Below are 72,089 nucleotides of genomic sequence, written 5' to 3' on the forward strand. Positions count from 1 at the left end.
ACCTTGATTGTCAAGAAGCCTTCAAAGAAATCAAAAGTTATTTATCATCTCCCTCGATGTTATCACCAGCAATCACTTGACGACCATTTGTCAAAAATTCAACATCATGAACGTTACTCTAAAGTTTCTCAAAGACAAAGTTGCCACAAAACAGTTAACTGATGCACCTACTGAAGATGCAAAGCAGGGCAGTGAATTTTCAGAGAGGGGGGTATGGTGTTTAGAGAATGTCGAACTCATGAAATCCTGTCCGGAAAAGCCGTCAGACTTCTTGACCAAAATGGAGATAGAATTTCCAAACCTACCAACCTCGATCAAATCAAAAGATATTCAAAGGCCTCCATGCGCCGATCAGAGTCTAAAATGACTCACCTACAAATTCAAAACTCCTTTGAAGATGTCTTCAAGCCTCGAACTACACGGACCTAATCCCATCCTCTTTGGGATACGTAGGCAGCTTGACAAACCCAGGTTCGGTCACCCTTTGACGAAGCCAACAAAACCCTTCATATTAGCCCCTTCGATCATTTTTCCCACAGAAAAGCCTCGAACTACGCGGACCTGATCCAAACCCCTCTTTGGGGTATGTAGGCAACTTGATCACTTCAGGTTCGGTCACATTTGGCGAAGGCAAACTACCCAATTAGTTCTCCTCAACAGAAAGCCTTGAACTACGCGGACCTGATCCCAACCTTCTTTGGGGTCCGTAGGCAACCTGTTGAATCAAGGTTCGGTCACACCCTACAAGATAACCGGAGATCTTCAAAACTCTATCCTGGAATCCTTCCTATATCCGAGTTGAGGTATGTGTAGGATAAAAGAAAAGAAAAGAACAAGAAGGTTTGAAGACCCGCTAAGTCGAAAATCTGAAAAGGCGACTTAGGCAAAATTTAGGGTCATCGTGCCCGCAGAAATAGAAACCCGAGAGGGCTTTTCTGGCAAAAGTCAGGGCAAAACGGTCCGCCAAGTCGAAAACCTACAAAAGGCGACTTGTTTGTTGGCAGTGCATGTCTCAATAAAGACCGGGCGAAGCACTCTTTGGTCTAAACCAAAATGTGTTAAAAACTCTAAATAATCTAAAGGATCTTTAGACCATGATTGAAAAACCAGGTGTAGGGAACACTGCCCATGAACAAATACATCCAAACTCATCTTCTAAGGTTTTACCTACCTAAAATAAATCAAAATCATTTGTTTTAGTACGAGTCGAGTCTCCTTCCTTTCCTCCCTCGCAGAGGAAGTCAGAGAAAAGATTAGTCTTTCCTCCAGCAAAGCCATTACCTAGCAAAGGTAGTCATACGTTGAAGGAAAGACATTGTGAATATCTCCCTGATTAGAAGAAATCAGGATACAGTTCAGTACCCCATGTACAAAAGAAGAATGTTCAGAAAGATGTCACCTCACGATCAGGAGCACTCAGAAAGACCCTCTTATCGTTGCAATGAAATTGCTCTCTAGTTTCTTACCTTATATTAACTTTTTCTTGTCTATGGGAATATATACACTATGGGCATTTTGTATTATTAGCCATAGAAGTATGACTAATACTACAAAATGTATAATCAAATCATTAAGGCAACCATACTAGGGGCATTTTGCATTACCAGTTGCCACTAACAATGCAAATGCTCAAAATCAAGTTGTTCAAAGAACTAAACTAGGGACATTTTTGTATAAATATCCACCTAGAACCCGTCTATTTATACAAAAATAAACTTTATTTCAAAACAAACAACAAATACAAACCAGTGCAAATTTAATGGCACTCAATCCCCATAGAAATCTATCTACCAAAGATCCTTATCAGATTTAATCTTGTTAGCCTAGATTGGCTCTAGGCACACTCGAGCGCCAAGCAATCCCTGATCGACCCAGGCTCACTTGCCAGCCTGGTCGATTCCATTGGCCCTGGATCCTTCCCTCGCCAGGCCAATTACCTATCGACATAGGCTCCCTCGTCTGCCTAGTCGATTCCTTTGGCTTTAGGCACACTCGCGCGCCAAGCCAATCCTGATCGACCCCAAGCTCACTCGCTAGCTTGGTCGATCCCATTGGCCCTGGATCCTTCGCTCGCCAGGCTAATCCCCTATCGACATAGGCTACCTCACCTGCCTAGTCGATTTCCTTGGCTCTAGGCACACTCGCGCAGCAAGCCAATCCCTGATCGACCTCGGCTCCCTCGCCAGCCTGGTCAATTCCATTGGCCTTGGATCCTTCGCACACCAGGCCAATCCCCTATCGACATAGGCTCCCTCACCTGCCTAGTCGATTCTGTAGACACCCCCATTTTGCCTCACTATAATCAATAAAGAAGTTAGTATTTTTCTATCGGTCACTTCTAATGTTTTGCATTTCCGTGTCCGTCTCTTATGTTTTCTCAAACTTTTCTGGTCATTTCCGCCATGTTTTGCATTTCTTTTGCCAAGAGTGGAGAAGGGTTATTCATATGAATCCAAAGGAGGGAGAATTTGGACCCATTTGGTGGGCTCGCATTGAATATTTTGATTAGATTTGGATCAAGCAAGCGTGCCCTACATTGTTTTTCATGAAAACATTAATTTTTAAACTTGTTTGGATTTAATGAGGAAAGTCATTTTTCATGGCGGGCGTAGTGTATTTCGGTCAATCTTGCATGGGCCCATGATTGTTGTAATTCAAGATTAAGGTGGCGGCCCATTAATTGAGTGCTTCGGATCAACCTATGTAAATATGGTTTGGCGGGCACCGTCAATTTACATCAAAGCTCATCAATTGGACCGTTTGGATTATCTCATTGGACTGATTTAGAAAGGGGTGCACTCAATGTATATCATGGTCCACCAAATGAATGGTTCGGATCATCCCATGGAAAAAATATTTTGGCATGTAATCTTTTTGGATCCCTAAATGGATGGCTATGATTAGTTTGAAGGTATGGGAGCACGGATTATTTTGTAGTCAAAACCAATAAATTGGATGGTTTGGACGTGCAATAAGGTGGTTGTTTCGTTGGTGCATATGTTTACTAATAAGAACATCATGTCACGTGAGAGGAGAATGTTAGAATTGGGTGCTACAAAGATTTTTGAATCAATCTAAATATGGAAGAGGTGTGGTGCTACTAAAAATACAATGTGGAAATAAATAGCAACTCAAGGGTATTGAAAAGGATTGTTGTTACTAATTTGAAGGTTGCTGAAATTGCAACATGCTGACCAAGTTTGGTAGTTGCGATCTTTCTGTAAAAAAAAAAAAGGTTTAATTATATGAAAGATACGATACAAGTCTTACAACAACATTAAATGGTAGGGATCACACACATCCATAATCGTGCAGTAGCTTGGGCAACCCTATGTGGGACCCATATTAATTCTATGTGATTTCTTTGTTTAGGATTCTATGAGAATAGTCATTGGGAGTTGCTTTTATGGTTGTGTGTCATTATGATAAGAGGAAGCTTCCAAATTTAATGGTGACAAGATGAGCCGAATAGGTAACTTGCTTTCCCTAGAGGAAATTTTTTTTTTTGGGTCTCCCACGGCTAACGTTTTTTTTGGCACTCTCTCTCCCATAACTAATACCAATCAGCCATTTCTCATCCTTGGTGGAACAAGAGATCAACATCCCTCTCTTCTCCCTTAATCCTTGTGGCTGTGAATTTTTCTTTTCGATCTTGGAGGTTGGATTCGTAATGGTGGCTGAAATTAATACTTATTTTGGGAAGCCAAAGTATATTGTTCCCTTGGTGGTTCTCTATTGGCCGAATCTTTGGTAGGTCAAACTCTTCCCTAAGTGTGGTGGAAATCTTCTTCAAGCCATCTTTCTGCGGGTCATCGCACATAGCTTCGGTTCGCAACTTCATCAAAGGGATTTTTTTTATAGCGTATAAAAGGGTGGGACAAAGTGTATACCTCGGATTTACGCACTCTAGAGACGAGGAGCGCGATCAACGGTAGGTTCCTTCATCTTTGTAAGATCAAAAGTAGAAAAGCATGCTTTGGGCCGTTTCTTCTCATAATTTTCTATTTGTCCGAGAATGGTCTAGTAAAAGTTTGGTTGGATTTGGAATTAAATTGCTATATTTGTTAGTGTAATGTCATCAATCTGACCCGAAAGTGGAAAATCAATTAAAAATAGAATTTCAATCTTTAAAATCATGAAAAATTAAAGGAGAATATATTTTGAAGGAACACATCATAGCCTAACATTTCTGGAATAGATAACTTAATTAGCTATAGGCGTCTTTGTAAAATCATTAATCTGATCCAATTGTGATAAATTCATTTAAAAATCCAAATTAATTCAAAGCACCTTTAAAATTTTCAGAGAACTCTAACTTTTCATCATGTATTCAATCACTAAGCCATCTGAAACAGAAATCTTAGGAGTAATAGATTTCCTTTGTAAAATAACATGCTAGGATAATTTAGATGCCGAGATCATAACCATAATCATATACTAATTGCGATCGATCCAGCATAATTGGAGTACGTAAATTATAGTATATTATTGGCTCCGAGGTCCACTGTCCATGGAAATCCTGAGAAATATGCCAGGCAATAAGATACTATAACTTACGTGCTAAAATTATACAAGGGTTAAGAGCATGATTCCCTTCCATAGTTGCGATTCGAGGCCGAAACTTGCGAACCATAGAGCTTTTGGTATTCCTTAGATGTTTAGGAATCGACAATTCTTGAAATTGAAAATCATCAAGTTCAACAAATTGAACTAGCTCACTCTATGTCTTTGGAACCGTTGGATTACGGCTTCCCATCGTAGGAACCTTTAGGGCCCCCTTAGGAACACTTACGTCATGTTGTGTCCTAGGTTTTAGGGAGTCCTAGAGATAGGAGTCCAGCCAATTCACTGTCGTTTGCTATGGATAGCAACCGTGCCAATAGATCTAGTTACACTAGTCACCCATTTTTTCCATAGGACAAGCCTAGTTACCTAGGATGTAGGTTCACCTGCATTAGTCAAAGGGATGTCTTGCACTTAGATAGGACCATATAGCATCTTAGATGAAGTCTTAGGATAATAAAATCTTCAACTTGAACTAAATAATTTCTCTTAAACTGTTAAAATAGTAAATCCAGTCTAGATCGGTGTCCTAGATGAGTTAGGCATAAGTAGCTTAGTTCAGGTGCACCGAACTACGATCGACTCTGATTCCAGTGAGGCTGGGATACGTAGGCAACTGGGATACTTGAGTGGCATACCAAGCCCTAGTCGGCTCCACACATAAGTGGTGGGGTTTTGTACATTAATCCTTAAATTAAAAGTAATTAAAGACTTTCCATGAAATTAGAATTTTAGGATGCATGTCATGTAGTTCGCACATTAATATAGAGTTAAATGAGCCATTTAAAAGAAATTCAAAAGAGTTAACTTTTGGAATTGAAGACCGATTATCGGGCAGGAATGGTGCATGTGGTGGTAACTCCCCATACCTTCCATTCTCGTAACCAGGTAACGAGTCTAGATTTCTGGTCAATTATGGGTCCTAGATCCCTCATCTAGGTGGCGACTCTGTCACTCTCTTTTGCATGGAATTCGGATTGCCTTAGTGATCCCTAGTTCATGGAAAAGATGAATTAAATCACACATTGCTAGGCTCGGCGGCTTACCCCTGCCCTTATGGGTACTGGGTTGCACGTTTGTTTGCACACTATGGCTTGGTTGCTGCCTGCTTGGTTGGGTAGTTAAAATCAATAATAAAGAGCACACGCCATTCGCGTGGGTACGAGAGACCAAGAGAGAGTGTAGCGCCTCGCGCGCTCGCGACCCTTTCGCGGGATCGGGTCCCACATATTCCCTTGGCTCTAGGCACACTCGCGTGCCAAGCCAATCCCTGATTGACCCCGGCTCCCTCGCCAGCCTGGTCGATTCCATTTGCCCTGGATCATTCGCTTCCCAGGCCAATTCCCAATGTTTTGGTTTATTCGCAACTAAGTCAATGTTCAAACGTAACCCTCGAAATCCGAGTAAACCCGTTATCACACGGTATCTAATTCGAGCAAACCCGTTGTGACGCGTTGGCTCCCTAGAGTAAACCCGTTATCACACGGTATCTAATCTAAGCAAATCCGTTACGATGCGTTGACTCCCCACGGTAAATCCGTCTGAACATGGTAGCCCTACAAATCAAATCAAAGCTCGAGTTAGTCCGTTAGTACACAGTAACTCATCAAAATCATGTATACTGTCGAAGCACAGTATCATACCAAAAATCATGCATATCATCCGCCGTATCAATCACCAAGTGGTCATTTGGCATTCCTGTTATCAGTGTCAGCACTGGATGTCAAAATGACATCCCTCGAGGTCCCTCCCCAAGTCAGGTGTCCTGAATCTAACTTCTGATGACCTAGTGGTCCCTCCTCAAATCAGGTGTCCTAAACCTGACTTTCGATGACCCTCCCGGCTGTTAGTAACGATGTCCACCAAGACCCGTTCTAACGGTCGTATTTTCAAAACCCCAAAAACCGTCGGCGAGAGGTTTCAACTCAATGAACTGACAACAAGATTCCTCGGTGAGGGCTGCATGCCTCAGGATCCGATTTGAGTCTTGCAAGCCTATCATTAGTCTCCAGTGATAAAATTTTGTTATCCTTTGGCCTGTACAATTACAGAGCCTGTACAATTATAGAGCCTCTTATTTTCCTTTGGCCTGTACAATTACAGAGCCTCTTTTCTGTTGAGCCTGTTTGAAAACGGTATCTCATTCTTTTAGAATCCATTCGAAAATGATCCCTCCTTTCTTCATTGCTCGTTTGAAAACGACACTGCCTCATAATTATCTTTCTTTCTGAGTTGTGTATTTTTTGCAAATCAGATTGGATCCATTTCTCCATTATTCTGAACCACTAAGTCACGGTGTTTAGAGTAAATGATCTTGATTATGTTCTAGGACTTTATCTAGGGTCTTGCATTATGTTAGGTTGCATGCATTTTGCATTTAGGTTGTATTTTGTCTAAAGAGTCATTTGTTAGTAAAACGCTGTGCAAAATGGTGTTGTCACTTTTGCTTTGGTATTCAATGACTACGTCATCTCTACCAAAGAGGGGCATCTGTAGACTCCACCATTTTGCTCCGTGTTAATCAATAAAGTTAGTGTTTTTCTATCGGTTTTTGGGTGTTTTCTATTTCCATGTCCGTCTCATACATTTTCTCGAATCTTCTTCGGTCATTTTCGCCATGTCTTGCATTTTCCCGCCAAGTGTTGAAGAGGGTTATTTACAAGAATCTGAACAAGAGAGAATTTGGACTCATTGGGTGGGCCCGCATTGAAGGTTTCGATTGGAATGGGATCAAGCAAGTGTGCCCCGCATTGTTTTTAATGAAATGCATGAGTTTTGATTATATTTGGATCCAATAAACGAAACTAATGTCCACGGTGGACATAGTGTATTTTGCTCGATCTAGCGTGGGCTCATTATTGTGAAAAATTAAAATTTAAGATGGTGGCCCATCAATGGAACGATTCAGGGTCATCCACTAGAATGATTTAGGGGTGCACAGCTAATTCACATTGCATCCCATCATTTTGAACTATTTGAATCATCCTATGAAAAATGATCCAGGGGGCGCGGCCAATTTACATGTAGCCTATCAAGTGGACCGTCTGGATCATCTCATAGAAGTGATTCTGAAAGCACGCCAATTCATGACATGGCCCATCAAACGAACAACTAGGATCATCTTATAGAAGGGGTTAGGGGAGTGCGCCGCTAAATCACTTTGTAGCCCAATTTGTGCCATGGCTTAGTAATTGAACGGCTCGGATCAGCCCTTCAAAATGATGTGTGAGACGGTACAATTTGTTTATGTTGCCGCCCATCAATTGGACGGATTGGATCATTTCATGAAATTTATTTAGAGGGTGCAACCAATTTACATAGTGGCTCAACAAATGGGCAGTTCGGATCATCTTATGGAAATAACTAGGAAGGCAAAGCCAATTTGCATCGTAGCTCATCAATCGATCAGTTTGGATCGTTCTAGGGAGATGATTAAGGAACACGGCTAATTCGAACCGTGGCCCATTCAAGTGAACGGCTCGGATCAGCCTACAAAAATAGCCCGTGGGACACAATCCACTTGTGTGAAGGCCCAACAATGGAACGGTTTGGATTATCCCATGGTGTGATTCGTACAATACTTTTGAAAATAATAATATTAAAGCCCAAAAACAGTTACCTTTCTCTTTCACTCTCTTATTAAAAGGGAAAGTTGCTCTCTCTCTTTTATTAAGAGGAAAGCATGCAATTTTCACATATCCTTTAATTTGTGGTAACTCATAGGTTTGGTAACTCCACTCCCCCGTCTAAAAGAATCAGTTGACCTCATCTTTCATCTTTTCATTTTTTTCCATTTTTAATTAAAACTTTTAAGAGGCATGTTTGGGAAAGATTAAGGGCAAAGATATAAAAAGGAAACGTACATGTATGAGTGTGGCTTACATGTAAATAAGAGGGACAACTTGGGAAATGTCTAAAATTGGATCTTTGTGACACCTAAGCTTCCTCTTCCATTGGATGAAACTTGCTATTCTTGTATCCCAACCTCATTAAGAGGAAAAGAAAATTTCGGCAATGGTTGAGAATGTTTCTCAATTGAAGATTCGATTTCTATTTGAAAGAAAGAAAGGTCAGAAGCTTTCTGTGGTGTACTCTCACATATTAGAAAATCTCTCTTAGGCAAGAGATTTTGGCGACATCTTCTTGAGGAGATTAAAAGTTTGAATTTTTCAAAGAATGTCTCGATTCTTTTGAGTGTTTGAAAAATGAGTTAACTATGGCTCCTATTATTCAAGCACCCATTTGGACCGAACCATTTGAAATTATGTGTGATGCTTCTGACTTTGCAATAGGAGCTGTTTTGGGTCAAAGAAATAATAAATTACCACATGTTATTATGCATGTAGGAGTCTCAATGATGCACAACTCAACTACACCACTATAGAAAACGAATTTTTAGCGGTTGTGTTTGCACTTGAGAAGTTTCGGTCCTACTTGATTGGATTGCATGTGATAATTTATACCGACCATTCGGCAATTAAGTATCTTGTTTGTAAGAAAGATGCAAAAGCTTGCCTCATTAGGTGGATTTTACTCCTTCAAGAGTTTGATTTGGAGATTAGAGATAAGAAAGGTACGGAAAACTTGGTTGCCGATCATTTATCAAGATTAACTAATGCGAATGATGATGAAGGTCCAATTAATGAGAATTTTCCTGATGATCAATTGTTTGCTATTTCTAGTGAGCTATGGTATGCGGATATTGTTAATTATTTAGTTATAGGTGCGACATCGGGTCATTGGTTCACCTAAGACAATTATCAATTTCACTCATAGGTAGAGTATTTCTTTTGGGATGACCCATATTTGTTCAAGACTTGCTTGGATCAAATTATCAGATGATGTGTGCCCGATCACGAGCAACACTCGATTTTATCCTTTTGCCATGATCAAGCATGTGGTGGCTATTTCAGTGCAAAGAAAACTACCCACAAAGTGTTACAATGTGGTTTCTATTGGCCGAGTATTTTTAGGAATTCTTTTGAATTTTGTAAAGCTTGTAGGTCTTGTCAGTCATTAGGTAGATTTACAAAGAGGAACATGATGCCCCTCAACCAAATCTTAGTGGTAGAAATCTTTGATGTGTCGGGTATCAATTTTATGGGTCCATTTCCTAACTCTTTTGGGAATTTTTATATTTTGTTAGGAGTAGATTATGTGTCCAAGTGGATTGAAGCCATTTCTTGCAAATCCAATGACCACAAGGTAGTGGTCAAGTTTTTAAAAGAAGACATCTTTTCGCGCTTTGGTACTCCCTGTGCCATCATTAATGATAGGGGAAAGCACTTGCAATAGATCTTTTGAAGCTCTTATGAAGAAATATGTGATTACTAATAAGTTGGCTACCCCTCCCTTATCATCCCCAAACGAGTGGCCAAGTGGAGGCTTCAAATAGACAAATTAAGCAAATTTTACAGAAGACAGTTAATCCTAATCGTAAGGATTGGTCCGTTAGATTAGTAGATGGCTTGTGGGCTCATAAGACGGCATTTAAGACTGATCTTGGTCAGTCTCCTTACCTCCTTGTGTATGAAAAAGCTTGTCATTTTCAGGTTGAACTAGAACATAAAGCTTTTTGGGCTATTAAGAAACTAAATTTTGATTTGTCTGAGGCAGGAATTCAAAGAAGACTTCAACTTACGAAATTGGAGGAGTTACGTAACGATCCTTACGAGAATGCAAAAATCTAAAAAGAGAAGACAAAAGCATTTCATGACGGCATATTTTGAGAAAAACATTTCAAGAAGGTGATAAAGTTCTTCTCTACAATTCATGATTGCACATATTTTCACGTAAGTTAAGATCCAGATGGGATGGTCCATATTTGGTGAACAAAGTTTTCTCCTATGGTGCAATTGAAGTTTTAAATCCAAAGAATGGTGAGACATTTAAAGTGAATGGACAAAGAATGAAGCCGTATATTGAATTACCATCGGCTAATTTGGAAGTGGACATGGATCTCCACGAGTCTCTCTATTCAAATCTTTCCTAAAAGAAAAAGATATGCCCCTCTTTTCTTTTTATTGTCCGTGTTTCTAGTTTTGCATGCATTGAGGACAGTGCATGATTTAAGTATGGGGGGTTAATTTTGGAAAGCTTAATTGTGAGTTTCTTTTTATGGTTTAAAGTTGAATATTTCTTTTTTCATTATTTTTAGTATTTTTACAAAAGAAGAAACAACTAGATATTTTTGGAAAGCAATTTTTATCCCCCTTTTACAAAGGAAAATAGTCTATATTCTAATTTTGGAATTTGAGAAAAGAAAAAGAACGCTTTATACTTATAGGTTAGATTTCTTTTGTAATCTTATTTATAAAAGATTTGATGAGGAAATAGAATTTTGGCTTTTATATGGTAAAGTGAAAAAGGAAAGAAAGGTGAAAAAAAGAAAATACCTTTTGATCTAGTCTTGACTTGTAGCCTTTTTTACTTGAGCAAGTAAGTCCAAGGGGTGTTCTACACCTAGTTCCTTAAAGCTATCAAGTTTCAGAGTAATTGACCAAAAGCTCGTTACATGGGTCATCTAGAAAGCTTAAGAGGTCAAGACATTGCAGGGATCAAAATTTTGGAACTCATACTCCATCAATTCCTTAAGATATATGCAAATTGTAAAAATAATTCCAACACTGCATAGTAACTTGGGTGTCTGGTGCAAGCTCTGCATGTCATTCACGCCAACGACAGTAGAGGAATAATTGAGTACAATTCTTAGAACATATTGGGAAAGTGGAATGAAAGGTGGAACCATATAATTGTTCAATTTTCTATCAAATTTCTGCTTCAAATTCTTTTATAACATAGATAACATTAGAATCCAATCTATGGGGACAAAGTGTGAAAAATATAAAGGAGGATTCATTAATTAAGATATATGTCGAATTTCACAACTTAGAATGGGATAATAAAGATCAAGTATGGGGATATTCTAGAAGTTTCTAACATGAGTAAAATATTAAAGCAAAGGGAAGGATTGTATTTAGCTTTATTCTATATTAAAGATTTACAATATAAGTTTTTGTTATTTTCGGAAAGTTTAATTTTAAAATTTTGTGTGTGTATTCACTGCAAACACTCACGAGACACAACTCGTCCACTAGGGTAACCTAGGGGTTTAAAGGCTTGTTGCACGTGCTAAGTGCAACGTGATTCCTATGAAAGTGAGTTAGGTTATTTTTGTTTTAGTTTTAGTTTTTGTTTATTTTCTTTTTGTTTGCTCGAGGACTAGCAAAGCTTAAGTATGGGGGAATCTGATGAGCACATTTATGTGTTAATTGTAGGTAGGAAAAACATGCATATTTCATGTTTAGAGCGGTACTACTAAGGTATGTTTTTTGTTTTTAGTGTTCCAGGTTGTTTTCTGGATTTTCACGGAAAATGGAGCTAAAGAGAGGAAATTCCAAAGAAAAATTCAAGTGTAAGAACAAACGAATGCAAGTATGGGCTCACTACCCATCACTACAACAAAACCAATATTTACCGGGGGTCACAACCGCTGCTAATATTAGGTAACACCGCTGTTATACAATTTACCCGCGGGTTCCTTTCCGCTGGTGTATGTCCCGTCGGTGAATCCTTTACCAGCGGTTAAAACCGTAGCTATTACCACCGCTAGTGTATCTGTCAACTTTAGCAGAGGTTTTAACCGCAGGTATATATCGATATATACCCGCGGTTATGACCGTAGCAATTACAACCGCTAGTGTATATTTCACATTTAGCAGCGGTTATAACCGCTGGTATATAACGATATATACCCGCGGTTATGACCGTGGCTATTAAAACCGCTACCGTAGTATCATAATTAGCGGCAGTTAGGACCGCTGGTAGATCTCAGTGTCGTTAGGGAACCAGAGATATATACCAGCGGTTTTGACCGCTGGTATATATCAGTAGTAATTACAAGCGGGTATATATCGAGATCCGGCAGTTTGAACCGGGGCTGTATCGGTGTGATTTAGTGAACTTGAGACATATACCAGCGGTCATAACCGCGGGTATAGGAGATGTTCTCACGAGTATACCAGCGGTTATAACCGCTGGTAAATGTATGAATTAAAAAAAAAAACAGAAAAGCTGAATATCTGTGACACATACAGAACCTGTTGTACATATTCAGAAGTAATAAAACACCATTTTAAATATTCAGAACCTGCTGTACATATTCAGAAACGCTGAACGTGTGTAAGATCATTTTACAGATTCATAAGTAATAAAACACCATTGCATTTTTTAGTGATAAGTTATGGAGAATGCAGAATAGCAGATTACAGTGCAGGAGACTGAAATTATGAAATGTTACCTTTTTTACATATAAATAGCTAAGAAACATACATTGATCTTACCTAATCTAAGCTCAGGGTGATAAACCTAAATGATTAGTTGCACCACTTGTTGAGAATCTTGAGATATCCAATACCTCTGTTAGTTTTATAACAATTTGCTCCATAGATGGGCGTTGTTGTGTATGTGCTGTGCATGATAGAGCTAACTTGAGGGTACGCTCAAAAGCCTCCAATGAGTATTCCCCATTAAGTTTAGGATCAGCAAATTCCGAAATACTGCCGCCTTTTGTGAGGACTTTGGCTTGGGAGCACAAATGCTTGTGAGCAAATGGGAATTAATAAAAAATACGTGAAGTAGAGAAATGTGAAGAACATGAAGAATATATACCAAAAGAACTTGGCAGCTGTCCATTCAAATGCAATCATAGCATAGACAATGATCCCGTATGTCAGAGTCTGAAGCAAGATATATGGAACCTAGATCACAAACTGAAATTGCAGTGAAATAAGAAGAATTAAGAAGGGAATTCACTATGTAAAATCCCAGCATGCTTATAAACAGATAAAACAGCAAAAGGTAACAGTATGAAATATGAAAGTCTCATAGAAAATAATTTTACATGATATGCCTACCTGTGCAAATGCATATGGTAAAGCAGAATACATTCCAGCAGCTCTCTCTCTGTAGAATACTGTTCATTCAACTGCCACTACTGGCTGGACGGATGAGGCATTTTGTATTCCGATAAAAAGTACTGCAACATACATGGAGCCCATTGCGTTGAATAGATCCTGTTGCCTACTCCTGTGATTTGATTTCCGCCATTATATCAATATGATCTAGTTAGCTAATGATCCAAAACGGAAATGTTGATCTAGACCACAAATTGTGTGAAACAAAGAAATAAAAATGGATAACTAATAGCATACGTTTTGGAAACAAGATCCCAGAATATCGTCCCAAACATCAAGGCAATGAAGGTTGTGAAGAGAAATCGCACAGCAGTGTACGGTGGATTCCTCCAGTATGACTTGTGCTGTTTCCATAGGCAAGCTACACACTGTATGATGAAGGGCTGCAAATACTTAGTGTGGAAGTACAGATCTTTCGAGCCATGACGAGGTGAACTCAGTTCATTAATCAGAGCTTTGTTTTCTCTTGTAAAACTTTCCAAAGGTAAGCAAAGATTAGAGAATCAAATGCTTGTATTCAAATATGGCCATGAGAAGTAAACCCACCGGAAAATATCTGGATTTTTGTATATATCAGCAAAATTAACCCCCAGAATCTCTTCTTGCGTCACGGTACTTACCTCCAGCATCCACGTAGCAGGATTATAACCGTGTTTAATCTTAGCGACTCCACTAATTCCCTTGATAAAATAAAACCCGACTCTATCAGTACCTCTATTATGGTGATTTTTATTTTTCAAATGGTCCCGGTTTCTTCTTGTTCTTTGTACTCATCTCAAAGTACCTGATGAGATGGCAAGAATTGTAGCCCAATGGGCCTACATATATTTCTTCTCCCCCTCGTTTTAAAAGAATAAGCTGCAACCAAAGCAGAACAGACATAAAGATCAAGTTCATTAACTGATTAAACACAAAAGAAATCAGAATTTAGTCATTTCAGTCATTCCTCACCTCACCAAAGGCTTCAAATATGTCGATGCTGGGCTGGTGAATTGTGCACACAACAGTTCTTCCGGTGTCCACAGTGTTCCTCACAGTTCTCATCACAATTGCCGCCGCCCTCGCATCTAGTCCAGAGGTAGGCTCATCCATGAATATTATAGAAGGATTTGCGACCAACTCAACAGCAATAGTCAGCCTCTTGCGTTGTTCAGTGGACAGCCCATTCACACCAGGCAACTCAACCAGAGCTTCTCTCAATGACGTCAGCTCTACAAGCTCCATGACCTCTTCCACAAACATCTACAGCCAACATTTTTACTAGTCAGTTGAAAACTCATAGAAAGGAGTACACAAAACATATTAAGATATATTCCACCAACCTCCTGTGTGGCAGTATCAACTTCAGTGGGCAATTGAAGCCATGCAGAGTAGAGAAGGGCCTCATATATGGTAACATGCTGCATTGGTTGACGGAAGTCCGTGCTCTCTGCAGCTACAAAAAACATAACAGAGTGTAAATTATAAATTCAGCTAACTTAGATTGTAATTTGACCATAGTTATGGTGGGGCACGTTAAACCATCTATTGCCCATTGTCTAGCATATTACATGTGTTGACAACTCCTGTTACTCCTACATTTAATTGTACTATGAACAGATATGAGAGACCCACTTAAGTTAATGCATTCACTTGAGAAAATAAGTAAATTCAACATGATTAAAAATATGTCAAAACCATCAGATGAGAGATCAACCTCCTTGCATGTAGTGACATTGTGCCCCTCCTTGTTGCAATAATTGCATTTGTGTTTCTTTGTCTTGACTGCGATTATAATTGGATGACGTTGTTTGGTGTGCAAGGTCATTTGCAAGAACAACTTTTTCCAGTGCTTCTTGTAATGCACACAATGCAACATTATAGCCCTCTTTAGATAATGACCCTTTCTCTGCAAATCGTATGACTTGTTGATATAGGCCATGGGAACGTTGGACAATAGATTTGTGGCAATCACCTTGCAGTCCAACAAAGCCTTCATCCAATACATGTGTGCACTTTGCATCCTTTGTCCAACGCTTCAAAATGTAATGAGGTGGGATCTTATATAAACCTGATGCTACGAAAACTGTCATCACATGCCTGCAAAGAAAGCCTCTGAACTCAAACAAACGACAAATACAAGAAACTTTGGCTTCATAACCATTCCAGATAACTGTGTAGTCCTTTTTCGTTTCCAAATCCTTCACCGTATATTTTGTGGTTGCTCCATCCTGCTGAATATTTGTTGTGTGACAAGCAACAATACCAAAAACTTCAATTTCGAATTTCTTGAACATTTCTTTGGTGTATACAGGCACTAACTGTGCTTCAAAAGGTGATGGCGTCCTCAATGAGCGCTTTTTATAGTGTCTCGAATTCTGCTTGGGCTTCCTTCTCACATATATTCTGTAGAGCTATCTCATATTGTTCTATAAACTCTTTCATAGTGGTTTTCTTAGTCACGTACGTATCAAAAATAGAATTTATAGTTTCATTCCGTTAGGATATAGGCAACCCCGCAAGAAATGAGTCCTTCAAATATGCTGGGACCCATTGTCGACGATCTTCATGCAAAGATTGAAGCCATTCATTTTCCACAAGGCTAAACTTTGCAATTAATTTCTCCCATCTCCTTTCAAACTCATCAGTTGTAACAGAGTCATAAATGCATTTCTCAAATTTCTTCATAAAATTATCATGAGCTCTACATACATCAGCTAGTTCCTCAGGGACTTTTTTCAAGATATGTGATAAGCAAAAACAATGACAAATTTTGGGAAACACCTCAGCAATCGTTGACTCTATGGCATTGTCATGGTTAGTAATTATCGCTGGAGGCTTTCCATACATTGCTCTAAGCCATGTCTTAAAAACCCAAACAAATGAAGATGTGGTCTCATCTGTAATTAATGCACATCCAACCAACAGAGACTGACCATGGTGGTTTACTCCCCTCTATATATCCATCGGTTTTCCTTCCGGCTAACACATCCATCAGAGTGGTCTTGCCAGCACCACTGACGCCCATCAGTGCTGTAAGAACTCCAGGCCTGAAAGATCCATTTAGGCCCTTCAGAAGTTCTAATCGGTCTTCTGGAACACCTTGAGCTTTCATTTCCTATAGGGTCAACATATAAATTCAGTTTCATACGGAATCTTACTCCTGGTCCCATACATGAATTTATAATTTATCTAGGACTCAAGGGTTACCTGTGGCATGTCTACAGAGTATCTTATATTATCAAAGGTGATGGAAAGAGGTTCAAATGGAAGAACCATCCCCTTCTTCTTGTTCCTATTGCTATCACTGGTGACTTCTACCCTCCTAGTTTCATCACCTGTTGCAATTATACTCGATTATTTAGAGGATCTCCACGCAATAAAAAAAGGCATATAGAGAACCCTCTGAGCTTACCACTGGATATGGCAGAGCTTCTTCCTCTAGACGATAGTTCAATAACTTCAGCATCTCCACTACTGTTTGATTTCTTTTCCTTCAAGGACTCTTCAGATAAAATGGCTTGACCTTTCCTCAGTGCTGCAGACATTTTCCCCACAATTAGTTAATGAGTATTGAGAATTTTGATGTAGTGCATTTGAAATGAATGGACTCACGGTTGAGATAAGCAAGTGCCATGGTGAAGAGGCCGTTGAATAAAAATACATATCCAACCAATGCACCCACACCAATCCAATACTAGTATGAATGAGTAAAGATTCCACGAGTCTTCAAGATTCTAATTCCCAAGGACTCCGTTGAACCAGAAATAACCTGTAGCAAAGACCAAAAATTAATCATGAATAATTCCTCTTTTCAAAGATATAGAGAACATTTTTTGGTTTGAAAACAAGGATTCTCACATGTCTCCAACTTCTCCCAAGAAATTCATTCGTAGTAATTGCATTCTGCGCATACATCAATGGCGAGATCCAATAACCCCAGATCCACCATTTCGTAATATTATCTGCAGAAAAAGAAGAAGAAGCAAGGTTAGCCACTAAAATATCCACCAACATCCAAACCACTCATGTTTCATGGATGTAATTAAAATGTATGCAATCTTAGATATTAAGAAATTTGAACCAGAAACTGAAATTTCAGCCTTCAGTTGAAAATAACTCTTTCAATACATGTATTGTACCTCGGGATACGATGAATCCTCCAAGAGTCATAATAACAAGAAGTGCAAACGACCCAAATGTGTTTGCAACGATCGTGTTCCGACCAAGTGCAGCCATGAGTCGGAACAGTGCGGAGGCCATCTGGCTATTCAATAAAAGTAACAGATATTGTTTAAACATCCTGCAACAAGAACAATTTCAGTTATTGATGAGGATCCATTAGGAGAGATATTTTCAACACAACCATTAAAGAAGTTAGATGGCAACTTCATTCAAGTCTCACCTTCGAACATTTGGATCGAATCCAATGATATAATAAGTCATGCCGACCCAGAGAACAACTTCTGAACAAGATATGGGAATCTTGAGGATCCATGCAGGTAATGCGTATGCCCACGAAGGATAAAAAAGGAGGTCTCTATGCTTGTAAAAAGCAGGAAGCTTGGCAATGGTCATGGCAAGCGCCGCAAATCCGTTAAACATAATAGTGACTAGTGCAAAAAACAAAGCACCCAAAAAAATTCCACCATCATTCAATGAGTCCCGATGCATCTTAGTTCTCAGGAAGACCGTCATCGTGATGGACGCAATAATTAAAAGGTAAAAGCAGAAGGAAAACAGAATATAAGGTTTGGAATTTCAGAATTTAAGAGGTGCATTATGGTTTCCAACATTACTCACTTGCACCATTTTGAAGATGTAGACAAAAGAGTTTCTCTTCATCAACAACCACTCCCTTGTGAAGCAAGCCTTCAACAATTCCTTCTTACTAATTCCATATTCAGAAGTGGTTAAAGCAGCAGGATGACTTTTTCTCTTGTCAAACGGAGTGCCAAGCTCATTTGCCAATTTATGACCAATGTGGAATGATTGGAATGCATCTGCAAATTCACTGACAGAAATGAAAGTATATGGCTCATCTTTATATGCCCAGTATTGCTGCTGATCTTTTTTTGATGTTACCTGATGAAACAAAAAAGAATTTAGAATTGGATTCACTATACTTTTTCCAAATAAACCATGGTATCAAGAAATGTGCCAACCCCATACGGGTTTGTAAATTTGTTGTATATAGAAAAAAATAGATTAATGAGGTAAAGAAGTGTTGTGGTGAATCCTAAAGTATTGGAATCCGACACAGGTACGTCACCGATTTGGAAGACTCCATGTAGCATAGAAACATAGACAAAATGAATCATCAGCAGATGCTTGTGGACTTTTACTGCCCTAAAAGTAACAAGAGCAAGTGCCTGATGATCTAGGTGTGACCTGATAAATTACAAAGCTCATATCTCGAATCCAGCCTTAGGAGAGATACATTCCCAACGTGGTGAAACTTCTCAAAGATTTGATTCTGTAAATGACTACAGAATCGGCTCCAAAACTTGGGTCCTGGTCAAGCTCAACCAGGAACCAACCAGACACAATACAGGGAAAAGAAAGCAATTGGAATGATTGTTTTGTATCATGGTTTTCTCAATTCAATGCTGCATGCTTTCTTGAGTATATATACATACATTACACACAAACATGTGCGTATAATCACAAATATATATACATACACATATAGAAACATTCATATAATAGTCAAATATTATATAGCAGACATGTATTATATGATAAACATGATAATGTGATGTGAAGAATCAAGTATATATCAGCATACCTTGATGTCTCGGTGAACAATGCAACCTTCAGGATATGTGTGAAGAAACCACAAACCCTGAGCACAATCAATAGCAATCTCAAGTCTTTTAATCCATGGCAAGAGTTTGTCCTTACCTGTTATGTTAAGAAGCAAGAGAAATCTAAGAACACTCAACATAAACACAATAAACACATGAAGGCATACTAAAATATATGCCAAATTCCCAAATTTACACTTGCTAGAGACATGAATTTCAGGGAAAGTGAGCAAATGCTAATATTACTAAAAACTATCTATCTCAGCATTTCTATATCAAATGCTAATGCTAGTAGATGGGAACTACCTTTCTCATCGTTGATCTCGTGTCTGTAGGGAAAGTGAGCAACAACTTCTCAACTCTCGACTCATGACCCATCCACAACTTGATAACTTCTTATTTACACTGAATTCCTAAAGAAAACTAAAAGTAAAAGTTACATCAAGGAAAGTAAAGAAAAATTACATCAGAATGGAAAGTAAAGAATAAACAATGCTGAATGCAATTCCTATCCCTTTGCTACCTGATCAGTTGTTCATATCAACCTCCTTATTTATGCACACATAAGATATAAAAATCATTAAGCAAAAATAATATGACCACCAGCAAAATCATTCCTTTACTACCTCGTCCACACAAAAAATTTGGAATCGGATACAAGAGTTTAGCATATCCCCAACCACTGTTCACATGAAGATTATCTATAGATTAGCATGTCCCCAATGATGATGTCACTCATCATCCATAACTACAAAAAACAGATAACATCCAAGTCCATAACTACAAAAAGGTACTACAAACATAAAAGTAACTTAATTGCTCGGTGCTTCTTTAACCTGCAAAGAAAGTAAAAAAAACAAAAATAACGAAAACGATTAGTAAATATATGATAAAAAAATATATTAAAAACCAAAATTATATCATAAACTTACACAAAAAGATGGCCAAACGACATGTCCTCCAGCCACGTCTCTAATAGTTTTCCGTCGTCCTGATGGTCTTATCAGAAGTTCATCGCCCACTATTATAACTCTGACACTAACAAGAGAAAATCCAGGCCCAATCGGTGTGCCATCAACTATCGTCGCCGGATCTTCGCTCACAAGAAGTCCTTTGGCCAATTCAATCCCCGGTCGTGCCAAGCTCATCAAAATAACCTAGGCAACATTAAGGAAATGAAAACTTGCAAATTACACAGTCAATGATAGCAATCAAGTATTGGAATTAGCTGCATGAAAATGTAAAATCAATTATACCTATGTGGAGGAGCAAGGCGGGTGACTTGCAGGGGGGGAAGTCACATCTCGTGATGGAGTCGCATCGGCAGTATTCTAAAATTATTATAAAATAGAAACGTTATGTAAAAAAACTCATTTTACAATTTTGTATCTTACTTGTACGCAACATAATTTCAAACATTACCTGGCTACCACTGAAATTTGACATGAAATTCTGAAGCTGCTGGGTCACCTCATCCTTAAACTGGCGAAAATCCTCCCTAATTTGTTCTTTGTCATTTCGCTCTTCTTCAATCATTCTCCAATAATCCATGCGATTCGGTGATGGCCCAAAACAATCAGTTGGGGTCGTACCAAACCCCATCATCCGTACCCTGCCATGTCTCTCTGATCCCATGAAATGGGCAAAGGCGTCGTCTCTGGAAATTGCAACATTGCTACTGGAAGACTCAGGATACTCCATCTCGTACTGTGTAAACTTTTTCTGAAAATAAGAAAAAAAAACAATAGAAATAAAGCTTAACATAAAACCGGCCAAATAAATAAAAAAATAGCATATAGTATTGGAACATTATATTTAATAACATACTATCAGATCCTCTGACGCTTTATCAACAATCTTCCCATTTTTCTTTGTATGAGTAAGCTTGAATAGTTCAGGGCGGCTAAGAACCTTGCCACTTCCTTTCTCCTGTCAACATGAAAACAATTTTATCATGTCAAAACCAATATATAACTGAGGAATTAAATTAGAAGTTCATGAAATTACCAGATCATAGCGTTTACATGCGAAGCTCTGAGTCCCATTTGTGTGCATCATCACTTGTTTGGATCGGTTAGCCTTGTTCGTTATACTGCGCTTCTGAAATTAGCAACCAAATATAATAATGTTAATTTTTTTATATTAATGTTAAAACCAAAATAAGATTGCATTTTACCTGAGCAAGCGATGACTGCCAATGGGCGCAGAGACCCGTCCACTGGTCACCAATTACTCTATCATCCGTGCATGGAAAACCAGGATCGAAGTAAGTTTTTCTCAAATAACACTTCCAGTCTTTCCATTTTGTACCGATATTACTCAATGTCCAACTCTTATGCATCTCATCAACATCATAGTAATCCTAAATTGACATGTAAGAAGTCTTTAATACCATGGAATTATAACAAAATTTAAAATCAAAATAATACTAGCTTCCTAAAATAACTTGTAGGAAGTTAATAATACAATTTATTTTCATCGTACCTGAACAACTTCCCACGCATCTTCTTTCTTTTCGTTAGGCACTTGCCTCCAGTCGAAGTGGTCAATTGGTAACTTAGCACCAAGTCTTGCTACAGTGCCCAAGAAATTTGTGAATTTTTTCCCTATTTTTCCTACGGGCTGGCCAAATTTATTAAACACTACTCTCTTCCTTTGGGTTCTAGGGCGTCCCCATGTATCTTTGCAGTAAGTGGGACCACGACTCTTCCAAGACCTCCTCGACGAGGAGGCAACATCCTGTGTCTCAGGAACAGAGGAGGACTGTGTATGCAAGTGCCTGACCTGGTCATCCAGATCCTCGGTCTGCTCATCCTCCTGACCTACCTGGGAATCATCATGTGTATCTTGGGCCTGAGAATGTGAGGGTGGCATAGTGAGATTGCGTTTCCTCATGTCTAATCACCTGTACATGATTAACAATTGAGATTGATATCTTAAATAATAAGCATACAACTATTGCAAATTGATAACAATTTAACGATTTGACATTTAAGTGGAGATGATCATGTATCCATCAAATTTCAAAAGATAGCAGGTGTAAGTATTTTAGTAAGCAAAGCCTATAAATTTAAGAACATTAAGAATAGAGCAACATTTAGTGATTCAAAACTCCCAAATATGATACCCCCTCAACCATTTCTTAGAAAAAGAACAGGTACAAGTGTTCCACTACACAAAGTCTACAAATGTAAGAACATTAAGAAAAGAGCGACATTTTGTCAAAATTCAAACAAATCAACCATCAAAGCAGTACACCAAATAGAGAAAGAGATATGATCCCGTTTATTTATCGTTGGCAAAGGGACTCTCATCGCCGTCACTATCATCTGAATCTGTATCACATTCTTCATCATTTGGTATTGCCTGGGTCAATTGTTCCAATGGTTCATCAATTTTTGTCCCTACTATATCTATTCGTTCCCAGCTATTTACGTCTTCCAAATTTTGGATTTCTGCTGCCTCAGTCTGGACATCTCTCTCATCATTGTTCCCATGTACCTCATACAAGTCCCTAGGTTTTGTCTTCACAACCACATGCCAGTCTTTATTACCGGAGTGATCTTGCACGTAGAATACTTGCTCAGCTTGAGATGCAAAGACAAAAGGCTCATTTTTATAAATATGACGTTGTGGGACCCGATCCTGCGAGAGGGGTGGGGCGCGAGCCGCCACGCTCTCTCTTGGTCTCTCGTACCCACGCGATTGGCGTGTGCATTTTGATTATTGATTTTAATTCATCTTTTATGTGAACTTGGGATCACTAAGGCAATCTGAATTCCTCACAAAAGAGACTGACAGAGTCGCCACCTAGATGTGGGATCTAGGACCCATAATTAACCAGAAATCTAGACTCGTTACCTGGTTACAAGAATGGAAGGTATGGGGAGTTATCCACCACATGCACCATTCCTGCCCGATAATCGGTCTTCAATTCCAAAAGTTAACTCTTTTAAATTTATTTTAAATGGCTCATTCAACTCTTTGTTGATGTGCGAACTATGTGACATGCATCCTATGATCTAATTTCAATGTGAATCCTAAATGTGTATCTTGATTTATTAATTTGTCTGGATTCAATCTAAGTGAAAGTTCTCCTAAAATTCTAATTTCATGGAAAGTCCTAAGTGATTTAATTAAGAATTTACAAGAAAATTAATATACAAAACCCCACAATTTGTTGTGGAGCCGACTCGTGATTGGTATGCCATCAAGCATCCAAGCTGCATATGTACCCAAGCCTCACTGGGATCAGAGTCGACGTAGTTCGGTGCACCTAAGCTAAGCTACTTATGCCTAACTCAACTAAGACACCGACCTAGACTGGATTAACTGTTTCAACTGTTTTAAGAGAAGTTATTGAATTCGAGTTGAGGATTTTATTATCCTAGGATTTCATCTAAGATGCTATATGATCCTATCTAAATGCAAATTGTCCCTTTGACTAATGCAGGTTAACCTACATCCTAGGTAACTAGGCTTGTCCTAGGGAAAGATTGGGTGACTAGTGTGACTAGACCTATGGCACGGTTGCTATCCATAGCAAACGTCCGTGATGAGGCTGGACTCCTAACTCTAGGACTCCCTAAAACCTAGGACACAACATGACGTAAGTGTTCCTAAATAGGGCTCTAATGGTTCTTATGACAGAAACCGTAATCCAACGGTTCCGAGAGACATGAGGTAAATCGATTCAAGTTCTTGAAGTTAATGAATTTCAGATTTCAAGAATTTTCGGTTTCTGGACATTTAAGGAATACCAAAGGTTTTATGGTTCACCAATTTCGGCCTCGAATAGCATCCACGGAAGGGAATCGTGCGCTCTTTCCTTGTGCAATTTAATACTTAAGTTATAGCACCTTATTTCCTGGCATATCTCAGGATTTTCGTGGACAGTAAACCTCGGAGCCAATAACATGTTATAGCTTAAATATTCAAATTGTCAAAGATCGATTGTAATTGAGATACGATTATGGATGCACTGTCCATTTTACCAGAGAAATCTAAGGATCCTAAGATTTCTGTTTCAATGGATTAAGGAGTGAACATGTGACAGAAATTTAAGGTTCTTTAGAAATTTTCATAATGATTTTTAATTAATTTCAATATTTAGTGGATTTTATCAATTTCAGACCATATGAGTGATTTACAAGTGAACTTATTGCAAAAAAATTTGAAATAAACTAAAATTTCTACAAAAACAAGACGGGAATGTATGTAGCTTACTGGAAGAGTTTTACAGATTTTTATATTAAGCTCCTATTTATTTTTGATTTAATAACATTGAGATCAGATTGCAAAAATAACACAGAAACTATTAGAAATAGAAATCTAAATTCATTGAAATTTCTACAGTAGTAAGGTATGAGTAAACATAGTATGCTGTGAGATTTTCATGAATTTTAGATACTATTTACTATCAATTTCGGATTTTTGAAGTTTTAGACAAGATTATGAATTTACACTACATCTCTTAGGAAAAAAATTCCAAATCACTTGAAAATTTTACAGAAGAATGAAATATAGAATATAATACTACTGTGAAAATTTTGAGAATTTTAATTGTGATTTGATGTCAGTCAAAAATCTCACAAAATCTGATATTTTTCAAAGAAAGCATCAAATAATATACCAAATAAAATCCAAAAATCTTTTAAAATTCATGGTAGAATGTATCGGCATTATATTAGTTTTTCACGAAATTTCATTAATTTTGGAATCTATTTAGTATATTTTCCATTTTTCTTCTTCAAAAAGATGTTTTTGAAAAGTTTTCTATTTTTTAAAACATGATTTTTGAGAAAATTACGACTTCGGAAAATGCCCTTTATTCTTGTTCTGATGTGATGAACACAAAAAAATTTTAAAATTCCAAAAAATAGATCATCCTGAGATAGCTATTTTTTTAAATTTCGTAATTTCTCAGTCATTACTTTAAATGAAATTCCATTCTTCACTCAAATTTTCGAAATCCTTTGATCCAATGTCCGATCTGATCCGATGGTTATTTTAGTCTATTAAATAGATCAGTGTATTAAATTTCGAGACGAATCGGAATTGAAACACTCATGTAGATCATGATTTTGAGCACACACATATAATATTGAATTAAATTCAATTAAATGTTAAAATCATGCAAAAATATATATAAAAAAATACCAAATAATCCTGGAAAAATCTGAGAATAGTGCACCTACCTGTGATAGAGATCCTCGCCGAATCCAAAAGCCGAAAAATCTGAAAAATCTCGCCGACGTGCGATCCGCTCCGCTTTCTTTCTTTTTTTTCTTGTTTTTCTTTACCAGTGTGAGAGTGCCGTTCCTTTGTTGAGTGTGAGAGTCGCAGTGAGGAGCAAGAGATAACAGAAAGAGTTGAGAGAGGTAGAGAGTGAGAGATATAGAGAGTGAGTTGAGAGAGTGAATAAGAGATTGACAGAGATCAAGAGAGAATAATAAAGAGAGATAGAGAGAGACCGAGAGAGAGTACTAGAGAGAACGAGAGGGAGGATGATAGAGAGAGAGACCGAGAGAGAGGATGATAGAGAGAGGTTGATAGAGAGGAGTAGAAAGATAGAGAGAAATATAGAGAATGAGTGAATGAGACAGAAATATGTAGATAAAGATACTGAGATAGAAAAAAAAACAATACTCTGTTTTTGTTTTTTGTTTTTATTTTTATTTTCTATATGTTGGTGGGCTGATGAGGGTGAGATTAATAGAGAGAGACCGAGACAGAGGGTGAGGGAGAGACAGACAGAGAGATAGGGTGAGGGAAAACCGAGATAGATGGGGAGAGTAACATCGAGGGAGAGAGGGAGATGGAAACACCGGTACTCTATTTTTTTCTTTTGTCTTTTTTAAAACAAAACCACTGCTTGCTTGAGGAGAGAAAAACAGAGGGTATTCGGAGATGACCCAGAACCGTGGAGAATGGTTTTTTTTTTTTTCCTGTGGAGAATTGGGTTATATTCTCTACTGGACTGGCAATTGCCGTAATTAGAGAAGGCTGCCACAATTAGAGTGTCATTGCTATCGTTTTTTATAGAAATTGCCATTAAAAGACCCTTCGAAGTGGGCAAGAAAAGATTACCTCCATTTATTTCTTTTTTAGAGAGAGAGAAAAAAAACATGACTTGCCTCTCTTGGCAATGACACCTCTCACTTTCGTAATTAGCTATGAACATTAAAGCAAGTGAGTAGTGTCATTATAGAATGAGGGGGCAAGTTTTTTAGAAACAATTCCAACAAGAGGGAATCAGCCTTCTATAGTAAAGAGTAAAACAAAAACTAGGAATGTTTCCCAAGTAGGGTACATCCCACACTTGTGGTCCCTACATGCATAATTTTACATTTTGCTCCCAATAACAACCGAACCACAAATTAGAATGGACTTTTGATTTTTGTATCCACGGGACCCATTTACAAAAGCCGAATCTGGGGGAAGAACATAAGCGGGTCCGCACATGCTGGGTGCATGGGCTGGGGAAAATTATGGACCATCAATAGTTGGCCCCACAATGATAATGACCCTACCAGTGTTAAAACTTTTTATCATGGCGGCCCATTCCAATTTGTCTGAATGTTTTACAGATATGGTGATGGGTCCACATCATGTTGGGCACATGGTGGACCCCATCCCATGGCTTAAAACACATGGGCACCTTCTCATAGAAATTAATGTTTCAGTGTTAATTCCAAATAAAGCCGAAATGCATTTTCCATGGAAAAATGTATGGTTCCATTGCTTGACCTAAGTTTAAGCAAGATGATAATGTGGGTCACACTTGCTTGATCCCATTCCATCGACATGTTCAAGGCGGGCCCACTCAATGGTTACAAATTCTCTCTTGTTTAGCTTTTTGTGAATAACCCTTCTCAACACTCATCGGAAAAATGTGAAACATGGCAGAAATGATCGACAAGATCGAGAAAACATAAGAGGCGGACACAGGAATGGAAAACGATGGAAAACGGATAGCAAAACACTAACTTCTTTGCTGATTAAAGCGGAGAAAAATGGGGGTGTCTACAGATGCCCTTCTTTGGTAGAGATGACGTAGTCATCGAATACCAAAGCAAAAGTGACAGTGCCATTTTGTGTAGCTTTGATCGACAAAGGACTCCCTAGACACAATGCAACCTAACATAATGCAAGACCCTAGATGAAATCCTAGAATTTGAACATATATCAAAATCATTTACTCTAAACACCATGAGATGGCAGTTTAGAATAACGGAGAATCAGATTTACTCTGGGTGCGAAAATCTTGCAATCCAGAACAAAAGATGATTATGATGCGGCGCCGTTTTTGAACGAGCAATGAAGGAATGGGATACCATTTTCAAACGGATTTTCGGAGGGAAAGGAATACCGTTTTTGAACGGTTTCAAAGGAAATGAGACGCCATTTTCAAATGGTCTTATAGAGAATAATGGATGACTTTTGAAAGATTTTTAATGAAAATGAAGCATCATTTTTGGATGGGCTCAGACATATTTATATGGATTCAAAGGACACGAGATATCATTTCGAATGGATTAAAAAAGAATGAGGCCTCATATTTGTACGGGTTCGAAGGGCTAAGAGACCGTAGCTGTACGGACTCAATAAGGATGGGACACCGTAGTTGTACAGGCCCACAAGGAATGAGAAATCAGAATGAGACTCCGTCTTTGTCCTAGATCCCACATCTAGGTGGCGACTTTGTCAGTCTCTTTTGTGAGGAATTAGGATTGCCTTAGTGATCCCAAGTTCACATAAAAGATGAATTAAAATCAATAATAAAAATGCACACGCCAATCGCGTGGGTACGAGAGACCAAGAGAGAGCGTGGCGGCTCGCGCCCCACCGTTTAGCGACTCTGCTGGGGATCACCTAACTTCATTACAATTCCGAAGGATAACTCATTTGAATTTAATTTAACTGGCTCATAAAAACTCTATCTCTCATATACTTGTTAAATTAGTTTGTCTTGTTTTATTTTCTTATCACATCATACTCAAACTTAATCTAACAAAACCTGAAGGCATCATAGATTGCGCGAACTTATTGCACACACTTACATCACTTGCATCTAAACCCTTGCATCTCACATGCACACACATCCTATTTTAGGAACCCGGAGTGTTATCTAGCATGGTTGACTGGGATTTCATCACCTGGTGCCTCTGTGCTAGAGAAGCATTCCACCCTTAGCCTAGCACCTTATGGTGCGTAAACGGATCTCTTGTTCACGTACTGATACGCCGGACACTGGTACAGTATATCGAACACGGATTCGCGCTAAGGGAAGTCTTGGCCTTACCCCTAGATTAACCCACACATGCATGTAGTATACGAACACATGTGCATCACGTGTGTGAACCTAGCTTAGGATATCCTACCCATTTGTGTCTAGATTAGGCCATGGTCCATCTTCCAATGGCTACGATCGGTCCTTAGGTGCACAAACAAAGTCATGAGTCGAGATCCTCTCTCCACTCTGCTAGATTAGGATTAGGGTTTGATGCCTTCAGGTAACACTGTTAAAATGTGCGAAGATTAAAAACTCTCCCTTTGGGGTTAGGATATAAATCCCATCATTTTCAAAGATCTCATAGGATTAGTCATTCATGATCTATCCGTTGAAAGCAATCTTATGCTATCTCATCTCATCTCTTGATCGTACGTCTTTCAATCTTCTATCATGTGATTCGATCATGTATTCATACTTTCTTTGTACTAGCAGGAACTTATCCCAATCTCGTGTTCATATAAATCCTGATCATTCTTGTAACCCTTCTCTTGGCTTACAGGCATCATGTCTACTCGTACAATTGTTGATTGGATCCGTGGTACATTAGGAGAATCTCACATCTATGCCATAAGTGAGCAAGAGAAAAATCTCTTCTGCTACGTGGCAACCATTAAGCTCGATTGGGGATTACTTTATGCCGCATCAGAGTGTTGGGATCCCGATCATCATGTCTTCCGTTTTGGCAACCAAGAAATGTGTCCCACCTTTGAATGATGGTGTGCCTTATTGGAATATCCTGTGGATGGCCCTCTGGTGAAGCCATCCTGTATACCAGATTATCGTCCTTTGTTCCTTCGCTTGATGAATAATCCAGATGAATCCATGAACTCTTTCATGAAAGGCCAAGAAGTGTCCATGCAACAACTGATTGACATTTACCCTCCTATTGGACACATTTGTGCTGTTGATATTCAAAAAGCCCGACGTTGCGCTTTGAGATTTTGCTCCTTTGCCAGGTTCCTCACTGTCCAGCCTTCTCGCTTTGCGTCAGCTATTCTTTTGGACCTCGTTGATCAAATGGATCGTGGCGCCAATCCAATTCCTTCTATACTTGCAGAAACCTTCAATGGATTGGATGATATGGCTCGCCTTCGTGCCAGCTCAGGTCCAGCCTCTTACGTTCGCTCTTTCGTTGGGTCTTTCTCAGGATGTCCTGCATTACTCCAGATGTGGTTGTGCCACAAGCTAAAAATTACAGCTCCTGTCCATTTCGATCATACGTTATACACCTTCAGTGAATGGCGTCATGATGTTTCTTTCTATCATAAAAGCGATTGGGTTGAATGGTTAAATTCTCGCCAACAAGATCAGATTTATTGGCAAATTCCTGGAATCCAAGAAGCTGTCTTCAACACCGGAGAAGCTAACTACGTTCGCCTTCTTGGTCTAAAAAAGACTTCCTTTTATGTTCCTGCCAGGATCCTGCGTCAGTATGGAAGGGACCAATCTATTGTGCCTCCCCTTCGTCATTTTTATCCGCCTGAGGATCTCAAGCCCAAGATTGTCAAAGCCGTTTCATCTGCTTGAGATGTCATAATCATCAAACCTTTAAAAGAGTCAGCTGAGGAAGATTGTCGTCCGAAGAAGAAGTATAAAAAGAATGCTTAGTTCCATGTTTAAACTTATCCGTTTATCTTTGAAAGAATGAACCCTGTACTTAAGCTTTAATGATTGATCAATAAAGTTCATCTTTCTCTCTCATTATCTTGGGCTATGCGTGCATCATTGTCTACTTCTTTCTGATTTTAAAATATGTCTTTCAAATATTTCAGGGCAGTAAACACCATAGCTAACCCCATTACTCCTTGGGTTCGGATCTCTTCACAATTGGAGAGGAAATCTATATCCCCGCCACCTTCTCTGAGAACCCCAGTATCTCCTCCTTTCTCATCCTCATCCTCGCCAATGGCAGAAAACCAAGATAATCTTCCACCTATTGCTGTTACCGATACTCTTGCCTTAATTCTCCAGCAACTTCAAGCGCTCAAAGAGGAGAACCGAGTTATCAAGGCCCAGCTTTCCGAGAAGTTGGCGCCATCATCTTCTAAAGATAAAGGGCCTATGCACCATACAGCTACTTCAGCAGCACCTGCCCAGCCAGTGTTCATCCCTATCCCAGATAAAACCGAAGAAGAGTTAGAAAAAGAACAGTACAGCGAAGGTCACAGTAAGCTTTCTCAGTCAGCGGTTGATAAGACGGTTATGGAGAAATTAGAAAGTCTTACCAAGAAAGTTCAAGACATCCAGCTTCAGGACCAGGGTGGTTTCAACCCAAGTGATCTTACATTGTTTCTCGAAATCTGTCCCCCTGTTAATTTTCAAATGCCAGATTTCGACAAATATGATGGTGTGGGTTGTCCGATCACACACTTGCAAATGTTCACTATCATGTGCCAGCCTCAAGGTCTATCTGCCGAACAAATGGCTCAGTTGTTCCCGGTTTCTCTAACCATGGTTGCTAGAAGGTGGTTCATGGTCTTAGACAAGACTCGTTATAGGACATGGAAGGATATCGGTGAACAATTCATCAGGCAATTCAAATATGATGATGGGACGAAAATCACTAGAAAGGATTTAGAGAGAACCAAGCAAGACTCGAGGGAGTCTTTTCTAATTTTTGTGAAAAGATGGAGGAGACTAGCAGCCCAGATGATGGAGCGCCCTTCTGAGGAAGAGCAGGTTCAAATAATCATGAAAAATATTTCCCCCCAACTCCAGTATCACATGTCATTGCAATATTTTCCAGACTTCAAACACTTCATCGTGGCAGGCACCAAGATAGAAGAGGCTATGGCTCAAGGTGTATTCAACCGTAGCAACCCAAACACCAGAGATTTCAAAAAGTCCCCTCCAGCCCAAGTTAGTAATATTTCTCGTTCCAATGCTCAGTCCTCTAGGTCCCAAGAACCTCTAGTGATGGACTATGCCCAATCCGCGACCGCACCTCGGCAACGAACCCAGGTAGAATTTACCCCTCTTCCTATTCCATCTTCAGAAGTACTTAAGCAGTGTCTTGCCTCAGGTCGCATAACCCTACCTACCATCCGGCCTCCCCCGAATCCTCTACCTGCAAATTGGCGAGCTGACCAACACTGTGAGTATCACAGGGGTCCTGGTCATCTTACTAACAACTGCATTGCCTTGAAATTTAGAATTCAGAAACTCATTGATGAGAAAGTCATTGCATTCCAGCCAAGACCCAATGTTACTCAAAATCCGCTACCTGGTCATGCTAATCCTCCTCCTGCCGTTAATGCCATAACCATAGGAGATTCTGAGTTTCACCCTCTCACCCTTATATGTGCCTTAGAACCCATTACTGAACCCCAAATCATCTTCTGTGATGAGTCATGTAAGCCCAAGGGTCTACTCTCCTATCTTGTTTTGATGATTCTAAACATAATTGATTGTGTTATTGAATACTAATCAATTTGCTTTGAAGTGTTGTGTTTAAGATAGGATTGATCAATGATGAAACCAACACACTACATGGTCATGCTTGAAGACGTACCAACACAAGAGTCAAAGGAGCTATGTGGAGCTCACATCATCTCTCAAGCAAGTATACACAAGATGGAAGATCAATTGAAGACCAAGACTAAAGAGAAGTTGAAAGCTACATAGGTATCATTGTACATCCTTTCTCTTTAGATTTTCAAGTCAAGGCAAAGTGTTTTAAAAAATAGTTTTCAAAAACACTTAAAGAACTTAAAATGGATTAGTGAATGATTATGTGGTGGACCAACATGTTGGGACCCTCATAAACATTCCAAAATTATCAAAGGAGTTGAGTTCCAAAAGCCAAAAAATCAAATAAGCAAAAAATACAAAAACTGCTGATTTTTTAGGCTTCTCGGAACTCTGAGATTTTTCTCGGAGCTCCGAGCTCGGATCTCCGAGAGTTCTCTCGGAACTCCGAGAAATGGTCCAGTAGCTTCTGGCCATTTTCTCGGAACTCCGAGAAATGGTCCAGTAGAATATTTTGTTCTTCTGGCCGTTCTCTCGGAACTCTGAGAATATTTCTCGGAACTCCGAGAATTTCTCGGAGCTCCGAGAATGGTTCTCGGAACTCCGAGAACCTCGCGACAGGTGAGAATATAGCCGTTGGGATTTGAATAAATTTTTGATTTTTGTTATTGCCACCCCCAAACGGTCATATTCTATAGAGAGGCTATATATACAACATCTAGATGATTCATTTCCTCTCTCTTGATGATTTGAAAACCTCCTTAAGCATTGAAGAAAACTTGTAACCCATTTTGTGCTTAAAATTTGATTTTTCCCAAACTTACCTTGCACTTGCAAATTTATTGAGTTGGGATTTTTAGAGCTTTCACTTGCAACCATCATTGAAGAGCAATCAAGGGACTACAAAATGCATCAAGCTTTCAAGAGAAGCCAAGCTATTCAATCTCTATTTCTTGTAAAGGTGGCTAGGGCATCCTCCTTAATACCCTAGGGAGCACCGCTTAGAACTCGGCGGAGAAGGAGAGTCTTTTGTAAAGGTGCAAAGGCATCCTTATTTAATATCCCTTGGAAGTGTAATCGCCTCGGAGCCGGGCATCGTGGAGGTCTCCAATAGTGGAAATCCTTAAGGACGATCTTAAGAAGAGTGGAGTAGGGCTTTGCCCGAACCACTATATATCGGTGTGTCATCTCTTATTCTTGCACGTTCATTATTGCTTTTTGGTTTGGCATTTCATTATGTCTTTAATTATATTTGCACTAACCACATATCTAATCAAGTGAAGAAAATTCAAATTAGGTTTCATAATTAATTTTCAAAAGGGCTAATTTAGTGTTAAAATCAATTCACCCCCCCTCTTGTTAATTTCAATTGGTATGAGAGCCTCGTCTCTAATTTTTTAAAACCCTAACCGGTCTAGAGTAAAGATTCTAAAATGGCAAACCATCCTCAACACCATGAAGGTTACTCAAACACTAGGCTACCCTATTTTGATGGAACAAACTATGGTTTTTGGAAAACTAAAATGAAAATCTTTTTAACCCAAGATTATCAAATGTGGAGAGCAATTAATAATGAATACACATTACCCACAAGAAATCTAAATGATTGGACCGAAGCCAAACAACAAGCTTCAAATTATAATGCCAAAGCTATGAATTCCCTTATTTGTGCTCTATCTCCCGGAGAATTCAATAGAGTATCAAATTTGAATTCGGCTAAGGAAATTTGGGATACCTTAGAGGTCACCCATGAAGTAACCAATCAAGTCAAAGAATCTAAAATGAATCATCTTTTTCGGCAATATGAACTCTTTCAAATGACACCTGATGAAACAATTGCCGACATGTACAGTAGATTCACCAATCTTGTAAATGGACTAAGGGGTCTTGGAAAACAATTTTCTAATAGAGATTTAGTGACCAAAATCCTTAGGTCCCTACCTTTGTCATGGGAATCCAAAACCTCCGCAATCACGGAAGCCAAGGACATGAATACATTAAACCTAGATGAACTAATAGGGTCCTTGATCACCCATGAGATGATTTTCAAAACAAAAGCACCCGAAATTGAAACTAAAATTGAAAAAGGAAAAGGAATTGCTTTTGCTTGTAATGTAGGTGAAAATGAAGATGCAAAGGAAGACATGGAAGATGAAGTTGCCCTCCTAACAAGAAGGATCAAATTCTTGCAAAGGAATATGGGAGGCATGAGAAATAGAATGACCAATCCTCCATTTAAGAAGAAAGAAGAACTTGGTGATGGATCTTCTCAACCCCGATGCTACGGTTGCAAGAAGGTTGGACACATTCGCCCGGATTGTCCACTCAACAATGAGCCTTCTTCAACCAACCGCTTCAAGAGAAGAGAAGGCAAGAAAGGAATGACCGCCACTTGGGATGAGAAAATTGAAAGCGAAGGCGAACAAAATGATGGCGAAGATTGCTTGATAGCAAGGAACGTGTGCTTCATGGCATCAACAAACGACAATAACAAGGTAAACACTTTAAATGATGTCATTGTCTTAAAAGAAGTTCTAGATTTCTTACAAAATGCAAATGATGAACTTGAAATTCAATTTGATAAAATTGCATCACTTGAAAATTCTCTTGCTAACATGACAAAAGTATTTGGTTGGTTAAAGAAAGATGATGAATTTTTAGATGATAAAAATGAAAAATACAAAGTAGAAATTCATGAGTTAAATGCTTCTATCAAAATCTTAAATGAAAACCGACAAGAACTTTCTAATGAAAACAACAAGCTAAATCATGAAAATGGTAAACTATCTTTTGAATATGATGAACTAAAGAAACTTTTTGAAAAATTTGAAAATAGTTCATTGAAATTGGATAAGCTTGTTAATATACAAAGAATGTCAAGTGACAAAAGTGGACTTGGACGTAAATGGAATACTACAATATCTAACTATAAAAACAAACTTGAAAAGGCTTCTTCTAGTAGTACCAAGATTTGTTTTTATTGTGGTCTAGAAGGTCATTACAAGGTTTCTTGCTTGCATGCTAAACAAGATATAATCAAATTGAACTCTAAAGTGAAAATAAATGAACATAGCAAGATTAGGAAGATTTGGGTACCTAAGGGATCTCACTTGCCTATTCATATGTAGGTATGCCTTAAAAGCCATAACAAGAAGAACACATGGTACCTTGATAGTGGATGCTCTAGACACATGACAGGAGACCTTACTCAATTCGCATCCCTATCACTCAAGGATGGTGGAGACGTTACCTTTGGAGATGATAAGAAAGGAAAAGTCAAAGGTGAAGGCACCATAGGTAACTCTACCTCTCCCATACATGATGTACTATTTGTTGATGGCTTGTCCCATAATCTTATTAGCATTAGTCAATTATGTGATAATGGGTTTGAAGTAGTCTTCAATCCCGACAAATGCATTGTTAAAAATAAGATAGATGGAAAAGTAAAATTCATAGGTTCTAGAGACAATAACATTTACACAATTGGACTAGATGATCTTAGACTCCAAAATGTGACTTGTCTTAATGCCATTAGTGAGGATTCTTGGCTATGGCATTGGAGGTTGGGTCATGCCGGAATGGATCTCATTTCGACCCTCTCCTCAAAAGAAATTGTTAGAGGATTGCCTAAGTTCAAATACACCAAAGATCACATTTGTAGAACTTGTCAATTAGGAAAACAATTGAAGAGCTCATTTGCACCTAAAAATATGATTTCAACTTCCTACCCCTTGGAACTACTTCACATGGATCTTTTTGGACCAATGAAGACAAGTAGCCTAGGTGGAAAAAGATACGTGTTTGTAGTTGTGGATGACTACTCACGATTTACATGGGTCATATTTCTAGCACACAAAGATGAAACTTATGAAAACTTCCTTATACTGTGCAATCAAATACAAAATGAAAAAGGTATTGCTATCTCCTACATTAGAAGTGATCATGGAACGGAATTTGAAAATGTACATTTTGACACTTACTGTAATGAACATGGCATAAAACATAATTTTTCCGCACCTAGAACACCTCAACAAAATGGAGTTGTAGAAAGAAAGAATCGAACTCTCCAAGAAATGGTTAGAACTATGTTGCATGAAAATGTTCTCCCTAGATATTTTTGGGCGGGAGCGGTTAGCACCGCTTGCTATATCATAAACAGGGTATATTTAAGGCCAATTTCTAAGAAAACACCTTATGAGCTTTGGAAAAATTTGAAACCAAATATAAGCTATTTTAGAGTGTTTGGATGTAAATGCTTCATTTTAAACATTAAAGATAATTTATACAAATTTGATAAGAAGTCGGATGATGGAATATTCTTAGGGTACTCTTCACATAGCAAGGCATATAGACTATTTAATAGAAGAACCCTAGTTGTCGAAGAATCCATGCATGTGACATTTGATGAGAGAGAGCCAACACCTCAAGAAATGTCACATAATGAGGATGAACCTAATGAACCTCTCTTACCTAAGTTAAGTGCTCCTCCTCATGCTTCTACAAGTCATACATTACCTAGTGAGGAAGCAGAAAATGTAGATGATGACTCATTGCCTAAGGATAGGAGAACATTGATAGATCATCCTGAATCCCAAATCTTAGGTGATGCCACATCGCCGGTAAGAACTAGATCATACTATCGTAGTGTGAGTAACAATTTGGCGTTCCTATCCGAATTAGAACCTAAAACCATCAAGGAAGCCGAAAAGGATGAATATTGGTTGATGGCTATGCAAGAAGAGTTGAGTCAATTCGAAAGGAACAAGGTGTGGAGGCTAGTGCCTAGACCTAGTGATCATACAGTCATTGGCACGAGATGGGTGTATAGAAACAAGTTGGATGAAAATGGAATTATCACTAGAAACAAAGCTAGGCTTGTAGCCCAAGGATACAATCAGGAGGAGGGAATAGACTATGATGAGACATTTGCTCCTGTTGCCCGTATGGAAGCCATTAGGATACTCTTGGCATATGCATCCCATAAAGAATTTAAACTATATCAAATGGATGTCAAAAGTGCCTTCCTAAATTGCTATATCTAAGAGGAAGTGTATGTTGAGCAACCTCCAGGTTTTGAGGACTACAAACATCCAAATCATGTCTTCAGGCTTGATAAAGCTTTATATGGATTAAAGCAAGCTCCTAAAGCTTGGTATGAGAGGCTTTGCACTTTCTTGGTTGAAAAAGGATTTGAGATGGGAAAGGTGGATAAAACATTATTTATCAAAAGAGAAAATCAAGATATCCTCCTTGTCCAGATATATGTAGATGATACCATATGTGGCTCAACTAATCAAAAATTGTGTGATGAATTTGCAACTTTAATGAAAAATGAATTTGAAATGAGCATTATGGGTGAGTTAACCTATTTCTTAGGACTCCAAATTAAACAATACAAAAACGGAATATTTTTAAATCAAGAAAAATATACAAAGGAGTTATTAAAGAAGTATGGCATGGATAGCAGTAAGACATCAAAAATTCCCATGAGTACTACTGCTAAGCTAGAAAAGGATGAATTTGGCAAATTTGTGGACCAGAAGATGTATAGGGGTATGATAGGGAGTTTACTCTATTTGACAGCCAGCAGACCAGACATTATGTTTACTGTCTGTCTCTGTGCTCGATTTCAATCGGATCCAAAAGAGTCTCACCTATCAGCAGTCAAGAAGATCTTCAAGTATTTAAGAGGAACACAAAGTCTAGGACTATGGTATGAAAGATCATCTTCCTTTACTCTCATCGGATATTCAGATGCAGACTTCGCCGGATGTAGAGTAGATAGGAAAAGCACTAGTGGGACTTGCCAATTCTTGGGTAAATCACTTGTTTCATGGTTTAGCAAAAAGCAAAATTCAGTAGCTCTGTCCACAACAGAAGCAGAATATGTGACAGCTGGAGCTTGTTGTGCTCAAGTCCTATGGATGAAAAGCACATTGAAGGACTATTGCATTAAAATAGAAAATATTCTCATCAAATGTGATAACACTAGTGCTATAAGCTTAACAAAGAATCCCATACAGCACTCAAGAACAAAACACATTGAGATTAGGCACCACTTCATTAGAGATCACTCACAAAAAGGGGATATTTGCTTAAAGTATATCAACACTGAAGATCAATTAGCGGATATCTTTACAAAACCCCTTAGTGATGATAGAATTTGTTATATCCGAAGTGCCTTAAACATTTGAACTGCGGATCAAGTCAAAGAAATTGCCAAATAAATACTTTGTGCCTTTCACCAGCTTATCTATATAGTATTTATATATATCATCTTTGTTTGGTAGTATCTGCATGAATGAGATGTCAAATATCAATCTTAAAAATCACTCAATTGGTACTCTTAGCCTTCTTAGTTTTCTAAGTTGGAGAGGTACTTTCACTTTAATTAAAATACCTAACATTTTGACATATGTCAACATCTCGATCATGAACAGGTATATGTGCATTACTTGGTTATATATATTTTAATATATTTTTATACCGTAAGCATTGATTTAGGGGGAGTACCTAACTCAATCTTCATCTACTCCTAAATTGCTTTACTTTTTAGTACACCCTTTCTGTCGATGACAAAAGGGGGAGAAGTTTGAAATTGATTATTTATTCAATTAACTATATGCACCATATGCTTTTAATTGCTATCATTTTTTTGTGTGCATATATTGAGGGGGAGTTCTAGCATTCACTTGCCTACTATGTCACTCTACACACACCTCATAATCAATTTTGTTTGTCATCATCAAAAAGGGGGAGATTGTAAGCCCAAGGGTCTTCTCTCCTATCTTGTTTTGATGATTCTAAACATAATTGATTGTGTTATTGAATACTAATCAATTTGCTTTGAAGTGTTGTGTTTAAGATAGGATTGATCATTGATGAAACCAACACACTACATGGTCATGCTTGAAGACGTACCAACACAAGAGTCAAAGGAGCTATGTGGAGCTCACATCATCTCTCAAGCAAGTATACACAAGATGGAAGATCAATTGAAGACCAAGACTAAAGAGAAGTTGAAAGCTACATAGGTATCATTGTACATCCTTTCTCTTTAGATTTTCAAGTCAAGGCAAAGTGTTTTCAAAAATAGTTTTCAAAAACACTTAAAGAACTTAAAATGGATTAGTGAATGATTATGTGGTGGACCAACATGTTGAGACCCTCATAAACATTCCAAAATTATCAAAGGAGTTGAGTTCCAAAAGCCAAAAAATCAAGTAAGCAAAAAATACAAAAACTGCTGATTTTTTACGCTTCTCGGAACTCTGAGATTTTTCTCGGAGCTCCGAGCTCGGAACTCCGAGAGTTCTCTCAGAACTCCGAGAAATGGTCCAGTAGCTTCTGGCCATTTTCTCGGAACTCCGAGAAATGGTCCAGTAGAATATTTTGTTCTTCTAGCCGTTCTCTCGGAACTCCGAGAATGGTTCTCGGAGCTCCGAGAACCTCGCGACAGGTGAGAATATAGCCGCTGGGATTTGAATAAATTTGTGATTTTTGTTATTGCCACCCCCAAACGGTCATATTATATAGAGAGGCTATATATACAACATCTAGAGGATTCATTTCCTCTCTCTTGATGATTTGAAAACCTCCTTAAGCATGGGAGAAAACTTGCAACCCATTTTGTGCTTAAGATTTGATTTTTCTCAAACTTGCCTTGCACTTGCAAATTTATTGAGTTGGGATTTTTAGAGCTTTCACTTGCAACCATCATTGAAGAGCAATCAAGGGACTACAAAGTGCATCAAGCTTTCAAGAAAAGCCAAGCTATTCAATCTCTATTTCTTGTAAAGGTGGCTAGGGCATCCTCCTTAATACCCTAGGGAGCACCGCTTAGAACTCGGCGGAGAAGGAGAGTCTTTTGTAAAGGTGTAAGGGCATCCTTATTTAATATCCCTTGGAAGTGTAATCGCCTCGGAGCCGGGCATCGTGGAGGTCTCCAATAGTGGAAATCCTTAAGGACGATCTTAAGAAGAGTGGAGTAGGGCTTTGCCCGAACCACTATATATCGGTGTGTCATCTCTTATTCTTGCACTTTCATTATTGCTTTTTGGTTTGGCATTTCATTGTGTCTTTAATTATATTTGCACTAACCACATATCTAATCAAGTGAAGAAAATTCAAATTAGGTTTCATAATTAATTTTCAAAAGGGCTAATTTAGTGTTAAAATCAATTCATCCCCCCTCTTGTTAATTTCAAGTCATACCTAAGAGAGTCGATACCTCCCTTGGTGATCACCTATGAGCCACAAGTCCCTCAAGTTATTACTTATGATGAGCCAGAATTGGATGAAGTTAGACATGTTACAAGGGGCGGAAGAATTTTCAAACCTGCTGAATTGAGAGTCGAGAATCCAGGGGCATTGGCTCGAGGAGAAGAGCCGCAATATGTGAAAGACCCAGATGATGAAGTTGTGCAACAGTTGAAGAAGACCCAGGCCGTTATATCTGTTTGGGGATTGTTGATAGCATCAAAGAAACACAGAGAGGCTGTGTTAGAGGAATTGAATACAACACGGGTGTCCTCAGAAATATCTCCAGAGCAACTGGCTGAAGTTGTCGCTCTGACCCAGGCCACTAGAGTCATTAGTTTCTCAGATCAGGAGCTGCCTCTTCAAGGTCGGAATCATGCTAGATCTCTTCATGTCACTATTGTCTGTGAAGGCAAGAAAGTACCATCTGTGTTAGTGGATAACAGATCTGCGTTGAATGTGTGTCCGTTGAGAACTGCTGTTACCTTGGGTTTTGGCCCCACTGATTTTGCCGAATCAACCCTTGGAATCCTCGCATATGACAACACCCGCAAAAATGTGGTCGGGGTCCTTACCACTAAAATTCTTGTAGGTGGTCAAGAATTTGAGGTTGAGTTTCAGGTTATTGATATCAAGGCCTCGTTTAATATGCTTCTGGGACGTCCCTGGTTGCATAAGGAAGGCGCTGTTGCTTCAACCCTTCATCAAAAATTGAAGTTCAGCAAAAATGGAAAGTTGATCACTGTCACAGCTGACGAAGAGCCAGAAATAGGACAAATAACAGGAGAAACTCTGATCCTTCCAGTTGCAGAAGCAGAAGATTATAACTTGAATGGTTTCGTGTTCGACGTTGCTGCTATTTCCTATAAAGAGGCCTCTCGGGAGGAGTTGTGTTTACCTTTTGCTATCAGTCCTGTGGTTGCCAAAATAATGAGAAAAATGAATTACTTTCCTGGTATGAATTTGGGCCGTGATCCAAGCAAGGCATCTCACTGGCGCCCAATCAAAGTAATCCATGGAATTTTCGGTCTTGGATATGTACCTACTGAGGAGGAGGAAGAAGCCATGGAAGAATTGTTGAAATTGAAGGAAGAAATCCGCCGCACCGGAAGGGTACTCCCAATGGCTCCATATTCCTTATCGATGAATGGTCACTTTATCAAAGAAGGCGAGACTTCTCCATACTATGGGTTCTCTGAACCATGGTATGACTCGGTGACAGGAATCATGATACCTGGTTTTGAAATATTTAGTGGCCTTGCTCTCCCAGAAACAGAACCGCCGGTATGTTATGTTGAGAAAACTGTTGAGGACTGGTTAGTCTACCTTGAGCCAGATGTGTTGGGGTCCTTGTTTGAAGAAGATGTGCCTGATGTTGCTTGGCAAGAGTTGCCAGTTTTAGACTATTCTGAAGAGCAAGAAGAAACAGACTGTAAAGATGTGCTAGTAGCTGTTATTCAGAGCGATGATACCTTTACTGAACCTCAGAGTCAGATTGCACCTGCAACAGAAAATCTTTCAAACTAGAGTTCTAATATTTTTTCTACTTATCTTATTGCTAAGTCGAGTCCAGTCAAGTCGATTAAGTCCGTGTTAGTGCCTAGTCCAGGCGAGTCATTTTCTGATTTTATTTATAATGTGAATCCTGAGCCTATTCAGGATGAGTCCAATGATGATGATGTAATTTCTTTCAAGTCAATGAAATCCGATTCTCAGTATGTCTCTGTGTTTGCTTCTGACTTTAATAATAATAACACTCCCTCCTCCGACGAGGAAGAAGGGATCGACAAAACTCCCCTTGAATTGCAGCACATGCTCAAACAAGAGGAGGAGCGCCGAGCCCAGCCTCTTAAAGATGAAATCGAAATTATAAACATCGGAACATAAGATTTAATACAGGAACTACGAATTGGAAATACTCTATCTCCTGAAGAGCGCGATGAATTAATAAACCTACTTAGGGAATATAAAGAAGTTTTTGCCTGGTCCTACAAAGATATGCCCGGGTTGAGTGAAGACATTGTTCAGCACAAGCTACCTTTGTTACCAGGAATTAAACCTAAAAAGCAGAAGCTAAGGAGAATGAAGCTCGAGTGGGTCTTAAAAGTAGAGGAAGAGTGGGTCTTACATCCGCATCAGTTGCCAAATTCATACGAACCAATATCATATGCAGATATGGAATTCCCCATGAACTTATCTCAGATAACGGATCTCATTTCAAGAAGGAAGTAATCACTCTTTGCCAAGAGTTCAAGATTAAGCATCATAAATCCTCACCTTATCGGCCGCAGACAAATGGAGCGGTTGAAGCTGCAAATAAAAATATCAAGACTATCATTAGCAAAATGTCAGAAACTTATAAGGATTGGTCGAATAAGCTACCATACGCCTTGTGGGCTTACAGAACATCAATTAGAACTTCAACTGGAGTAACCCCTTACTCTCTTGTTTATGGGATGGAAGCAGTGCTACCTGTTGAGATTCGTGTACCTTCGCTTCGAGTATTGACTGAGGCTAAGTTGCCAGCAAATGAATGGGCAGATGCCAGATATAAAGAGTTGAACATGCTAGATGAGAAGAGGTTAAAGGCACTTTACCATGTGCAGGGTTACCAGCGCAGAATAGCCCGGGCTTTTAATAAAAAGGTTAAGGTCAGAGATTTAGAAGAAGGTAATCTTGTTCTGAAAGAGAATCGAGCACCAGTGTTTGACCCAAAGGGCAAGTTCAAGCCAAACTGGTCAGGCCCCTACATTGTGGACCAAATCTTACCCGGAAAAGCCGTCAAGCTCCGTAATTTAAATAGAGAAATATTGCCAGAACCAACAAATCTTGATCAACTCAAGAGGTTCTATGCTTGAACACCAGAAGGCCGTCCTTTGGCCGAATAAATCCCAAATTCATAACCCAAAATAAAAATATATATAACCTTTTGCGAACCCTTTTGAGCCTAAATAACATTTTCCTTCAAAACCCAATATACTAGGGGCATCCGCCCTGAACTACGCATGACCTGATCCCTACACTGGGGTACGTAGGCAGCTCGGTCAAACCGGGTTCGGTTGTTTCAAAAGAAGAAATTCAATCATTCCAAAAAGAAGTTGAAAAAAAAAATAATGCAAAAAGAAAACAAAAGAAAATTAAAATACCTTCAAACTAGGGGCATTCGCCCTGAACTACGCACGACCTGATTCCTATCCTGGGATACGTAGGCAACCTGTTCACAGGTTCGGTCGAAATTTTTGTTGAACCTTAAGCCATTCTTTGAAAAGCCCTATCCTACCTATAAAGTCCTTTTGGTGTTCAAGTAAAGAAAAATGATGAAAAAAAAAATGAAAAAAAAAGAAAAGAAAAAGGAAAATTCCATGCTATCTGAAAAGAAAAGAAAATCAATTTACCTTCAAACTAGGGGCATTCGGCCTGAACTACGTATGACCTGATTCCTATACTAGGATACATAAGCAACCTGTTCACAGGTTCAGTCAAAATTCTCGCAAAACCTTAAGCCATTCTTTGAAAAGCCCTACCTCACCTATAAAGTCCTTTTGGTGTTCAAGTAAAAAAAAAAGAAAATAAAAAAAAAAGAATTGGAGTTTGAAGATCCGCTAGATTGAAAACCTGAAAAGGCGATCTAGGCAAAATTTAGGATCATTCCCCTGCTAAGTTGAAAACCTGAAAGGGCGGCTTAGGCAAAAGTTAAGGGGGTGGCCTGCTGAGTCGAAAACCTGAAAAGGCGATTTAGGCAAAAGTTAAGGCCGAGCGGTCCGCCAAGTTGAAAATCCAAAAATGGGGACTTGGTCGTGGTAAGATTGAAGAATTATATCGATCTCTGAAGTCACAGTAGGTCAGGCCAATAATAACAACGATTCTCAAAACTAGGGGCATTAATTTCTAGCAATCGGAAAGTTGATAGAAAGATATATGAAGTATCACTGTCTTAAAAATAAGTGAAGATGTTTATCAATGAAGAAACATTCTTTAAAAGAGGCTAGCCTAACCCAAATGAAAATACTGATGAGTCAGAAGCATCACAGGATTACTTGAGTAATATTTCTCACTTTATCATTTTATTCCACGTATATGTGGTTTTTAATTGTTTGATAAATAAATAAAAAGTTTTTACAAATTCTATTTTAAGAATTGTTGTTGGGTGCAATCACTCTGAAAACAGGTTCAGCAACGAGTTCTGAGAAACTTGGAAAAAGCAGGACTGTCACGAGTGGCGAAAGATCGTTGAAGAATACCTCTGATAAAAGAATAGAAGGAGGTCAGAGTGCCTCAAACTGGGGCAGGTTGCTAATGAAGTGGCATCCCAAATTCGTGCCTTGAAAATCCTTTGCTACATAGTGTTATTAAATCCTTTGCTTCCAAAGTTGTCAATTGGAGATTTCGATTTCTTTTTTCTGATAATCTCTATCAAAACTCAAATTATCATTCTCTCTGAGTCCATTAAAAAATGGGCTCTTGTTCTCTTTGAGCATCATATAAATGTGATGGCTTATCTCCTTGAGCTCGGTATAAATACAGTATTTCATTCTCTTCGGGTCCATACAACTATGGTCTTTTATTCCCTTTGAGCATCGTACAAATGTGATGTCTCATTTTCTTGAAATCCATATAAATACGGTATTCCATTCTCTTTAAACCATTCGAAAATGGTCTCTTATTCTCTTTGAACACCATATAAATATGGTATCTCATGTTCCTTGGGAATCGTATAAATACGGTATCTCATCCTTTTGTGAGTCCATTTGAAAATGGTCTCTTCTCTTTGAACATCATGTAAATATGATGTCTCATTCTCTTGAAATCCGTATAAATATGGTATTCCATTCTCTTCAAATCATTCGAAAGTGGTCTCTTATTCTCTTTGAGCATCATATAAATATGATGTCTCATTTTCTTGAACTCTGTATAAATACGGTATTTCATTCTCTTCGAGTCCATACAACTGTGGTCTTTTATTCTCTTTGAACATCGTATAAATGTGATGTCTCATTCCCGTGGAATTTGTATAAATACGTTGATTCGTTCTCTCCTGGTCCATTCGAAAATGGTCTCTTACTCTATTTTAAGCACCATACAAATACGGTATCTCATCCTTTCTGAGTTTATTAAAAAATGGTCTCTTATTTCTCTTTGGGATCCATACAAATATGGTTGCTCATTCTTTGGGAAACCGTACCCATAATTAACCAGAAATCTAGACTCGTTACCTGGTTACAAGAATGGAAGGTATGGGGAGTTATCCACCACATGCACCATTCCTGCCCGATAATCGGTCTTCAATTCCAAAAGTTAACTCTTTTAAATTTATTTTAAATGGCTCATTCAACTCTTTGTTGATGTGCGAACTATGTGACATGCATCCTATGATCTAATTTCAATGTGAATCCTAAATGTGTATCTTGATTTATTAATTTGTCCGGATTCAATCTAAGTGAAAGTTCTCCTAAAATTCTAATTTCATGGAAAGTCCTAAGTGATTTAATTAAGAATTTACAAGAAAATTAATATACAAAACCCCACAATTTGTTGTGGAGCCGACTCGTGATTGGTATGCCATCAAGCATCCAAGCTGCCTATGTACCCAAGCCTCACTGGGATCAGAGTCGACGTAGTTCGGTGCACCTAAGCTAAGCTACTTATGCCTAACTCAACTAAGACACCGACCTAGACTGGATTAACTGTTTCAACTGTTTTAAGAGAAGTTATTGAATTCGAGTTGAGGATTTTATTATCCTAGGATTTCATCTAAGATGCTATATGATCCTATCTAAATGCAAATTGTCCATTTGACTAGTGCAGGTTAACCTACATCCTAGGTAACTAGGCTTGTCCTAGGGAAAGATTGGGTGACTAGTGTGACTAGACCTATGGCACGGTTGCTATCCATAGCAAACGTCCGTGATGAGGCTGGACTCCTAACTCTAGGACTCCCTAAAACCTAGGACACAACATGACGTAAGTGTTCCTAAATAGGGCTCTAATGGTTCTTATGACAGAAACCGTAATCCAACGGTTCCGAGAGACATGAGGTAAATTGATTCAAGTTCTTGAAGTTAATGAATTTCAGATTTCAAGGATTTTCGGTTTCTGGACATTTAAGGAATACCAAAGGTTCTATGGTTCACCAATTTCGGCCTCGAATAGCATCCAGGGAAGGGAATCGTGCGCTCTTTCCTTATGCAATTTAATACTTAAGTTATAGCACCTTATTGCCTGGCATATCTCAGGATTTTCGTGGACAGTAAACCTCGGAGCCAATAACATGCTATAGCTTAAATATTCAAATTGTCAAAGATCGATTGCAATTGAGATACGATTATGGATGCACTAGCCATTTTACCAGAGAAAGCTAAGGATCCTAAGATTTCTGTTTCAATGGATTAAGGAGTGAACATGTGACAGAAATTTAAGGTTCTTTAGAAATTTTCATAATGATTTTTAATTAATTTCAATATTTAGTGGATTTTATCAATTTCAGACCATATGAGTGATTTTACAAGTGAACTTATTGCAAAAAAAATTGAAATAAACTGAAATTTCTACAGAAACAAGATGGGAATGTATGTAGCTTACTGGAAGAGTTTTACAGATTTTTATATTAAGCTCCTATTTATTTTTGATTTAATAACAATGAGACCAAATTGCAAAAATAACACAGAAACTATTAGAAATAGCAATCTAAATTCATTGAAATTTCTACAGTAGTAAGGTATGAGTAAACATAGTATGCTGTGAGATTTTGATGAATTTTAGATACTATTTACTATCAATTTCGGATTTTTGAATTTTTAGACCAGACTATGAATATACACTACATCTCTTAGGAAACAAATTCCAAATCACTTGAAAAGTTTACAGCAGCATGAAATATAGAATATAAGGCTACTATAAAAATGTTGAGAATTTTAATTGTGACTTGATGTCATTAACAAATCTCACAAAATCTGATTGTTTTCAAAGAAAGCATCAAATATATACCAAATAAAATCTAAAAATCTTTAAAAATTCATGGTAGAATGTATCAGCATCGTATTATTTGCCCACGAAATTTCATTAATTTTGGAATCTATTTTGTATATTTTCCATTTTTCTTCTTCAAAAAGATGTTTTTGAAGAGTTTTCTATTTTTTAAAACATGATTTTTGAGAAAATTACGACTTCGGAAAATGCCCTTTAATCTTGTTCTGATGTGATGCACACAAAAAAATTTTAAAATTCCAAAAAATAAATCATCCTGAGATAGCTATTTTTTAAAATTTCATAATTTCTCAGTCATTATTTTAAATGAAATTCCATTCTTCACTCAAATTTTTGAAATCCTTTGACCCAATGTCTGATCTGATCCGATGGTTATTTTAGTCTATTTAAATAGATCAGTGTATTAAATTTCGAGACGAATCGGAATTGAAACACTCATGTAGATCATGATTTTGAGCACACACATATAATATTGAATTAAATTCAATTAAATGTTAAAATCATGCAAAAATATATATAAAAAAAATACCAAACAATCTTGGAAAAATCTGAGAATAGTGCACCTACCTGTGATAGAGATCCTCGCCGAATTCAAAAGCCGAAAAATCCAAAAAATCTCGCCGACGTGCGATCTGCTCCGCTTTCTTTCTTTTTTTTTTCTTTTTTTTCTTTACCAGTGTGAGAGTGCCGTTCCTCTGTTGAGTGTGAGAGTCGCAGTGAGGAGCAAGAGATAACAAAGAGAGTTGAGAGAGGTAGAGAGTGAGAGATATAGAGAGTGAGTTGAGAGAGTGAATAAAAGATTGACAGAGATCAAGAGAAAATAATAAAGAGAGATAGAGAGAGACCGAGAGAGAGTACTAGAGAGAACGAGAGGGAGGATGATAGAGAGAGAGACCGAGAGAGAGGATGATAGAGAGAGGTTGATAGAGAGGAGTAGAAAGATAGAGAGAAATATAGAGAATGAGTGAATGAGACAAAAATATGTAGATGAAGATAGTGAGATAGAAAAAAAACAATACTCTGTTTTTGTTTCTTCTTTTTATTTTTATTTTCTATATGTTGGTGGGCTGATGAGGGTGAGATTAATAGAGAGAGACCGAGACAGAGGGTGAGGGAGAGACAGACAGAGAGATAGGGTGAGGGAAAACCGAGATAGATGGGGAGAGTAACACCGAGGGAGAGAGGGAGATGGAAACACCGGTACTCTATTTTTTTCTTTTTTCTTTTTTTAAAACAAAACCACTGCTTGCTGTTGGGGGTAGGTGTAACACCGAAGGAGAGAAAGGAGAGTGATGGAGGGCTGCCGGCTGAGGAGAGAAAAACAGAGGGTATTCGGAGATGACCCAGAACCGTGGAGAATGGTTTTTTTTTTCCTGTGGAGAATTGGGTTATATTCTCTACTTGACTGGCAATTGCCGTAATTAGAGAAGGCTGCCACAATTAGAGTGTCATTGCTATCGTTTTTTATAGAAATTGCCATTAAAAGACCCTTCGAAGTGGGCAAGAAAAGATTACCTCCATTTATTTCTTTTTTAGAGAGAGAGAGAGAGAAAAAAACCATGACTTGCCTCTCTTGGCAATGACACCCCTCACTTTCCTAATTAGCTATGAACGTTAAAGCAAGTGAGTAGTGTCATTATAGAATGAGGGGGCAAGTTTTTTAGAAACAATTCCAACAAGAGGGAATCAGCCTTCTATAGTAAAGAGTAAAAAAAAAACTAGGAATGTTTCCCAAGTGGGGTACATCCCACACTTGTGGTCCCTACATGCGTAATTTTACATTTTGCTCCCAATAACAACCGAACCACAAATTAGAATGGACTTTTGATTTTTGTATCCACGGGACCCATTTACAAAAGCCGAATTTGGGGGAAGAACATAAGTGGGTCCGCACATGCTGGGTGCATGGGCTGGGGAAAATTATGGACCATCAATAGTAGGCCCCACAATGATAATGACCCTACCAGTGTTAAAACTTTTTATCATGGCGGCCCCATTCCAATTTGTCTGAATGTTTTACAGATATGGTGATGGGTCCACACCATGTTGGGCACATGGTGGACCCCATCCCATGGCTTAAAACACATGGGCACCTTCTCATAGAAATTAATGTTTCAGTGTTAATTCCAAATAAAGCCGAAATGCATTTTCCATGGAAAAATGTATGGTTCCATTGCTTGACCTAAGTTTAAGCAAGATGATAATGTGGGCCACACTTGCTTGATCCCATTCCATCGACATGTTCAAGGCGGGCCCACTCAATGGGTACAAATTCTCTCTTATATAGGTTTTTGTGAATATTCTTCTCAACACTCATCGGAAAAATGCAAAACATGGCAGAAATGATCGACAAGATCGAGAAAACATAAGAGGTAGACACAGGAATGGAAAACGATGGAAAACGGATAGCAAAACACTAACTTCTTTTCTGATTAAAGCGGAACAAAATGGGGGTGTCTACAGACGTGTCATATTTACAACTGTATAACCGAACGCATCTATTTTTATTCCCCTGTTCGGCGTTACAACATCAAACCAATCACATTTGAAAAGCAATGCCTTCAGGCGTCCAAAGTAGTTAAGTTCAATGATATCTGTTAAAACACCGTAATAACTAATATCTCCTGCTATTGGATTCTGATCCCTGGCACTTGAAAAACTTCTTGTATTTGCAGTGACAACAACTCCACAATTCTGTGTTTTCCTTTTCTGTTCGCGAGCCTTCGTGTGAAAGCGGAAACCTTTACTAATAAACCCTTTGTATTTCCTAGCGACGGGCGCTGGCCCCCCAGCTAACCATCTAAGCTTTTCTGATATATGCTCACTCCTTGTCTGCTGGAAATTTTGAACCTATTCAAAATTTGATAATGATTAGCAAAGACCAACGTGTATGCTAAATAAAGTTGAAGAGTAGCTTAATGTGGGTGTGAGCTGACATGTGTGCCAAACCAAGTTGGAAATTTTTTATTGTGAATTTGCTCTATATCCCTTGCCCTAGCACGAGGATGCAACCTTTGAATATGGTTTACATGTTCTCTGCATAAGCATTAATATACGTAAGAGAAAAGAGTTTCCAAGTATTTACCGAATAGATTAAAGACAATTTAATTGGCTTACGCAATAAAAGGAGAAACTGCAGGGCAGTTGAAGAGAACATATCGATGTGCCTGTTCAATTGTGGTTTGATCTAAAGGGCAACTCTTAACTTCGCCTAGGGGGCGTCCTGCTAGTGAGAATATAGAAAATCCTTCTTCCATTTCAACATGTCCATCTTCATCATTCCTTACCGGCCGATTCAACTTTGATTCAACACCTTCCAAATATCTTGAACAAAACGTCAAACATTCTTCTGCCAGGTACCCCTCTGCAATAGATCCCTCGGGACGACTTCTATTGCGCACATATGACTTTAATGTGAGAAGGTACCTATACAATCACAGCGTGCATTACTTTCACTAATATGAATTTATAGAAACCTTCAAGATCAAATCAAATTTTTTGATGAACTGTGCATACCTTTCTATGGGGTACATCCATCGGTATTGTACCGGTCCAGCCGACATTGCCTCATCCGCTAAATGAATAGGTAAATGCACCATAATATCAAAAGAGGCAGGAGGGAATATCTTCTCCATATGGCAAAGTGTTAGTGCATCTTGTAGTTTGAGGAGGGCGCCTACATTGAGGACTTTTGGACATAATTCTTTGAAGAAGTTACATATCTCAATCAATATGGAGCTGATGTTCTTAGGTAATGATGAGTGTATAGCTAATGGAAGTAGCTGCTGCATCAAAACATGACAATCATGACTCTTCAATCCCGAAATCTTGCGCTCTCGAACATTCACACGTCGCGAGATATTTGAGGAATAGCCATCTGGAAGCTTGACATCCTTCAGGATGTTGCAAAGAACCTCTTTCTCCTTTGGAGACATTGTGAAGCATGTTGAGGGCAAGTATGTTTTGTTCCTTATAGTAGTCACTGTGTGAAGTGTCCTTCTCAGTCCCATTTCTTGTAAATCTAATCGTGCTTTTACAATGTCCTTTGTTTTCCCTTCAATATTCAATAATGTACCAATTACACTGTCGCAAACGTTCTTCTCAATGTGCATCACATCTAGGTTGTGGCGCAATAAGAGCGATTCCCAGTAAGGAAGACTGAAAAATATACTTTTTTTCTTCCAATTATGCTCCTTAGGAGGCTTCTCTTTTTTCTTAGCAGCGGAGGTAGAACTGTTTTCCTCCAAGGGACTCTCCCCTTGGACCCTCTTCTTCCCACGTTTACCATGCTTCTTTGCACCGGTATCTTGCTTCTTGCCAAATGTGATGTTAATGCTTTGTAGTTGATCAAGTACCTGTGTCCCTGATAGGGGAATCGGAGCTAACCTCTTCTCCTTAGTGCCATTAAAAGAAGACTTATCAGACCGAAATCTGTGGTTGGCCTCTAAGAATCGTCGGTGTCCCATGTAACAAAACTTCCTTCCATGCTTCAAACGCAGAGAACATGTGTCCTTGTTACAAGAAGGACAGGACAGTTTCCCTTTGGTGCTCCATCCCGACAAGTTAGCATATGCAGGGAAGTCGCTAATCGTCCACAAAAGTGATGCATGCATTTGAAATGTCTCCTGCCTCGATGCGTCATAAGTCTGCAAACCTGACACCCATAATTCCTTCAACTCTTCGATCAGAGGTTCTAAGTAGACATCAATGTCATTCCCGGGACTAGAAGGGCCAGGAATTAACAATGACAACATTATATATGGTTGCTTCATGCACATCCATGGTGGAAGATTATATGGAATGACCACAGCGGGCCATGTGCTGTGAGCAATACTCATCGTCCTAAATGGATTGAAGCCGTCGCTTGCTAATCCAAGTCTAACATTACGAGGTTCAGAAGAAAACCACGGATATATGTAGTCAAAAGTTTGCCAGGCCGTAGATCCTGCAAGATGCCTTAATATATCGTCTTTGGTACGGTTCTCATAATGCCATGTCATGAAAGAAGCCGTTTTAGTTGACATATACAACCTCTGCAACGTTGGCTTCAAAGGAAAATGACGCAAAATCTTTGCAGGAACTTTCTGCTCTCTTGTGGATGAATGGGTTCTCTGCTCATCTGAATTCCCTTCAATTGTTTTCCACCTTGAAGCCCCACAAATACGACATTGAGAATCATTGGAGGCTTCCTTCCAGTATAGCATACAATCATTGGGGCATGCATCTATTTTGTCGTAATGGAGGCCCAAATCCCTAATAATCTTCTTCGTTTCATAAAAGAACTTCGGCAATGCTTCACCCTTAGGAAGTACCTCTTTCAACAACTCAAGCAACATGGTGAATGATTTGTTGCTCCACCCATTAAGACACTTTATGTGAAACAATCGAACCACGAAGGATAATTTAGTGAACTTGCTTCCTGGGTATAATTCTTGCTCCGCATCTTCTAATAGTTTAAAAAACTTATCCTCATGTCCATTAAGCTCGTCCATACGTGCATCTGCTGAATGACCCTCCTCATCTAGTGGTCTATTATCATGATCATGGCTCGATCTTGGGTGTATATCATTCAATAGTTCGTGTAGTTCATCTTGTATAATTGGTTCATGAGGTGCTTGGTATTCATTATTACTCATAGCACGAGATGACCCTTCCCCATGATTAACCCATCTACTGTAGCCCAAGAGCATCCCATTCCACAACAAATGTCCCTCGGCCTCTTCTCAATCAACCAATCTAACGTTGCCGCATTTGTTACATGGGCAGAATATCTTTCCTCCATGAGCTCCATGAGTAAACGCGAAGTTAAGAAATTGAGAAACTCATTCCTCGTACGCCGGGTCATTCCTATTGTATCCAAAAGCGAACACAAATTAAACATATTAAAATTATACATAATCAATCCAATTTCTTCCACATTTGAAAAACCTAAATGCTATCATAGTAATACCTTGGAAGTTGAATCCAACTTCGATCCATGACTTTTTGAGATTTTTCTGTAGATGTAGACCCAAAGCAGGGGAATCTCTATTCTATGGCCTATCTTATTATCTTTTGCTAGCCATACGCAGATGTAGACCCAAAGCAGGGGAAATCAACTCTCTTTAAGTTCTTTAGAGGCTCCTCTGGAGCCAAACCTGCAGCTGAAAGACGATGAGTGCATATCCCTTTGAACTTTAACATCTTTTGATAAAGAAGATGAGTGATTTAAAGAAACCACACTGGGCCGGTGATGACAGATAAACACGTGGAAGCGATGTTTTCAGGTGAGTGATTTAAAGAAACCACACTAGTAATTAAGCTCCTAGATTTTGTGTAGTTGAATTATAAGTTGTGCCTCATCTCAACAAAGTAAAGCTAGTAGAATTGAGTTGTCTGTAGCTTCTTAGTGATGTTCAATGTCAGAAATTAAATCCAATGGCTAGAATGCTAGTAAGAATTAACCAGGCATCAGACCAAACATATGGTAGGTGAATCTCACAGATGCTTTAGTCTCGCATCTAGCATCCCTCCGCTAATTTACCCTGCATCAAAAGTGGTATCAAAGCTGGCCAGCGAAGCTTCTCAGCTTTGCTCATCCTGGAAGCAGATTTTTGCAGGGTTCTTTTGACAAAGACTTCATCGTATAGCTTGCTAGTGGCTCAAATATTTTGTGTGGCATTGGTTCTTGCATTCATTTCCAGCTTGGGTAAAATATGATGTGTTCTCTGCTGCCCTGGGTTTATTAGTACATCTTCAGTCTTATTTGTCTACTGATAGCACTTCTCTACATATCTGTGGATGCTAGTATACAACGACAATGATTATGAATAGCTAGCCAGGTTGCTTGTTGGTGCTTTTATATTGTGGTTGATTGTTTTGGGCAGAATTTCAGAATTTTGGTGCTAGTTGCTGATTTGCCATTGTTACTTGCTACCTTTGGGTAATTGTTCTTGCTACCGGCATCTCTTGTGATTGAATCATTCTATGGCCCTAAGAAGAGCAGCGGAATCAGATCTTAATGCATCCGGTTCCGAATCCAACCCGGAAAATACGGAAAGGCCTTCATCTATGGAACATATGATGCAGAAATTGCTTTTGGAGATGCAAAGCATGAATAAAAAAATTGATAACATGTCCAGAACAGCGTCTAGATCTCATTCTAGAGATAGGAATGATTCTCAAGAAGGGGAGTCAGATGAATATGAGGAAAGGAGGCAAAGGAGACCTGCTCCAAGGCCACATGCACCACCACGAGATGACCGGCGATGGGAAGCCGGCATAAAAGTGGAAATTCTTGAATTTTATGGTAGCCTTGAAGCCGAAGAATTGTTAGATTGGATAAGCGCTGGAGAGGAAATTTTCAATCTCAAGGGAGTACCTAGAGATAAACAAGTACCAGTTGTGACTTTCTGATTCCGATGTAGAGCCGTTGGATGGTGGTCGGCATTGAAGTATCGACGAATGGAACTTGAGGATCCACCTATTGACACATGGCTTGAATTGAAGAAGGAACTATGCAATGAGTTCTTGCCCTTCAACTATCATCAATTTTTTTATAAAAAGCTCCAAAAGTTGGTTCAAGGAAACAAGACCATAGCTGAGTACACGGATGAGTTTTACAAACTAATGGCAAGAAACCGATTGAAAGAGACACAAGACCAATTGGTAGCGAGGTATATGGAGGGATTGAGACCATCTATTCATGAGCAACTTGAAGTGCATGAGTTCCATACCGTCACTTAGGTCTTTGTCAAGGCACAAGTAGTTGAAGAAAGTCAAAAGAAGCGGGCACATAGAGCTGTTTTGCAGCCCGTGGAATATAGGACTGTTTCTCATGCTCCAAAACAAGTTGTATCCACATCTTCCGCTACTACAAAGCCACAAGCTGCTGTCCCCACTGCTGTTCCAGCTACTTCTACGAGTGGCCATCGCCCTTTTACACGTTCTCAAGCTACCCAAGGCCAAACTTCCCCTAGTAGGCCACAAGTGAGATGCCATGGTTGTGGTTCTTTTGGACATTACCTTAGGGACTACCCTAAGCAACACCAACAAATGCTAGTACATGAAGATGATTTGCTTTTGGTTGACGAAGATGGACAACTAGACCATGCTATGCAACAAGATGCCGAGGAAACTTATATATTGGGAGCCGATTAGGTTGGGCAAAGCTTGGAGACGAGGTGAGTCTACTTGACTCTTGTAAGCCCAATGGTTTCCACCTTCGCATTCCCATCTTATTTTGATGATTCCAATACACAAGTGATTTATAATCACTAATGTATTTGATTGTCTAAGTTGTAGATCACATTGGTGCTAAGACAACATTGCTTGGATTGAGGCCAAGAAGATCTCATTGGACCACATCATGAAGGCCAAAGACATCGAAGTCCAAGACAAATGAAGACTTGAAGAATCGCATTGAAGATCGAAGTCAATTTAGATTGTAAAAGATCCAATCTTAATTTAGATTTTAAGAGGCATAAATAAGTAAATAAACACACACCCTAAATGTTCATGTGATTGTCCTTGTGGTGTTCCAACAATGTGGAACCCTCATAACAATCCAAACTTGGTGTAAAGTTGGAAGCCCAAAAACAAGAATTGAAAAACTGCTTGACATAGGCTTCTCGGAACTCCGAGACATTCCTCGGAGCTCCGAGAAATGGTCCAGTAGACATTTTTTCAATTCTGTTTGTATTCCCGGAACTCCGAGATTTTTTCTCGGAACTCCGAGAACACTATAACGGTTGGAAAAAGAGCCGTTGGTAATTTTCGCGAGAAGTACGACAATGCCCTTGAACGGTCATACCAATAATCTATCTTAATACTCTAAAAACATACTTGAACATCCTAAGAGTGATCAATACTTGTTTATGCCTCTCATCATCTAAAGATCAGGATTTGGATCATAGGCTCAATTTGTACATCTTCTACATTTTGTAAACCCTTGTGAGGGATTGTTTTTGTTCTTTCTTTCTTAACAAGAATTTTGTATCAGGCGAGTGTTCGGAGAAGTGTAGCCCACTCTCCGTGGTGAAGATCGCCACCAAGGTTAAAGGCGGTTGGAATTTTGTAATCGACATTGATCTTCGCCGAAGTTAAGAAGATCACATAGTGAAGCCATCAACGGGATTTTGTTGGTGGAGTGGAGTAGGCCTCGCGTTTTGAGGACCGAACCACTTTAAATCTCGGGTGCACTCTCTCTTGAACTCTAGCTCTTTATTTGCATTGCACCTCTAGATTTAACTTGTGTGCTTGAATTTCATTGTTGATCTCTTAATTTCCAAATTAGGTTTAAGTTTTTAAAAAGGTTATAACTTGCTAGCAACCTAATAATTTTTCACTCCTCATAGTTGCTGTACTCGAGACCACCCTTGGAATTTCAATTGGTATCAGAGCCTTGGCTCTTAAAAGATTTTCTTTTCTTAAAATCTTTGGTAAATTTTTCTTTAAATTTCAACAAGGGAAAGATCATAAGATCTTTGGCAACTTTCTAATTATGAAATGGCAGACAAAAATGGAACCGGACTTCCGGAGGGCCATTCCACAACTAGACCTCCCTTCTTTAATGGGTCCAACTATGGACATTGGAAGACAATGATGCGCATCTATCTTCTTTCGATAGATGTGGAACTTTGGCATATTGTTGAAAATGGATACATTTTGCCTTCCACACCATTTGAAGAATGGAATACGATAGAGAAAAGGCATGCAAATTTGAATTACAAAGCTATAGATTCTTTGTTTTGCGCCTTATCTACAGAGGAGTTTAATCGAGTTGCTCTTTTTGATTCCGCCAAGATTATTTGGGATACACTTGCCGTTAGCCATGAGGGAACATCTCAAGTCAAGGACTCCAAAATAAACTTGTTAAAGAGCAAATATGAAATGTTTAGAATGGATCAAAACGAAAGTATTTCCGATATGTATACTCGATTTTCTAAAATTTCTAATGAATTAGCAAATCTTATCCTACTGATGAGCTTGTGAGTAAATTGCTTAGGTCACTTCCTCCTTATTGGGACCCAAAAGTCACAACCATCCAAGAATCAAAGAATCTCAAGACGCTAACCATGGAGGAGCTTGTAGGATCTCTTATCACTCATGAGATGCTCCTCACTAGCCGACAAGAGGAGAAGAAGCCAAAAGAGAAAGAAAAAGAGAGTAGATCCTTAGCACTCAAGGTGAAAGCGGACTCATCATCCTCAAGCGAGGCGGATAGTGATGAAGAAGAAGCTTTAAGGAAATTTAAAAGTTTACGGAGAAAAAAGCATAAAAAGGATAAAAAGAAGAAGAAGAAGAAAGTGAAGTTGAGGGAGCTTTAAGATGCTACAATTGCAAGAAGATTGGACACAAAAGACCGAATTGTCCACTTCTCAAGTCGTCTTCCTCAAAGTACAAGGGAAAGAAGGATTGGAAGAAGCATAAGGCTCTTGCTGCCGGATGGGATGCTACTAGCACCTCGGGAAAGAGCTCAAGTGAAGGGGAAGAAAATAAAGATGACCTTTGCCTCATGGCACTCTCCCATGAAGTTGAGGTAAATTCTAACCTCTCTTATAATTCATCAAGTAGTGATAGTGAAAAAATATCCCATGATGAATTGTGCTCAACCTTGCATTCTCAAATCTCTAAAAATAAAGTTCAAAAGAAATCTATTTCAAAATTAGAAAATGAACTTAATTTTTTGAGGAATGAATCTTCTTCCAAATCTCAAGCACAACTTGAAATTTTTAAACTTGAGATTGAAACCCTTAAGGGTATTTTGGATGAGAAAACTTGCAAAATTGCAAAACTCTAAGATGTGGCAAGCTCTTCCAAATCTTATGAAGATGAATTTAATGATTTTCTAAATCAAATATCCCATCTTCATAATGAAAATGAAAGGTTAAGATTATGTCTCCATGGATTCCTAAATGGTGACAAAATTATTGACATAATCTTAAAGAAGACTAGTCAAAGACCTAAACATGCATGTTATGATAGGACTAGCGTATCTAACCCTCATGTTAGATGCCATTATTGTGGAATAAATGGTCATTACCAATTCCAATGTGCATCTAAGATTAGGAATAGTGGTGGATCCAAGAAAGCTTAGGTTCCCAAAGCCCTCATATGATTTTCATCATATGTGCTTAGAATAGGGGCTTGTGCTCTAAAATTGAATATTTTCTATGGATAATTAAAATATCCCCTCTTATGTTGAATAAAAATTCTAAATAGGGGGGAGTTCTAGGTTTGTCTTTTTCCTTGAAAAAGGGGGAGCCTTAAATTGAATATTTCATCCCTTTGTTTCTCTTTTACCCCAATCTTTTTGATTGATGCCAAAGGGGGAGAGAATTCTAGTGTAAGGAAAATATGTATGCTTTTATTGGAAAATCTCTTATGCTTGTCATCATAAAAAAGGGGGAGATTGTAAGCCCAATGGTTACCACCTTAGCATTCCCATCTTATTTTGATGATTCCAATACACAAGTGATTGATAATCACTAATGTGTTTGATTGTCTAAGTTGTAGATCACATTGGTGCTAAGACAACATTGCTTGGATTGAGGCCAAGAAGATCTCATTGGACCACATCATGAAGTCCAAAGACATCGAAGTCCAAGACAAATGAAGACTTGAAGAATCGCATTGAAGATCGAAGTCAATTTAGATTGTAAAAGATCCAATCTTAATTTAGATTTTAAGAGGCATAAATAAGTAAATAAACACACACCCTAAATGTTCATGTGATTGTCCTTGTGGTGTTCCAACAATGTGGAACCCTCATAACAATCCAAACTTGGTGTAAAGTTGGAAGCCCAAAAACAAGAATTGAAAAACTGCTTGACATAGGCTTCTCGGAACTCCGAGAGAATTCTTGGAGCTCCGAGCTCGGAACTCCGAGACATTCCTCGGAGCTCCGAGAAATGATCCAGTAGACATTTTTTCAATTCTGTTTGTATTCCCGGAACTCCGAGATTTTTTCTCGGAACTCCGAGAACACTATAACGGTCGGAAAAAGAGCCGTTGGTAATTTTTGCCAGAATTACAACAATGCCCTGAACGGTCATTTTTGGCTTTTCCTATATATATGGGTATTCCTAACATACCAATAATCTATCCTAATACTCTAAAAACATACTTGAATGTCCTAAGAGTGATCAATACTTGTTTATGCCTCTCATCATCTAAAGATCAGGATTTGGATCATAGGCTCAATTTGTACATCTTCTACATTTTGTAAACCCTTGTGAGGGATTGTTTTTGTTCTTTCTTTCTTATCAAGAATTTTGTATCGGGCGAGTGTTAGGAGAAGCGTAGCCCACTCTCCGTGGTGAAGATCGCCACCAAGGTTAAAGGCGGTTGGAATTTTGTAATCGGCATTGATCTTCGCCGAAGTTAAGAAGATCACATAGTGAAGCCATCAATGGGTTTTTGTTGGTGGAGTGGAGTAGGCCTCGCGTTTTGAGGACCGAACCACTTTAAATCTCGGGTGCACTCTCTCTTGAACTCTAGCTCTTTATTTGCATTGCACCTCTAGATTTAACTTGTGTGCGTGAATTTCATTGTTGATCTCTTAATTTCCAAATTAAGTTTGAGTTTTTCAAAAGGTTATAACTTGCTAGCAACCTAATAAGTTTTCACTCCTCATAGTTGCCGTACTCGGGACCACCCTTGGAATTTCAACTCCTAAGCAAAGGCATGAAGAGCCACTTCCCCATTCTATATTCAGGACTCGATGTACTATCCTAGACAAGCTTTGCAAGGTCATTGTAGACTCCGGAAGTTGTGAGAATCTCATTGCTAGTGATGCGGTTCATCGGCTTGCTCTTCATGTCATCTCTCATCCACATCCATATCCGATGGTTTGCCTTAGCAATGCCGATGAGGTAATGGTCTCTACTCGATGTTTGGTGTCATTTTCAATTGGAAAAGTTTATGAGGGTGAGATTTGGTGTGATATACTTGACATGGATGCATGCCATTTGCTTTTGGGGCGTCCATGGCAATATGATCGTAAAGCGGTTTATGATGGCTTTGCGAACACCTATTCCTTTTACATTGGAAATAAGAAATTTTTGTTGGAACCATGTAAAGAGGGTAAAAAGTTCAGCCCAAGTGAAAAGGGCAAAGGCATAGTCACTCTCTCAAGGATGAAATTAGAGGAAAATGTGCAACACACTAGTGGACAAGTGCTAGCACTAAGCACAAATCTGGTTGATAAGATGAAAAATGGCATTGAGCAGGAGTATAGCAATCTGAAATGGAAGATGTTGACCAAGTTTTGAGCATGAATAAGCAAATGATTGAAGAAGAAAGTGTTGAGAACCTTTGGTTACTTCCCAAAGAAGATAGAGCACTACTTGACGAATTTTATGAGGTGTACCCGTTGCCAGAAAGGACTTCATTGTTACCTACGCACGAACTAAGTCAAGGGACTGATGTGCATATGGATTATATTTGTTATCACTGTTCTCATTGCAAGAAAAGAGCTAAAGGACAGCAAACATGTAAGAGAAGGTTTTCTTTGTTTGAAATGGCGTTTGCCAAGAAGAGAGAAATGGATGGGGAGCCTCTTATGCAAATGTACATGAAACAAAAGAACATTTCCTACACTAATAAGCATTCAAAAGCCGATATAACTTTGTTAAGGGGATGCTCCTGCATCAGCCGGACCCACATCTTTTCCTATTTAGCCTTAATATTTTCAAATCTAAGAGCTACTATGGGAGCCTTTTATGTCTTTTTACCCGCTCAAACATATCGTAGAGTTAAAAACACATAAAATGGCAAGTACATTAGGAATTTTGAAAATATCATTAGAGAAGAAATCTGAAATAAATCACTGTCAGAAAACAAGACATCTACACAAAAATTTTCTCAATTTTTCTGTATTGCTTGTACTTCCAAAGCATACTACACTAAAGGGAGGAGTCTTCACCTTCATCAAAGTGGTGTAAATTCATAACTAACTACGCAACCAAAATTAAAACATCATAAACACAAGGAAAAGCAAAGAATCAATAAATTTATACTAAAACTAACAAAAAATCCCAAATTTGAACCGAAACAACAAATGGAAAAAATTGTCCCAACTCAATTAATCCAATAAAACTGTCAAAATCGATTTCCAAATCACCAAGCACAACAAATTCTAACCTAAAACAGAGATCGAAAAACTAAGGGCCGGAGTTAAACAAGATCTTACCTTTTCCCGTGCAGATTGTTGTGGAGAATCCGTCGAAGGAATATCTTCTTCTACAAGAAAAAAAGGCTAATCTAATAAAACTTCATATCTAAAAAAGAGAAAGGACGAGACATAATAGAACAGTAGCAAATTCTGCATGAGTACACTAAACAGGCAACTCACACAAAAAGAACAGTGATCAAACAATACCAAAGACTAAAAGCCCTAAAAACCAAACCCATATAAAAAGTAAACAACTCACTAATTTCACTCAAAGTAACCAATATTGCTTATGAATTAAAAGAACCCTACATCGAAAATCAGAAAATGGGTAAAAGTGAAAACAATAAATAGAGCTTTGGCACATATTTATAAAGAAAGAGAGAGGAGGAAAAAAAAAACCTACCATGATCTAAGACATAAAATGAAAAAAAATGCTTCTAGATCTGAAACTAATAACCAATAACTTGAAACCCTTTTTCAGAAAGAAAAGAGGAATCAGGAGAACTCACATGCTTGGAACAATGGTGTAGATCTCAGGTCAGAAGGAATGAACCCTAACCCCAAATGCCCTCTTCTTCGTTTCACGGTGGCAAAAAACAGGGAGGGCGTGGAGATGGAGCCAAATGGAAAGGGATGGTTGAAACCCTAGAAAATAAAGGAAAAAGAATGGTCAAACCCTAAAAAATCAGAGCAATGGAAGCTTCTCTCGTCCTCAGTTTCATCTCCTTCATCAATTTGTAGTGGAGATTAGAGTTTCACGGGCATTTTTGGGCTTTTAAATGTCACGGAAGATTAGGGTTTCACGTCTCCTTCGCCAATCGCAGACGAGGATGGAAAAGAGGGAGCAAAAGACACGGGAGATTAGGGTTTCACGTCTCCTCGATCGTCAATCGCAGACGAGGATGGAAAAGAGGGAAAAGAGGGAGCGGGAGAGAAAACCCAGGGAGTGGGTAGCGCGGGAGAGAAAAGCTTGGAGGGAAAAGTTTGGCGCGAGTGGGATTTTTTACTTGTTTTCTCCGGAGATATACCAGCGGGCGGCTAAATAATCGTGCCTAAATACCTACATTCAGCAGCGGTTTTGAAAACCGCTGCTAATTGATGAATTTGTTGTAGTGCATTGTGGCCCATCATTTGAAGGATTCGGATCATCTCATGGCAGTGGAGTGCAAGGTGAAAATAAGTTTACATTATGGTTAGGATCATTTCATGGGGTTGGAATTGGAAGCACCAATCACTTTACAAGATGGATTATAAAATGGATGATCCAAATCAAGCATGTGATAGGCTACAGTTTTGATGGTTCGGATCAACCTATGGAAACGGATTATGGGCGTTATTAATTCACAGCTTTGGCCATTACATAGACAGTCGGATCACCTTATGGAGGTAAATTAGAGGGACGGACAGTTTATATTGTAGGACCCATCAGTGGAAATGATATTTTGGGATGCAACCTTTAGGGACCATCAAATGGGTGGTTGGAATCATTCTATGAAAATGATAAGGAATGCAATTAATTTTACTTGATAGGCCATCATTTGTACGGTTTAGATCACCCTACGACAATGGATTAGAAGGATGATTATTTATGTTGAAACCCATAAATTGGATGGTTTGGATCATTCCATGGTGCCCAACTATTCATTTCTCATACAATAGAAAGTGAGGTTCGACCAACTTTATATGGGGCCTTACTAGTTTTCCAATTTGTATTACACCATGCAATTTGGGTGTCGATATCAATTTATGTCCACCATGATGGTCACACATACCGTCCATACAAGGTGGCTAAAAAATCCAAAAAAGAATGCTATTATTAAAAGAAGAAAGGATAAATCTTGCTCTTAAGTGGGGTCCACTAGCTTGTTTTTCGCCTCAAAAGATATGGCATGAATTGTTGCTCAAGTTGGAGATGAACCAATAATGAAAGTTCTGTAAAGTTGTAATGGTCGGTTACTTTAGAAAAAGGAAAGCAATCTTGATTCCACGTGAATGCATGCAAAAAGGAAAGCTATATACAACCTAAAAATGCCATGCATGCCATTATATGGTAATTTCCAAGAATATGAGAAACGTTACAAGTGGAATTTCAAGGATAAAAAGGGCATCCATGGCATATTTTTAGAATTCCTTCGCAACCGACACTTTCTTTCTCATATTTTAAGAAGTGAGGCATCTTAATTGGATGATTTGGATAACCATCCCCTGGAATGATCTTGATTACCATTATGAAGTAGGCGTGCAATACATTTTGAAAATTTCTACTATACAACCTGTCTCGGTCATAGGAAGAATATACGCTCGGCCAAACTTAAAAATGGGGCCCATTAGAAAAACTTTTTGAAGACAAAAGGCATACAGGTTCGTTCAAAATCGAGTGGGACCCATAGTAGTTTTACAAAAGGACCCGCCAGTATGTAGAAGAGTTCATCCCCGTCTTGTAAAAGGAGGTTTTCCTTCTAGAGGCTGCGTAGCATACCATACGTCGAAGGTCCTCAAGACCCGACCCCGACGAGGATATTTCGGGGGACGCACTAGCGTCGCAAGCGAGCTCCCAAAACAAAGAAGTAAACAGACTTAACCTTATTCCGGGGATCAGGTAAAATCCATTTTCACCGCTCTGTTCTGGGAATTAGCCTGTTTATCAAAGTGCTTCTCCGATTGCTCATAAGGCAGCTCATATAGTTCCTGGGTAGTGTAAGTAAGGGATGCTATGCTCGTGAAGAGTTTGTTACAGGATCCAATCGGATTCGGGATAAGTACATGACGAAGAATGACAAGCGCTTAAGCAATATAAATGTTTTATTAACTCTATGATCGATTGGAAGTGCCACGGCCTTACGGTTGAACGATGACTGGAAGGACCACGAACTCCACCGGGGGGGCGAAGCCAGATACTTGTGCGGTGATAGAGGTTCCAGTGAATCTGGAAAGATAAGGTGAAGGGTCGATATCCTCAAACGCATTCCAACACAGTCTGTTCGAGAGAGCTCGATCGAAAGAGCATGAAAGAGCTCCGGCCCTGACTACATGGGAACAGATCCTTCTTCCTCGGAATCTAAACTTTTTACCCAGCCATTATTGTTGGGAGAGCCACGTCTGCCCGTCCTATTCCAAATGAATATAGCATCACCAGATGGTACAACGACTCAAACACTATCCCGTTCCTGTACGGGAGCCAAAGACCAATTCTGAAATACGAATCCAACAGCCAACTCGAAGAGGCAGCCTTCCTTCAAGACTCAACACTCAAATTGAACCACATCAAAAGGATATGAAATAGATGATCAAGAGAGAGATTATGATTTGGATTATTGAGCTGAAGATGTGAATTCCAATGATTCGAGATCTGGATAGCGGATTGAGCTAAGCAGCAGAAATTGGACCTAAAGCGCCGACGCTTGTCCGCCTAGCAAATAGTGAAGATATACCCATTCCAGCACTTATCCTAAACTTTATTTATTATATATATAAGTAGGGACGCCACAGTGAAATTAGTCCGATGCCCGAAGAACGGGATATGAGAGCTCATCAGCGGATCACAAATGAATAGGAAGCTGGGCGAGGGTCTTTCATTAAGGGGGGGAAAGAGGGGTGGGGCTTTGTTCTGGGGGGGCCGGAAACCCTATTAGAGATTGAACGTCGAGTTATCATATTGCCGTTCTTTTTCCGGTTTGTAACTCCGCGAGCTAGGAGCGCATCATCGGGGGACGAGATCCTAATCTGTGATTGGCTCTGCTCCCCGATTTTGATCTGCTGTTGGAACCAAAAAGAGCTTGATTGAGATAGTGAGTCCATTGTTGGGAGACTCGATGAGAAGACTCATCCCTCTCTTTCCTAGGCCTCAAGTTTGAAAAAAGCTGAGCGAGGATCGAATTCTGAGACTCGAAACAACTCGGCACTGTACTACAGTTCTGCGGAGGAACTTTAGAACACCCTTATTTATTGCTTGCGAGTGATGTACGGGTTTCTTCCGCCGAGCTTTCGATGTTTTGATCCTTCTTCTCGTTCTTAATTATGGCCAAATTGGAAAGAGTTCAGACCATTTTTTTAGAAAGGCTCTCATCACTTTGGAATTAGTCATTGGTGGGATTTGTTGCTTTAAACAAGGGCCACTAGTTAAAAGAAATAATAAGAAAGGTGGCATTTGAAAGGCAAGGAAAATATATAGTAAGCAGTAATTTGGAAAGTGTGCCTTCTCATTTTGGAAGAACATTTGTTTTTGCCTTCAAAGAAATTCCCAAATATTTAAAATAGCATATTTACAAAAACAAGCAAGGCAAGGAAGCAAATTAGCAATGTTAATTCTATATAAACAACTGTGTTCGTCTCGTCTCTCCCTCTTGAAATTTCGTTCAACTTTTTCTCTCCCTTCTCAAAAAAATCGTCCAACACTTTTTCCCCTTTGACCGAATTCTCTCTAGCTCTTGCTTTTCGTTTCAAATTTTGTTAAAGCGTTTGGTGTATCCTTTTATCCGATCCAATCATCCAATGCTCAATCAAAGGTGACATCAAGGCATTGAAGGAGGGAGAATTGGTCATTGCTAGAAGGAGAAAAAGAATAAGTTTTTCTATTTTTTGCTCTTTATTTTCAATTTCAATTCGATGTACTCTTGTTATAATTCCAATTAAATAAGAGTTATTTTTGTTTCTTTTCCTTTTTCAAGTTCTTAATGGAAATTCTACTTTTTAGTTTCTTTGTTTCTTTCACTTTCTCCATGAGCAACTAAACCCAACCTACTTAGGGTTTAGATGAAGCCATGGGGAAGGAGAAAGATTGTTGATTAAAACCAATGGTATGCAATAAGATAATATATAGGATTTTATAATATTGGATTCCCAATTATTCCTGTCAATGGATTCTATCCTTTAGTATGAGTGATTGTTGATGAAACAATATAAATTCTTATATAATCTTTAAAATTGGAGTGTGTCTTTAATAAATTACTCATGGGCAATGACATCCATTGATCTTATTTTCCATTGACCGGATTTATTAAATATACAATTCAATACAAAAGTTGGTTTAATTAATTATCCAATCCAAACTCACGGTAGATTCTAACCTTAAGTAATCTTTTAATCGAATTAATGTTTCAAATCAATTTCCAATTCAATTTAGAGTAGTTTTTCAATCGAATTTTCCAATCAATTTAGGCTTTTAGATTTTTGGTTTTCTAATTATGTTAGATAATCAATTAATAGAATTCCTTTGAATATCAGCTCACTTTGCCTAAATATAAGGGTTGAATGTGTAATCGTTTCTTCATTATGTTCGATCTGTATCTATTTAGTTTATAAATTTAAATATATTGTTGGATCCGAGGTTGTAGTCCACGAAAATTCTGAGTACATTCCAGGCAACAATATATCATAAGTTTATTTTCCAAATAGTATAAGGGTAAAAATTACATTGTTCTCTTCACTGAGTTTGACCCATATCTACACGCGATCTGTGCACGTGCGGTTATTTATGATATCACAGTCACAAGCCTTTAATATTAGATAACCGCCTGAGAACGTTAAAATGTAATCTCTTACAGCTTGGACAACAAATGTTTCTTCAGTTCCATCCTGTATGGTGAGCTCGCCCGCAATCAACCTTTTGATTTTTTTGAACCCATGCAAAATATTGCAGATGTGTGAGGTCACACCTGTGTCAACACACCAGGAAAATACATGACCAATCATATTGGTTTCAGCAACAAACACTTGCAACATGCCTGAGGTCGGCTTGTGGCCCTGCTTGGCAGCTAGATAGCTCTTGCAGTTCCGCTTCCACTGTCCAGTCTTTCCATAGTGGAAGCAACCGTCGTTGCCCTTTGTTGACTTCTTCTTTTTAAAGTTCTTCTTGTTCTTTACCACTTGCATGTTCTTCTTATAGCCTTGGCCTTTTGCTCTTCCCTTTCCTTTACCTTTCGGCTTAGCTGCTGAGGGTCCATTATCATCCACTAAGAAGGTACTTTTCTTATTTTCTTCTAGGATCTTAGCTAATGGGTTAAATGAAGCCATGGTATCTACGTGCAAAGGAAATATGCATAATTAGCAAAATTACCATTTTAGTTAATTTCATGACATCTCCATTGGATCTGGGATTTTTTATCTACGATGAAATGGCCCATTGCACATCTCATTCACAGGCCCCGCAACCTCGTGAATCAAGAGAAATGTATAATTTCTCCAATGGGCGGCGAAAACTTATTGAACAACTTTGAATAAGTGGATTCATCTAATCCTGTGAGATCCGATTTATTTTCGGCTTCCAAGCATGGCAGTATGTATATCCTTTGGGCGTTAATACCCTTTGCGTAGTTAAGTTATACCGACTTCCTGGGAAAACTATGCAATCTACAATGGCTTATGCTTTGGCATGTGACCAATGCATCATGCACATTCTCATTTATCCTAGTAAGAATCTAACGGTTTACTCTAGTCAAGAAACAAGATTGGCTTCTACTTTGGCATGTGACCCTCCTATTTCCTAGACTAGCCAACAGTTAGATGGCTATGGAAGGCTATGAGGTCTTTCCTTTCGACTTAACCCTGTTTATCAACTTAATATTATTAAGAGGGTTATTTAATGTGGGAGTAATAATCATTGCGTATGTTTGATTAGGAAACCATTGCATAAAATAAAACACATACATAGCAAACCAAACCATACCATCCATCAAATGAAAAGCAAACAAACCAACCATGGAAATAAAAACACACCATCTATGAAATCCAATTTGGCATCTTGGATCACAGGGATTCTCCTACTAACCTTATTTGAATAAGGGAATCCCTACAACACCAGATTGCCAAATTGACGGTGAATTATGGGCAACTTTGTGCAACGGCACAAGGAGAACTTTGCTAGCCTCAAAGCGAATTCCCAAAGGAATGTAATCAGATTAACCTCATTATATGAAGCATAATATCATCACCAACATCAACAAGTGTGTCCCTCTTTGGTTGGATCAAATCCGCCTCGATCTGCTAGTCAATCTGGAGCAATCCTTTGCCACAGTATCCACCATCCATCTTTTGAGCTCCAAGAGAGTGATCTCATCCTCAATTGGTCTTGGACAAATAAATATAAACTACCCTAGTGTCCTACACTAGCCTAGGTAATCTATACATCATCTTCAATCTCCATGGAAAATCAGTCGTCCACCCAACTGCCCAGAGGGAGTACTTTAAAAACTGAAATTATTAAATTACATGGCGGAATTTAATATTACAAATCATAATACAAAACATCAGAAAATAACATCCATAGAAAGAGCATGCATCTCATGCATGAAGTGAGGTCAAATCTCCCTTTTTCTCATCTTTCACCAATAGCAATCAATTCGCACAAAAATCGGGTTAATTGAATTTTTGATTAACACACAACCATCCTGATTTTAATTAGAAACATCATAAAACTCTTTTATATGGTCTAATAAATCAGCGTACAAAATTTTGCGTGAAAACAAGATCGTTTGATTCGTGAAAAATAGAATTATTCCATACCAGAAACACAATCCGGATAGCATGATCTTTCGAGTAACTTTGAGTAGGATATAGTTACTCGAATGCTTTTTCAAGGATCTGATCATGCTAGATACACCCCAAGACATTATTTGAAAAGTCGGTGCCTGAGTTATAGGCATTACAAATCCTTTGGGGTGGAGAAACAAAAACCCAAATCAATTTTTGGAATTAATTTCCTGAATTTCAGCAACTTGTACCAAACTTTGAAAAATCTTATCTCCTAAACCGCTCTTTGCATGTCAATGATTACTGATGTGTTGGATTCGTATTCGAGTCTACTTTCCAACCATGTAAAGAGATCAGTCCAGAAATCCACCATGCGATTCAGTTTTGCTGTTTTTTGACAAACAGTCCTATGTCTATTAAAACACACAAAGACTAGGAACCTCGGATAGCCTGGAGAAATGTCCGGACTCACAGCGGATCACCACATGATCTATCTTTGGTTCGTTACCCTCCTAATCTATTCCCTATTTAGCTCTGATACCACTTGTTAGATAGGTTGAAAAACCATAAGCAAAATCGCTACGCGTAGCAGAAGAATAAACCGTGTAAAACAAAAATTTTGCTCTAACCTAGGATTCCTAGGAACTAATTGATTTTTATTGTGATTTAATAAACACAAATATAAATACCTTTAACTTTCAGTAGAGAAGAATTCGTCCGCTTGATCTACTCCTCAACAATTCGCCGACGATCTAATCGACGCGAAATCGGAAGTTTAATCGATGGATTCCTTTTGTTGCACAAAGGATCTTGTAAACAACTCTTTGTTTACCATATAATTTGATCTTAATGAGATTATAATATGTGAATTATTATTTAGAACAGTGGAGATTAGTTGGATGAATAACTTTGAGTTCAAAAACCCAAAACTAGTTCACCAATTGAGAGAGAACAAATGGGATGAATTTTCTTGTGTTTCTCTTTCAATTTCCAGCACATGGATTATGAAAGAGCTGTAGAAAACTCTATTCATTTGTCTTGTATTTATAGAGATTTGAATTGCCTTTGATACAATCCAAAGTTTCTAGAGAATTCTTAAAAAATAAGGAAACTAGTCAAATTGGGAGCTTCCAATTTGAAAACAAGCTAGTTCGCTTTTTTCAAAATAGAAACCAAACAATGTGGGGAATGTTTTTAGAAATTTTTGGAAGTTTGAAAAACTCTAAATTGGGCATTTTTCCAAGTAGAAAATATGGGTTTCTTTATTGGATAAAAACAATCCCTAAAAAATCTCCTACACTCTTTCCTTTTTCTACTTTCCCGCTATAATGCTGTAAGTCAAATTTTGAATTTATTTTTGGACTAGTAAATTGCCGAATTAGAAAAAATTACACTATAAAGTTGTGGATCTTTCAAAGTTCTTCGAAACGAGTACTTACACAGTAATTTTCACCAAGAGGTGAGTAAGTTATGATTGTTTTAGTAATGTGAGTTTATAAGCTAAACTTACAATTGTTTATTTAATTTTTAATTAAATAAACATATTTCCTCCCATCCAATGGGCTGAAAGATCCATCCATATTTTTTTATAATTCCCAAAATATGCTTTAGTTAACATTTAACTAAATTGGTATTCTCATTGCATCCCATGGTGTGTATGCATCATTAGAACTATGTAAATCTTTCCCTTTGCATCAAATGCCACAAAATAATTCGTGTGTGCGAACAAAAAAATACGGAACCCCTATCAAATAGATGTAAACGGGTCATTCGATTTGTGAGTGGGATCGTAGCAGGCATTTAACGGTAGATCCTGCAGAACCCACACGTGGGCCCCACTGCGATTATTGCTCCGTAGCAAATGCTACAATCGCATTGAGTCACTGGCCTCCGTCGAAACGTAACCCTGAAGATAACCGTCAAATCATCATACCCCTAATCACAACAAATGTGTAAGTCCTTTCTCCAACTCCACATCTACCGAGTTGAGTGCTACGGGGAGTGAACATTAACTACCTCCTGGGCTCATCATGGTATACCTTTCAGTCAAGCGGTGTCGGCCTGCAATTGCATTTGCTAAAACCATTTCAAAACTTACTTTTTGAAATCCTTTTGGTAAACACTTTATCAAATCCACCTAGCCAGGTATTTTTCTAGGCCTACTACTCCGACCAAAACCGTAGATGTTATCCTATAAAATAGGTGGAGAATTTCGTGTCGGGTATCATTATGGACCTTTAAGGTTTGTCTATCACACCAGTACTACCCTCTGGCGACTCCAAGAGAATTATTGTTAGATAGACCAAAAATGAAAGACTCGTCAGCAAACAAATATGACCCCTTAAGTCAAAGGTCATGTAAAGGGTCCTGTCAGGTAGAATAGCTCAACTGTCTCCTTTTCAAAAGCTATTCTAATTTGATCCTGCTCAGTATACAATCTCATTGTCGTACTCATTCTATCTTGCTTAGTGTCCACTATCTAAGTGATTGAGATAAGTCACTTCACATCTCATGGATGTAGGCAGGATAGATGCTACTTGTGTACAGGAGGAGGTGTCCAACCTCAACCCCAACTAGGAAGTAATAAGGTCTGCAAAGAACCGAAATTCCATATCTCCTTGATCCTTAGGATCTGTGAATCCATGAGCATGGGTTTCTTACTTTGCTACCTGTGGACCCCAACCTGAGAATGATGAGGAAATGAGTCCCTACATCCTCTAGATCTCCACATGAAAGAGAGCTCTACCAAGGAACTCTCGAAACAGGTGCCACCCTCATAGCATAGCACAAGTGGCGATAAATGAGATACCTCTTGATCCAAGGATAAATCCTCAAACCAAGACGTACCTAAAACAAACTCAGAGTCACCATCCATTAATAGGCCATGGAACCCCAAAAACCAATATGCTATGTATACCATGGATAACCAGAAATATATATGAACCCGTGCCTGATTACGAATGGAGAAGGTCCGAAGAGCACCCCAATTCGTCCGAGTGCAACCACTTGGTCTCTTATGCCATTTATTATTAACCTTGAAGAGTCTTGGGCGAAAATCATGTAAAATAGGAACAAATATCCCCGAGTGGACGTCTGCCTAAACATGCATGACCTGGGGATAAAATAATAAGCATGAA

General features: G+C 38.6%; 1 protein-coding gene, 2 long non-coding RNA genes and 1 pseudogene across 3 annotated transcripts; all 4 read right to left on the bottom strand.

The window, feature by feature from the left end:
* Positions 1-13,103: 13,103 nt before the first annotated feature.
* On the bottom strand, positions 13,104-18,687 carry LOC143888365 (pleiotropic drug resistance protein 1-like; annotated as a pseudogene).
* A 1,694-nt stretch (positions 18,688-20,381) lies between these two features.
* Positions 20,382-21,034, bottom strand: LOC143882444 (uncharacterized). Its single transcript, XR_013252240.1, has 3 exons — positions 20,747-21,034; positions 20,581-20,655; positions 20,382-20,481 (listed from the first exon to the last, which is right to left on the bottom strand). It is a non-coding gene; the product is annotated as an uncharacterized LOC143882444 (long non-coding RNA).
* A 163-nt stretch (positions 21,035-21,197) lies between these two features.
* LOC143882451 (uncharacterized) lies at positions 21,198-21,577 on the bottom strand. Its single transcript, XR_013252242.1, has 3 exons — positions 21,501-21,577; positions 21,332-21,424; positions 21,198-21,253 (listed from the first exon to the last, which is right to left on the bottom strand). It is a non-coding gene; the product is annotated as an uncharacterized LOC143882451 (long non-coding RNA).
* A 1,032-nt stretch (positions 21,578-22,609) lies between these two features.
* On the bottom strand, positions 22,610-52,966 carry LOC143888370 (uncharacterized). The gene is made up of 5 exons (XM_077392760.1): positions 50,847-52,966; positions 50,448-50,756; positions 50,267-50,366; positions 49,796-50,180; positions 22,610-22,911 (listed from the first exon to the last, which is right to left on the bottom strand). Exons 1-5 carry the CDS (start codon positions 52,964-52,966, stop codon positions 22,610-22,612), a joined length of 3,216 nt encoding a protein of 1,071 aa, XP_077248875.1.
* Positions 52,967-72,089: the final 19,123 nt, after the last annotated feature.

This window comes from Tasmannia lanceolata, unplaced genomic scaffold (genome assembly GCF_043159265.1).
Source record: "Tasmannia lanceolata isolate RefF3 unplaced genomic scaffold, GAP_Taslan_0.1 ptg000002l, whole genome shotgun sequence".
Lineage (NCBI taxonomy): Eukaryota > Viridiplantae > Streptophyta > Magnoliopsida > Canellales > Winteraceae > Tasmannia > Tasmannia lanceolata.

Excerpts from the sequence above, each read along its gene's own strand:
- LOC143888370 (XM_077392760.1), bottom strand. The coding sequence starts at position 52,966 with ATGAGTAATAATGAATACCAAGCACCTCATGAACCAATTATACAAGAT. Across the intron at positions 50,757-50,846 it reads TGGATGTACCCCATAGAAAG|GTACCTTCTCACATTAAAGT; the intron begins GTATGCACAGTT and ends GTGATTGTATAG. Across the intron at positions 50,367-50,447 it reads GCAGTTTCTCCTTTTATTGC|AGAACATGTAAACCATATTC; the intron begins GTAAGCCAATTA and ends ATGCTTATGCAG.